The sequence below is a fragment of the Triturus cristatus genome, chromosome 5_1 (assembly GCF_964204655.1).
Source record: "Triturus cristatus chromosome 5_1, aTriCri1.1, whole genome shotgun sequence".
NCBI classification, from domain to species: domain Eukaryota; kingdom Metazoa; phylum Chordata; class Amphibia; order Caudata; family Salamandridae; genus Triturus; species Triturus cristatus.
In genome coordinates this window covers 685792144-685864232 of record NC_140587.1, presented here as the reverse complement: position 1 = coordinate 685864232, position 72089 = coordinate 685792144, and positions in this window count along the sequence as shown.

Here is a 72089-nt window from a genome sequence, read left to right as displayed (position 1 = left end):
CTGCATACCTTGTTTATTCCATAGTACTTCTAATGTGATATGTTTCAAAGAAATGTTCTAAATGAAATCCAGGATCGAAGGGGTGTAATCTGTGTACAAAGATAAAGTCACATTTAAGTTACCTGTGGCTATCAGGAGAATTGCATTACAATGGGCTATTGTGAAGTTATGTGGGTGAAGGCAGCACAGCATATCAACTTGTATGTGGGGCTATGCTGAGCTTCACCCCCATCCTGCCATTGATGGCTCATCCAGGCATACCTAATCCCTATATTGTGTGGCTGTCTGGGAGGAGGAATAAACAAAGTGCCAATTACAACCAAGCATGTGACTCAGGGACAGTCAGCAACATCAAATATTTTGGGCAATAAAATGCCAACTTTCTAAAAGTGTATACACACTTTTTATCTAGTTGCATTGCTAAACCAATAATATTTAGAATAAACGGGCCGATGTTGGTAATTTAAAAGCTCGTGTGATTTATTTCACTGTTATTTCATCTTATTCAAAGAAAGTTTCGATGCATTTAAATCCTGTCATCATAAAAGGGCAACAGATTCAACTTAATTACAGACAGTGGACATGTACACAATTATAACACATACAAAAAATGACAAATATCAACAAGAAACAAAGAATGATGCACAGTTTTCACAAACTAAATAACATTGTGCTTGTGTGACAAATAAGACCAGTCCCTAACTAAAAATGGAAAACACTGGGCGGAGAGGATTAATTTTTGCAGATTAATGTCTCTTGTCCCTTGCCAGTGTGTAAGGTTCTGGGCATTTGATGATATAGTGTTGTCAAATGTAGAGTGTATTTACTGAATGATCTCCCCTAGAACACACTGCCAATGTTTTGTCCCAGAAGCTAGGGTCAACACGTTTCCAACCCTGAAATAATTTGGGGGTTTTCATCAGGACCTGGACGTGTCTGTGTGAAAAAACCAAACACATGTATTTATTATTATTATTATAGGTTATTGTGATCCTAGTCCACTGGTAGGTCCCCATTAATTTCACACTGTACCTTCAAATGGTTAAAGTCGTCCTTAATGGAAGTTTCTACAGATGTGAGTACCGGGCTGTTGTGTCCTGTCAAAAAGGAAATGCATTTAGAATAATTGTGTATGAACCATACTACATTGAAGCACTAATCGATAAAAAATGGCAGAGACACTTGCCTGAGTTGTAAAGGGAGCTATGTACTCCGGGTTTTCAAATAATTGGAAGCCTTGTATTAGTTGGTAGACCTGTTAGGTAAATGAAAATGTGTTGTTTAATAACTTGCTTCTTTTTACGAGAGATTGGCCAGTAATCATATGGTCCAAGGATGCAAACCTGAAAGAAGGCAGAAGTCATGTACACAACACCCTGTGGTACCGCCGCATTTTGCAACACCCCACTAAAGAAATCCAAAATGACATAGCGATTATTGTCAACGAGGGGGTAGAAATTGGGCTTTGGGCCCCAAGGAAGCTGAGTTCTTGATAAACAGACATCCGCGTACCCCAGTTATATACTTTTTGCCTAAAGTCTATAAAGATGCCACACACCCCCCCGGGACGGCAATCGCCACCATTGAAATTTGTTGACATCTTTTTGAAACCTTTTCAGACAGAAGTGCCTTCATACTTAAGGGACATTATCATCAATAAATTTGAAGGTTTCAACTTTGACCCATCACATCATGGCAACACTGGACGTAACGTCCTTATATACACAAATTCCCCAAGATGATGCTTTGGAATCAATGGAATTCTACCTAGAACAAAGACCTAGACCCCATCAAGTACCAACTGACTTTATCCTCGGCCCCATTATCTTTACGGAAAAACATCTTCAAATTTGAGGACATATTTTTCATACAAGTCAAAAGAACAGCCATGGGTTGTCCCTTCGCTCCAGAAATGGCAGTATTGTTCATGGCCAGATACGAACATTGATACATTTACAACAACAATCATTCTATTGAATGCATCTTGCAATAGTATCGATACATTGATGACGTTTGGTGCATCTGGGAAGGCAATGAGTCATTTTTAACCTAACTCCACTTGTGGCTCAATAACAGACATCCTGAAATAAAATTCAGTCTAACACAAAGCCGTAAAAGTCTTGAATTTTTGGATGTAGAAGTTAAAACATCTCCAGCAGGTTTAATCACCACTTTGCACACCAAACCAACAGACAAAAACAATGCTTTACAATGCAACAGCTATCACCCCAAAAATCTCAAAGACGATTTGCCATACGGGCAATATTTATGAATTAGACAATATTGTACCAGAAGAGAAGAATATAAATTATACGCGGCCACATTGGTTGAGAAATTGAGAGAAAGAGGCTATCCAAAGAATCTACTGAAGCACTCTATGAAGAGAGCATGGTGCACTCCAAGGGAACACCTACTAATCAAAAAATAAAAACCAACAACTGAACGTTTAGTTTGTGTCACAACATTCAGGCCAAATACCCATTCATTCAAGAAGATTGTAAAGAACAATTGGTATTTGATTGAGGGTTCTATACAGAACATAGGGCCACTGCTTTTTGCCCTCAAAAAGAACCCACAGTATTGGACAACAAATAGTTCGGGCCTTAGAAAGCAACATCAAAAGAGCAGACACCGTCCGCAGCATGCTCAACCTCAAACCAGTACTAGGACACCACAAGTGCGGGACTTGCACTGTTTGCAGCTCTACTATTGAAGAGACCATCTTCACGGCTGGCCATACACGCTGGCAACACAATGAATTTACTAACTGCAAAACCAGGAATGTGGTCTACGCAATAGTGTGCCCATGGCAGAAAGTCTATCTTGGCAAGGCAAATCAAAAGGTTAAATAAAAGATCGTGCAACATCGCTCTAGGCTCAAGAACAAAATATTCACAGCACCCATGGTCAACCACTTGGTAGAACAAAATCATTTTGAAAAGGACTTCAAGTGGATGGTCCTCTGTATCATTACACCGAACCCCAGAGGGAGTGATTCAGACATCCTGCTGACAAGAAAGGAAGCCTATCTTACAATGAAATTTGACACTGTTATAAATGGGTTAAGTGAATTGACTGAGATAGCAAAACTATAAGTTAAGGAATATGCATCCATCATTATAAAAGAGTCAGATTGCATGAGACTCAAATTCCCACAATGCACCTTAGCCGCCCAGTGCGTTTCAACAATCTAAGTACTTCAGTACGGAAATTGATTACAACCGTCCGAGTTGCACTATCAACTATGTGTTTGGATACAAATGGGCAAAAGAACTGATTGAGATAGCAAAAACCATAATCCAAGAAATGTGCCTCCAGCATCACAAAAGAGATCAGTTTGTACTTTACTCAAACTCCCACAATGCATAAGACACCTAGTGGGTTTCAACAACTGGAGCACTCCAGTACAGAATTTGACGACAAACGTCAGAGGCGCACTCTTAACAAGGCGTTTGAAACGCGACCCGCGAGAAAGCAAGCTATGAGAGTGGGAACGGTCATCGGATAGAGCTGCAGGCAATTGACTTTGACCTTTGCAATAAATCTACACAACCGAGGGGCTACGCGCCTTCACCCGGTATCTTGCAGCGCGCTCATGAAGCCATTTACAAACTGTAAACATGCAAAAAGCTCTCCAAATGCCTCCAAATATGCTGCTGCTTACACAGGCGGCTACGCGTTTTGAACAGTTTCCAACTGGCCAATCTCTCATACCAAGAGGCGAGTTATTAAACAACACATTTTCATTTGCCTAACATGGCTACCAAAAAATACGAGACTTCCAATTCCATAGCTCCCTTTAAAACTAATTATGTAAATACAATGGTTCTGTCGGGAATTTCTAATTTCTTTTAGAAAGTTCAAAAAATATTCATTAATGTAACAGATAGCAGATAAATGAGGAAAAAAGCACACACCAATAAAAAGTTTGCAATTTGGTACTTTAAGGGAATAAAGTATTATGGGCTGTCGTAATACATAAGTTCAAAAGAGCAAAATATTGGTGACTTGTGGTGATAAAGTGACATGTGATGATAAATAGTATATACAATATATTTCAAATGCGGTAAAAGTGAATAAGTAGAATAGAAAGGTACATTATTTCTTGATATGTCTTTATGGTTTCTCACATATGCTACAAGATCCTTTGTGAATTAATCTGTGATCAGAAGCATTGTGTAGACATATAAGGGTGCGGCGACGTTTCAACCCCGTGTACTGCGCAAAATATAATAAGCGTCACGGCGGGTCTTCGTCAGGACAGTGCAGATGGGTATACAGCCCAAGTGCAGATTTTGGTTAATATCTGCGGGCGAACAGGTTTTCTCAGTCAAAGTTGTAGTACTGGTGAATCAGGAAGAGGCCTTGAAGATTTTTGAGGTAAAAGGATGATGTCTTCAATAAATTTGGGGTTTTAAGCCAGTCGCATCATTTACGCGATCTGTAGTTCAGCACGAAAATGTCTACCAGGTAAGAATGGATTATGTTACTTGCCAGGGCCCTGTATTCTCCTCTGGGAGAGTTGGCGTCCTATGTCAGGCCGCTGCACTGTTAAAAACATCAATTGGTGTCATTCTGTTGTCTGAATCCAATTGCCTGATTACCTTTGTTGGCTTAAAGGTATCTGAGCTGCTAAGTTTTATCGTATGACTAGTTTGCTGCTTGGAAGACGCTTGGGAACTTTTTGCTGCCCTCCTGCTTCATTTATTACATTAGCAAAGGTGCATAAGTACAAGCTCAGGGCACATGAGGTTTTGTTTTCACTGAGCAACATACAGGGCACTTCTGATGAACAGGGAGTATGTCGGAGTCTATTGGAATCCCCAACATAAACTTCTTGCGCTACTGAACACAGACGAGTGCTGACAGAATGTGCAATACCTGCAGAAGAAGTGATGAAGTCATTCCACAGGGAAAGGATTAAATAACGCCACCACAGAACAACAACCAAACTGGGAGCCTGGATGGTTACAGCCCAGTCTGCATCCCAACCAAACATTGAGCAGGGAAATCTACCGGGATCAATCAGCTCCACCATGGTGGCGACAATAGATGCCTTGCCCTGATTGTCAGCTAAAATAGAACTACAACGGGAATTGATTGACGCCTTAGCTATGTCAATCACCAAGATGGAGAACAAATTTGATGCTCTGGAACAAAGAGTAGTATGTCCCTGTACAACTGAAAAGGGAAAATCAACTTGTGCATGCTGCCCAACAGTTAAAAGGCTAGCACTTTACTGGAGGTCCTAAGCTCAATGGTCGTGGATTGAAAGCTCACCCTTGATTGCCCAGTAAAAGTAAGCACTCAATTGTCATATCCAAAATTGCCTTTTCCTGCAAACATGCCACAGGACATGGCACGTGATTTATCAATAGCACAGGGAGAACCCGTGAATGGAGTTGCCTTCAACTGGCTTGGCCTTGAGGAGCTGCCTATGGAATCATCTGACAACACCCCTACAGGGCAGACCAAAAAGCCCAAGAACCAGCAATAAATGAAAATATTACATTATGTTGTATAACATCTGATAAGATAAATCAAGGTGAAGCAAAATGCAAGAACAGTCAATAGAGTACTGCATACTCTAAAAGATAAAAAAGACGCTAAAAACAAAGCTGCAAAACAACTGTTGCAAACCTCATTCAATAGTGAATAACAGGTTAAAGAGAGAGTGCATGCGTGTGCCCTTACTATTCAATCTTTACATTGCTGACAAAGGGCGGCTCAGCACAGGCCAACTTAATTCCGCCAAAAATTGGTGCTAACAAAGTCAAAATACCACAATAGGCAGATGACTGTGTTCTCCTGGACCACTCCAGAATAGGGATTCAGAGAGCGCTTAACGTCCTTTAAAAATACAACTTTGCCATTAGCTCGGTGGCAAACAGCACAAAGACTAAAGTAGTCACCATCAGCAGGCAGGCCACATGATTCTTGCTTGGAGTCTGGGTCCACTAAAGATGGTTGTATACCATTGTAATGCATTTGTCTATTCGTGATCAAACACCTTTGTTTTCTCGTTATCAGAATATTGTAAAGATTTTAATTACTCATACAATAAACTTTACCAATACATACAAATACATTGTATACCAAAGCAAACAATGTTTAGACTTTAGGAACATTGTGCCTTTTTACCTTTAATAATAATTAACGTTATTCTGTAAATGTTATCATGATGAGTGGAATGCTCGGCTATGTAAGCCAGAGCACATTAAACCATGTGTGCGAGTTGTACCAGCTAGGGATTGAAAACACTTGTATTTGCCTCTGAACTGATAGGAAAACCTTCTTAGGTAGACTTTAACAGTACATTACCGAATGACATTAAAAGACTATTTTCGTTTTGCAGCCACATTGACATATTCTGCTGTATGCTTACTTGATAGCGTGACTTTCGTTTTCTGAGTGTGCCCTGGGACCTACAACTCCAGACAATGTTGCCCTTACTCCTGCCCTACACAGCCTTAAACAGAATGGCATATGTTTTACAAAATGCCACACAAGCAGATGTTTTTCTCCTATGGAGTAGCTCTCGCGAAAAGGTCAACTTTCGAAACGTTCTTAATCAGCACAAATCATTCAATGAAGAGCTTTCAAAAATAGCGCATGATATATTCACAACAATATTAATTATACCAATTAGGAAGGATAACATTTGAGTACTATAGCTAATCAGACATGGACATCTCTTATTAAAAGGGCATTCCGAAAATGTTCGCATCTCTATCAAGAACAATTACCATTTTTCTAATTACTTTCTAAACCTACAGTAAATGCTTGAGACCACAAAATAACACACAAAAACGCGTAGCAAGTTCTATATTTAATTAGTATTTCTGTACATTGTGTGAGTACAGCTGTGGGCCTGATTTACTTCGCTGCAATTGTGTCTACGTTTTGGGTATTTCTTATGCAAGATGTAAAGCAATGGCATGCTTTTACGAAGATTAAATAAAGCCAGTACACAAGGGCCGATAAAGAACAACATTTATGAGTACAGGAAGTAGCACTACAGGGGTGCTCTTTTACCAAGGGCCAGATGTACGACCATGTTTGCATGCGTAAACGGGTTTGCAAACCCGTTTGCACATGCACAACCAGCATGGGGAATGTACAAACCCTTTTTTGTAAGTCTCAGGGACCACTGCCTGCCCTTAAAAAATGAAACAAAAACGTTTCAATTTTTTTTTTTTTTTTATGCATCCTGTTTTCCTTTTAACGAAAACGGGCTGCATTTAAAAAAAGAACTGCTTTATTTAAAGAAAGTACCAGACATGGTGGTCTGCCATACCTGGGAGGGCCTGCCATTCCCAATGGGGTCTCAAATTGCGAGAAGCTCATTAATATTCCCCATTGGGAATCGCTAACAGTGTGAAATACACTGTTGTACATTGGAAATAGCACCTCACAAATTGCGAGTCGCAAAAAACTTGCAATTTGCGAGGCGCTATTTCCATGGTCGTAGATCTGGCCCCAAGTCTTACTTGCCTTTGGCAATTGACTCCTAAATGTGTAAAGAGATCCTTTTTCTAGTAATATTATGTGTATGCCTTGATTATTCTCCTTTTCTTAAAATTCTAGAAATTTTGTGGCAAATTCACAAAGACATGTAAGAGAACACAAAGAGCACTTCAGGAGCACCAATTTACATATTCTTATTTTTTATGCATAGGTCCCAACTTTTCTAAGATATTCAAGTGCCAGTAGAACTGAAAAACTCACAAAACTGTTGTCGGACATACTATTACAAACAGTGGCGGCTCACACAAGTAACGCTATGGGATAGTGAGGCAGAACTGGGTGGGGGGTAGAGGAGTTCGACATATGACGAGAAAGGGGAAAATAAATAAATAAAACCACTTACCTTGCGCTCGCCACATCGCCGACTCGCCGATGCGGTGAGTGCAAGGTAAGTGGTTTTATTTCTTTCTTTCTTTACTTTAATCTTTCCCATTGTATGTCGAACTCCACTACCCTCCCTCTCCGCCCAGCCCTCGCCCCGCCTCACTGCACTGGGTCTTGTGGGAATTTGTTGGCATTGCAAAAAGGTCCCACAGTGAGCAGAATCAGCACCTGTCTGCTTAATAATTTACAGAGAATTTCTGCTGCTTTGCATTCTTGCGATCAGTTGACACCCACCAGATATAAGATAGGTGTGCTTTTAGGTGGCACCAGTTCCATGAGGCTCCAGAAAAGCAAGCCTGGCAAGTGCAAGGGAGATTTGGACCAATTTGCAAGAGATAAACATATGATTAATTGATCCGGTAGCTTCCTCCCAGCACCAGCATTTGTCAGTTTAACCATATACTCCACTACCAAACTCACCAGTGAAAACCAAAGGGGGTATGACTACCAGTACAGAAGTTATCTGTCATCCAACATATGGGAGCTCTTCATGATCTAACTCAAGCGATTAAATCTAGCACTGACACCATGTGGCAAGACATCCAAGCTTTACGCAGACTCACTGAGACCAAAACCAGAATTAGGATCCTGGAAGACTCCGACAATCCATCCATAAAGGGCTTAGACCACTCATATTGCTCGATAAAAATGATGGCAAGAGAAATTGCTGAGCTCAAAGAACCTTTACATCTTTGGCTTAGCTGAGAATGCTGAAAAATACATCAAATCCTGTGTGAAGTTTCTGGAAGCCTGGATCCCTCTCACATTGGGCATCAAATTTGAAAAAGACTTTGAAATCGAATGGGCACGCAGGATACCCTCAGGCATACCACCCAACTGGACACATGGTCACATCTCTTCAAACCATTGCGATACCGCCACACCAAAATAATTATTAAAAATAAAATATATCTTTTTATTAACAAACTTGGCGATACATTTAGATATCATATGACAGATTACAGTCTTCATCCAGATATAGGGATAGCATTCACTCTTGTTACATTTATAATACGGTATTGCATTAATGAGTTCAATGTCATCCACAGCACTCCTCCGTTCCTTGACTTTAGTAAGGAACACTTAGTGCATTATAACTAATGATTCATGCAGGCTTCAATGTCCTCTATACTTCGTCTAACAACCCCAATTTTTATCCCATTTCTTAGGACAACCTCTGCTCTGAAACACCACTTTTTCTGCTACACAGCACCAGTCCAGGCCTTCGCACCGCTAACTCACAATTGGTGGTTGGTTCCTTCCCCATGGCCTTGCTATATTTCTTTTGGCTACAACGTATGCTGTCTTAAGCCAAAGTGTTACATATTTAGGCCATCTATCTTCTCCTGTCACACATAGTGTATGCCATATGGCATCTGTTAGAACTGGGGTCTTTAGTTGGCAATGGTATACACCTTTGTCCAAATAGGGACCCTTGCGTCTAAGTCAGGGAAAGGGGATTTCACTACTGGATAACCTCTGCTCACCCCCTTGGTAGCTTGGCACGAGCAGGCAGGCTTATCTCAGAGGCAGTGTGTTAAGCATTTGTGAACACATACAGTAATACAGTTAAAACACTACAGACGGACACCACACCGGGTTATATAAAAATAAGTATTGTTTATATAGACTTATCACAAGACCACAAATGACAAAAATCCACAATACTATAATCACAATTAGTACTTCACGATGGTAGAAGTAATTAAAAAATAGGTTCTTCACTTAAAGCAGTCTTTAGCAACAGATAACCCCAACGGGAGTTATCACAACATCAAGGTCAAAGGGTTCCCAAAGTATGGTGCTGACCGCGTGGTGCGCCGCATCGGGCCCGGAGTCAAAACAGACCCCCACAGAACAGTACTTTGGAAAGCGAAACAAAGACAGCTCACGGCGTCTCGGAGATGCGGTGCCGTTGGCGGGTTGCACCGTCGGTTCCTTGCTTCAGGGGAGATGATGCGTCGGAACCTGGATGCTTGCACAGGCTGGAGAGGTGTCAGTTCCTGACCGGAGAGGAGGTGACGTTACGATGGCGCCAAAACCATGGTTCCTTATGATGTCACGGTGTCGATGAGTTCTTGGCCACTTTCGCCGAGGATCGGCTCCACGATGATGTCGATCTCAGAGTCGATGCGGCACAGCAGCAGGCGTCGATCTACGTGTAAAAGTCCGAGCAGCGCTCACGACTTCGATGCAGATTGCAGCGACGTTCGCTGGCGTTGGTGTTGCAGATTCCTTCTGTAGAGACTGAAACAGCAAGTTCCAGAAGCAAGCAAACAGAAGGGGTGAAGTCTTTTGTATCCCTGAGACTTCAGTCAGGAGGCAAGCTCAGTTCAAGCCCTTGGAGAAATATTCTGCAAGATTATGAAAGTTCTGTAAAAGTTCCTTCTCCTTTCCTCGGCAATGAAGACACCACTGCAGGCCATCCCAACAACAGCACCCTGGCAGAGGGGCAGGCCAACTGCTGCAGCTTCCTTCGGTTCTTCTCTTCGGCAAAGGTTTGTCTTGTGTTCCCAGAAGTGATCTAACTTCTTGGGGTATGGGTCCCCATATTTATACTCAGAAATCCTTTGTCCTCTGAAGGCAGAGGGTCCGGTACCTAGACCAAACCAGTTCTGGGTGCATTCTGCCAGTGCACAACTTCTTTCTTTGTCAGAGATGGCCAGGGTCATCAGATGCACCACAGGAGGTGGAGCCAGCATTGTGGAAGGCAGGCACAGCTCTATTCAGGCCCAGGTGCTACTCCTCCCACCACTCCTCTGGTAGATCAGCCTATTCAGCCTAGTGCTGACTCACCCTGCCTCCTGGAGCCCCCCAGACCCTGTCACTCACAAAACCAGACATACAATACACATGCTAGCAGAGGCAGCCTGGATGGTTAGGCAAGAAAATACCTACTATCTAAAAGTGGTATTTTCAAACACAGAATGTTGAAACCAACTTCACTAAAAGATGCATTTTATCATTCTGAGTTCAGGCATACTAAACTCGAATCTCTAGCTCATCCCCTGAGAAAGTTACGATTATAAGATGTTATAATCAAACCGCCCGTTCTGGCCTATGGGACTGGTAGCCTTGCAATAGTGAAAAATAAAATAGGTTTTAATTCACTATCAGGTCATGCCACACACTCAATGGCATGTCCTAGCTTTTACATACAACGCACCCTGCCCGTAGGCCTACCGTAGGGGTGACTGATATGCAGAAAAGGGAAGGTTTCAAGACTGGTGAGTGGGTGCACTCGCCGAGTCGACACAGCAGTCCCAGACTGCGTACAGTCTCTGCAATGGCAGGCCCGAGTTACACTTTATGGGCTGCTACAGAGGGTGGCACAATCGGTGCTGCAAGTCCACCAACAGTATTTGGTTCACAAGCCCCGGGCACACGTGGTGCACGATACTAGGGTCTGACAGTGAATCAAATAAGTCAATCAGTGAGTCAATAATCAAAACATCAATTTTTTTTAAAACACTTTATTTTCCAAATAAAGGAGACAGTTCACATTGCATTGCATATGGTTTTTGCACAACCAAAAAAAACGATTCTTACCTGACAGTTTATGATACCATAATGGAAAGAATATTGACCCATACATTGGCAACACCCAATGAACACCGGATCCTGACCCCCCCACACACCCACCCACCTCCCCATTCCATCCTATAAAGCTTTAACCTCTTCAGCGCTGCGCGGATTCCCGCGCAGTGCTGAAAGATCTGAGCGCGGGCGGGGCCATGACGGAACGGTTCCGTCATAAGCACAGCCCAACCGGCGTGCATGACGGAACCGTTCCGTCATCGGCATCGAAGAGGTTAAGCAGTCACTTTCCTATGGATACTCTGAGCCGCAGCCTCACCACGAGTTTCCGCCACGCCGTGCCGTGCGACAGTGTGTGGCACCCATCTCTCAGCCCACTCCCTCTGACTCTATGCCATTGTTTGTTTGTGAGGCGGAAGCTTGCCTGGCCATGTCCAAGTGTGCTCGCAGCGGTCCCCATATGTCTTTAGGATGGGATGTCGGCGGCATTAAACTGGCGCATAACTCTGCATTAGTGTTGCAGTACACTAGGCTACACACTCAGTCTTGTAGCTTGGGGGCCATTTTCCTGCCCCAGTGGATGGCCACCTCCCTCTTCGCCAGCAACAGCCCCAGGGACGCCAACCTCCTAGCTTTCTTGGGAATCTGAACTTATAACCCAGGAGGGCAATTTCAGGAAGGGGGAAAAGTGGAAACCCAATGATTTTCCCCAGTGTCTCATGTACCTCCGCTTAGTAGGTCTGTAAACGAGGGCAGGACCAGGCCAAATGAAGAAAGCCAGCATGTGGCGAGGTGCATTTCAAGCAATTGTGAGGTTTTGTAGCATCAATCTTGTGTGAAATAAGCACGGCGGAGGAATTTAAAATGTAATAACTTATGGCGGCTGTTAAGCGAGGTGTCCCTGGTGACCTCACAACACTTCTTCCATTGGTCGTCTGTGATTTCCCCGCCCACATCCACCTCCCATTCCTGTCTGATCTTGGAGTCTTCTACAGGAAGGAGCTGAGCGCAAGCCTTGTACATTTTAGAAACCAGGCGAGTGCTACTTGTGTTCTCCAGGACCAAGCTAAGCGGGGGGAATGCATCCGGCTCGACCGGAAATGAGGGAAACTCCGCACGCAAGGCGGCTTTCATTCTGCACATTAGGAAGCGGGTCATAAAACGGAAATCCAGGATTCTGTCATCTTCTTCTATTGTGAAAGCATGCCCTCCGGGAAACAGATCGCCTATCTTAGCTATGTCTGCTGTTGCTAATGTGTGCTGTACTATTCGCACACTCCAGTAAGTGGGAACCATCTGGTTTTGGGCAAAGGTAAGCAGAGGAGTATAAAGATGTGGCCCCCGCACGCCTTTGCAGCTTATCCCAGGCCCAGGCAGTCGTTGACACTGTCTGAATATCCCACTTGTCCCGTGGGAAACCACCCGGCAGGATCTTTCTCAGTTTGTCCGTAAGAACTAGGTCCGCCTCTGGTCTCAGATACGGGATACGTGCGTCAGGGTGAAACCAGGCATGCACGTAGCGGCACTGCGCCACCAGGTAGTACAGTTGGAAGTCTGGGACATTAAAACCTCCTCTATCATAAGGCAGGGTCAGTATGGACCAGCGAACTCGAGGACGCTTGCCACCCCATACCAGCCGGATCATAAGCGACCTTAGAGTGCGAAAGAAACCGTCTGACAGGGGCACAGGGATATTATTAAATAAATATAGCAATTTGGGGAGAACCACCATTCTCCAGTATTGGGGTGTCTTTCATAGATTCACATGCTTGAATATTCCCTGTCGTCGGAGTGGGAGTGCCACGGTAAATAATATAGAAATATATACAGTCATAATATATATATATATATAAGTAATCATATAAAACAGAGATATAAGTAGGTAATAAGCATCAAGAATGTCCCTATATGAAATCTCCATAGAGATACAAGAAGAGAGAAAAAAGACATTCACAGTCTATCTCTGTCATTATGTTGGTCCAAACTACAGCCAATCAGGCGCCAGCTCCTCTCTATGAACCTTCTCCTCAGAGCTCCTCACCTCAGATTTTCTACCGCACGTCGTGTGAAAGGGAGTCTCCCTGAGCTCTGCTCAGTTTTTTTCTCTTCAGCATGTCTTCAAGTTAGAAGTTCTGTTTAGACCTTGTTCCTCTTGTGGAAAGCTACGCTTATATTCTGAAGATCCACACAGTAAGTGTATTTACTGTCTTTACCATGACCACGAAGTGGGTAAATGTAAATTCTGTAGAACTTTTTCTACAAAAACTCTTAAAGACAGGGAAGGCCGTCTCTTGTTGTGGCTCCAGAGACTGAAAGACAAGGATGAAGTGGTTTCTGAAGTAGAAAGCTTTACTTCTGGCCGTTCCCACACAGCCTCAAAACGCAGTAGTGTACAAGATCTACCTTCTCCTTTCCTTAAGAAGAAGAAAATGTCTCTCTCTATGACATCTGCCATGTCTTCTTCCATGGCTACTGCGATATCGCCCACGAGACATAGTTCTCAGGCTGCTGAGGCATCGACTTCTCTGATTTCTGGCAAAAAATTGACTTCATCGTCGACGACACTTCCGACGACGAAATCCGCCGTTTCCTGCTCGTCGACGGTGACTCTGACGACGACGGCGTCAGCATCAAAGTCGTCGACGGCGGTCCCGTCGACGTTATCGTCGTCGACGATGATTATCAGTACTATAAAGACTGTGTCATCAGTGTTGCCTATTGCATCGTCGTCGACGAAGAAGGAAAAGATCTCGTCGACGCTAACATCGTCGTCGTCGAAGACTGCAAAATCTGCCTCGTCGACGCTTCCGTCGTAGATTGATTCGTCGACGGAACCAACGTCGACGGAACCAACGTCGACGGAACCAGCGTCGACGGAACTATCGTCGAGGGGATCGTCGTCGACGGGATCGTCGTCGACGGGGACGACGGCGAGGTCTTCTTTTTCTTCGTCGACGACGATCCCGTCGACGACGATCCCCTCGACGATAGTTCCGTCGACGCTGGTTCCGTCGACGTTGGTTCCGTCGACGTTGGTTCCGTCGACGGTTCCGGCTACGAAGATGTCGACAGTGGCCTCTGTACTTCCGACCCCGTCGACGGCGATTTCGTCAATGAAGATAAAGATTAAGAGGATTTCAAAATCGTCTTTGACACCAGCGACGACAACTTCTGCGCAGAGGTCAATGAATATACAAATTTCTTCCGCGTCTTCAGCGACTACTTCGTCCTTTGCCGCTGTACCTTTGTTGCCATTGCCACCAAGTAGTCAACAGGATATGTTAGGTGAGGTCATACCGTTGGATGATTCTCAACTTCCTTCACCTTTGTTCGCAACTGATTCAGATCAAGATTCAGGAGAAGGTTTGCCTGAATCGTTTGGTACAGCACACAGTCCATCGGATTTGATAATAAAATGCCAGGATGAAAGTGATGAGGATGGGGATGAACGGTTTTATCAGGAAGAAATTCCTATGGAAGGACAGACTGCGACTTTACCATTGTCGCTTATTACAAATCTTCAGCTCATGTTGGATGATTATAATCGGCGTTTCCCTTTATCACCACAAGAGTCTGTAGTTCCTGCTGTTCCTGTGGTGCCAACACCTGTGTCGGAGCCAGTGCCAGTTATAACGCCTTCAGTTCCACTGAGACAATCATCAGCTTGGACATTGACTCATCATGACAGTGAAGAGGAAGTTCCTCAAGACAAGGAAGATGGTGAGATCCTGGATGATGGTGGCGATGGTGATGATGATGATGATGATATGGCGGAGTGTGATGACTACAATGCCCAAAAACCATCTCCCTCTCCGGTAGTACCTGGAGACTCACCACCTGTTGACATTGCAAGTTTTCACCAGTTGATGGATAGAGCGGCCCAACGGTTCAAATTAACTACGGAACATAAAGTAGAGGATTGTTTTTTGTATGATTTTAAAAATCAACCTTTCAAGCAGACCCATCAATCCCTATTATCGAGTTCATTTGGGATGAAGGTAAAAAGATAATGAAGACACCAAATAGCCTTCCGGCACAGGTACCTAGGTTGGAGAAAAAGTATAAGTCGCCAGTAGGAGCTCCAGCGTGCCTCACTGGTCAGTCAAAACCAGATTCTGTAATCACACAGGCAGCGCAACGTTGGGCTAGAAACCCTGTGGCTACAATCACTGCACCACCTGATCGTGATGGACGTCGCTTGGATGCTGTAGGGCAAAAATTTTCATCGATGGCTTCCACTACTGTAAGAGCGGCTAATGCCTTAGCAATTTTAGGTCGTTACGACCGTCAAATATGGGCGGATATATCGGCTTTAGTGGAAATGCTACCTGAGGCATCTAAGACTGAAGCTGTGAAGCTTCTTCAAGAGGGAGAGAGTACATCTGCAGAAATAATTGACTGTCCAGTGGACATCGCTTGTACAGGTTTCCGTCAACTCGCTGGAGCGGCGGTATTGCGCAGGCAAGGTTGGTTGCGTTCGACATCTTTTCGCCAGGAGGTGCAGGCAAAAATTTTGGATATGGCATACGACGGAGAATCTTTATTCGGAGACCATGTGGATGAAGCTCTTCAGTCGATCAAAAAAGATACAGAGACGGCTCGCTCTCTAGGTACGTTGCAATTTAGAAAACAGCCATTTCGGGGTGCACGCAGACGCGGCACCTCCTCTAATTTTCGGAGAGGAAGCAATCAATATCGACCATACAACCAGGGTTCCAATCGTTATACCTACAATCAACAGCAATCCTCTCGGCAGCAGTCTTCCAAGACTTACAGAGGAAAATCCTCGTACAGAGGTTCCACTCCTAAAAGACAATGACTTGTGTCAGTCCCAGAAAATTGGAGGTCGAATCTCACTGTGCTGTTCTCAATGGTCCTCCATAACAAAGGACCGTTGGGTTCTGGACATTGTAGAAAAAGGTCACACGTTAGAGTTCATCGAATTTCCCCCACCCACGCCACCTACCGGACCACCGCCGGCTCATATCAAAGAACTTTTTCATCAAGTTCAACTTTTAATCCGCAAGGGAGCCATAGAGGTGGTACCAAGATCTCAAAGAGGGAAAGGATTTTATTCCCGATTCTTCCTTATCACCAAGAAGAACGGGGAATGGAGGCCAATACTAGATCTGAGGGCTCTCAACAAGTATTTAAAGAAGCAATCCTTTCGTATGTTAACGCTTGTCGAGATCTTGTGATTACTCTCACAGGGAGATTTCATGGCGACAATCGATCTCCAAGACGCATATTTTCATATCCCCATACTACATCGACATCGGAAATTTCTACGCTTTCGAGTAGGTCGAAAGGATTTCCAGTTCAAGGTGTTACCATTCGGTCTACGATCTGCCCTCGAGTGTTTACAAAAGTGCTCGCTCCTGTGGTAGCTTTCCTACGTCTCCAGGGTGTTCAAATCTTCCCATATCTGGACGACTGTCTCCTGAAATCACAATCGGAAATTCAACTTCTACGGGACACAAGTCTTTGTCAAGAGGTGTTTCGCTCCTTAGGACTATCCATAAATTCCATAAAGTCCCATCTACAACCTTCTCATTGCAAAGAATTTCTAGGAGCAACATTGGATACAGTGTCAACAAAGGCGTTTCTCTCCCAAGACCGTCTACAAAGGATTCTTCGAGTGGTGTCCCTTATACGATCAAAAAGGTCCGTTTCTGTAAGACTATTAAAGTCATTTATAGGGATGGCATCATCGTGCATTGCCTTGATCCCTCATTTCAGATTAAAGACACGCCCCATCCAGGAGGAACTAGACATCCAATGGCGTCAAGTTACTGGTTCGTTCGACGACGTTGTAAACGTCACAGACCGTATGAATTCGGCACTCAAATGGAGGACACAGCCATTAAATCTAACAAAAGGAATTTCATTTCTGTCGGTAGTGCCAGACATGACAACGGACGCCTCTCTAGAAGGATGGGGTGCTCATCTGGAGGATTTATCAATAAAGGGGAAGTGGACGATGTGTCAAAAAACCTGGCATATCAACAGGTTGGAGCTCATGGCTATATTTCTAGCTCTCAAGTCGTTCCTTCCTTTAATCCAAGGAGAAACAGTCCTAATACAGACGGACAACACAACCTGCATGCACTATATAAACAAGCAGGGCAGAACAAAATCTCCGAAACTGTCTCGTCTAGCTCAGTCGATCTGGGATTGGTCTCTCGACCATCGCATCACGATTGCAGCAATTCATCTACCGGGGGTATCCAATATCCTGGCGGATTCCCTGAGCAGGTCCTCTTCGTCGACCCACGAATGGGAGTTACATCAACCAACTCTAGAGATGATATTTTGACGATGGGGTCGTCCACAGCTGGATCTCTTTGCCACACCTGAGAACCGGAAATGCCGAGATTATGCAAGCTGGCACCCCCATCAAGGGTCACGGGGCAATGCCCTTTTGATGAACTGGTACAATCTGTTTGCCAACGCTTTTCCCCCAATCCCTCTCGTACCTCGTGTCCTGTGGAAGATGCGGAGGCAGCCCTGCCATCTACTTCTCATAGCCCCACGATGGCCTCGACAGGCATGGTTCTCGGAATTACTCCTACTTTCCCAATGCAAACCCATCCTTCTACATCCTCGTGCAGATCTACTTACAATGAGCAAGGGGAAAATTTGTCACCCGAATCCCTCATCACTGAGCTTATCAGCTTGGAACCCGAGCACTGTGAATTTGCCCATCTAGACATTCCACAGGACTGTAGAGACATCTTGGCTCAGGCGAGGGCTCCTTCTACGGTGAAGACGTACAAGTTAAAGTGGAGGAGATTCTGCCATTGGTGTGCATCTACTGGGGTTCATCCAATTCACTCTACACCAGAACAATTGCTACCGTTCTTCTTACAATTGGCTAAGTCCGGACTTTCTCATGCAACCTTGAGAGTTTTTCTGGTGGCAATTTCTCGTTTCCGTCAAGATGGTTCAACTTCCCTTTGTTCTTCAAGGATAATGCATCAATTCTTCAAAGGATTGTTTTGTAAATTTCCACCTGTTAGACGCCCTCCTCCATTGTGGCACCTTAACATCGTGTTGGCACAATTAATGAGTCCACCGTTCGAACCAATACACAAAGTCGATTTGAAGTATCTGACATGGAAGGTGGCTCTTCTCCTAGCATTAACGTCTTCACGTCGCGTCAGTGTTATTCACGCTTTTACAATAAATCCTCCTTTCCTACAGTTCAAACCAGAGTCTGTAGTATTGCGCACTAATCCAACATTCTTGCCGAAGGTGCCTTCAGACTTTCATATTAACGAACCAGTCATCTTAAAGACTTTCTTTGCTAATCCTCAAACTCCTGCGGAGCAAAGATTACATTCCCTGGATGTGAAACGATGTTTAAAGTTCTACATCAGCAGAACAGCTTCTTTTCAAAGATCTGATCAACTCTTCATAGCTTATGGGCGGTTTCACAAGGGGCGTCCAGTTACAAAACCAACTATTGCACGTTGGGTTTCAGCAGCCATCGTCTTCTGCCATCAAAAGGCGAACAAACCTTTGCAGTCACCAGTGAGGGCTAACTCCACTAGAGCAATGTCATCCTCAACCACCTTATTTGCTGGAGTGCCTTTACATCAAATCTGCAGAGCAGCTACATGGTCGAGCAGACATACTTTTACAAGACACTACTGCTTGGCGACTTTAAACGAGGAGGATGCTGCAGTTGGGCAGGCAGTGCTCCACAATCTTTTTAAATAAGGTGAGCCTCTTCCTTCCCTCCTCCATATTGTTTCCATTTACCGTTGAATAATGGTTTCATTTGCACTTATATAGATATTGAATAATATCATATATATAAGGATGTTGATTGTCATTACGATTTCAGTTTTCTTATGATTATGGAAACAATGATAATTGTTACTGCTAGCTATTCTATATTCAAGCATGTGAATCTATGAAAGACACCCCAATACTGGAGAAGAACAATTGTTACTTACCTGTAAACAGGTGGTTCTCCAGTATTGGTGTCTTTCATAGATTCACATGCGACCCTCCCTCCTCCCTTCAGAGGCTCCCTTCTCCTCATACACGCTAAAGTCACTCTGGTGCTACGAAAATCTGAGGTGAGGAGCTCTGAGGAGAAGGTTCATAGAGAGGAGCTGGCGCCTGATTGACTGTAGTTTGGACCAACATAATGACAGAGATAGACTGCGAATGTCTTTTTTCTCTCTTCTTGTATCTCTATGGAGATTTCATATAGGGACATTCTTGATGCTTATTACCTACTTATATCTCTGTTTTATATGATTACTTATATATATATATATATATATTATGACTGTATATATTGCTATATTATTTACCGTGGGACTCCCACTCCGACGACGGGGAATATTCAAGCATGTGAATCTATGAAAGACACCAATACTGGAGAACCACCTGTTTACAGGTAAGTAACAATTGTTCTTTTTAAGATAGCCACCCTACCAGCTAGGGACAAGGGTAGTCTTAGCCATCTGTCCACCTGCTCTTCCATTTTTTGAAATGTCTGCCCATAGTTAAGCGTATGACCTGAGTGGTGTCCAGGTGGATGTGGATGCCGAGATATTTCACAGAGTCTTGGCACCATTCCAGAGGGAATTTGCAATCCCATCGGACCGTGGACTCCGTTAGCGGGAATATAATAGACTTGTGCCAATTGATGCCCAACCCAAAGAATCTGCCAAATCGGATAATTTCCTGAATTAGAGGAGCCAGGTTTAGATGAGGCTCCCGGACATATAGGATGGTATCATCCGCGTATAGGGAAGCCAAAAGCGGGCCCGTTTTGAATTGTATTCCTCTATGCAGATGGCGCTCTTGGAAGTGCCGGACTAGTGGGTCCATCGCTAAAATGAATAATAGAGGGGATAGGGGGCAACCCTGTCTAGTCCCGCGGTATAAACAAAACGGCTTGGACAGAGTACCATTCAGGCGAAGTCAGGCCGAAGGGCCGCTGTATAGTAAGGAGACAATTGCGATGAAACCATAAGGTAGGCCCATGCGCTGCATTACTTCCACTAGGAATGGCCATTCCAAAGAGTCAAACGCTTTCTCAGCGTCAAGTAACACCGCTGCTGCAGGAACCTCCGGTTGGATTCTGTGCAGCACAGCGAACAGTGTTCGGAGGTTCAAGGATGTAGAGCGTTTGGGTACGAAACCAGACTGCATTCGGGAGATGATGTACTCCATCAGCTGTGAAAGCTTGTTGGTGAGCACTTTCACCAGTATTTTGTAGTCCCAGTTCAGTAGGGACAGCGGTCGGTAAGAACCGCACTGTTTAGGGTCTTTACCCGGCTTCGAAAGCAGAATAATCACAGCTTCACGCATCGTGGGGGGAAGGCTTTGTTTTTCCAAGGCCTCTGCATACACCTCGATAATCAAAACATCAATTTAACACAGGGAGCACTTACACTTTGGCACTGAATAGCAGTGGCACAGTGCCCAAAGCATCTAATCCAGCAAAACATATCAAAAACAGAGTAGGCAATCAGTAAAAAATGGAAGGGAGACTAACGCCAATGGTACCAGGTCTAACATCATCCATATGGACTTCTTGTCCAACTACCTCAACCATTATTCGAGTTATTTATTTCCAGAACTTTTGTATATGGGGCAGTCCCATAGCGTATGATAGAAGGTGCCCCTTGCCCCACAACCCTGTGTACATACGCCAGTGTCACAGTGGTTCATTCGGTATAAGAGTGCTCTAGGTGTATAGATTCTATGTAATATGCATAGTTGTATGAGATGGAATCCCCCCCTTATTGCCACCTCCCTGGGGCTCTGTATCGCCTCTGCCCAGTCCTCTTCCTCCAGAAAACCTATGTCAGTCTACCCTGCTTGAAGACACACTAACGGGTCTGGAGTATTGTTCATTATTTTTTTGTATATTAGGTAGGTTGCTTTGGACGTCATAGGCTCTAATAATACCAAACAAATTCTTGCTCACATGATGTAAAACCAACAAGTTGTCTGGAATGGACATTCCCTTTTCTTTCACTTGACCTGCAAGATTCAGCATATTCTATAAAGCCAAACCTCTGGCCTTCTGCACCCATGCACCCCAGTAAACCTTTAATCCTTTTTAGACACTGCCACCCAAACTGACATGTCCACTTGACCAGGCATCGACTCTGTCCACTTAAGTCTGTCTCCATGCCCCTTCCCCTGAGTTCTAACTCAATTAAATACACCTAACCACAAATGTCCTCTGTTCCAATATTAACATTGCTTAGTCTGTCTGTGTCTCGCCTGCCAAGGTACCTGATGGGTTCCTGTTCAATCAGTTAATCTTCAGATAACAAAACACCTTTTATCAGCACTTATAGAGAAACTAATAAACTTAGGTTTGCATTCTCAACCCTTTATAAGAGTGAACACAGCCCTAGTTGGAGACAAACAACTTGTAGATCCACACTAGATGGTAACCCTAGTGTTTGACGACAAGTCTAAGCCTCGAATTTCTTAAAATCAAAGGTGTCCTCTTTAATCAATCCCCTCAGACCATGAAAAGAAGTTGGAAAAAAACTAGCAACACAAACTTTAAACAACGAGTTCTTGTTAGACCACAACATTGATGGGCAAACTATAATAAATTCATCATGGCTCCTGTAGCTCTAGATAACATCTGTTCCTAATGTTCACCAAAAGTTAGGGCAAAGATACCCCCATCGACAAATGTTGTTATCTGATGCTAAATGGAGCCTTCAAACTCATTAGGCCTGATTCTCAAAGGTAAACCTACACTTTCATGAAAGTTTGTTGTTTTGCTATTTACGAACACATTTTAATAGTAATATCTGGTTGACTGTGGAGTTTCCACACTCGTGGTGGAGTCTCTACACATAAAAAGATAGGCCTGTCCTATATATTAATGTGTGTAGTCTCTCCCACGAGTGCGAACACATCACAACCATGGAGATACTATTCATAAACTTCATTTGTGAATAGCAAAAACATTGTAAATGTAATTTTAATTTTGTGAATCAGGCCCAAATTAATTTTTCCTAATACTAAGTTTGCAAGATCCAAGGCAAATTGGGCAGGGGTTATGCAATCCCACTCTCAAATCTAAAGCAATAGTTCGAAATAAGAGCTTTTTACGGAAACATTTTTGATGGGTTCACCTGGGTTCAAAGCCTGTAGGGCACAGGCACTCACAAATATTTTTACAGGGACCAATACGTTTGGTCTGTGAGAGCACTGAGGGCTGCACTGATGCTGAACAAAGCAAACATAAGGAGATGATGGACAGAGCGCTGAAACTTTTCAGACACTCACCTCAGTCACAGATCTGGGTTGAATCCATCATGGTTCTTTAGCTCACTTCACCATTCCAGTTCAGACTCAGACCCATGCAAATGACTCTTCACTCTCTTCCTCATGGGAGCAGTCCAGCCCTAACTGCCAAGCCAGGTCATTCTGGGACCAATTTGGGGTATCACCCCTCATCAGCCGGGCTAGCTTGAATCCGTTGGCAAAGTGAACAAGAGACCCACATCTGGGCATACCCTGCCAACTTAGGGCGAACAAAGCAAACACAAGGAGATATTGGACGGAGCACTGAAACTTTTCAGACACACACTTCCAGTCCATCATGGTTCTTTAGCTCACTTCACCACCCCAGTTCAGACCCAGCCATATGCAAATCAGTCTTGACCCTGTTCCTCATGGGAACAGTCCAGTCCAAACTGCTAAGCTCGGTATTCCCTGGACTGGAAACAAGCATCCTGGGAATGGTTTGGGGGAAATACCCCTCATCAGCCAGGCTAGCTTGGGTCCAGTGGCAAATTGAGCAAGGGACCCACATCTGGGCATATCCTGCCAACTTAGGGTGAACAAAGCAAACACAAAACACAAAAACTGATGCCAGTAGGTTGGCGGGGTGTGGGGGGGATTGGGGGTTTGGCAGAAAAATGGGTGTAGGGAAGTGAAGCATATACATCTATTGTCTGAATTGCACAATGTGAAACTAGAAAATCTGGGATGAATTCTGGTTTTCTCACTTAAACCACATTGTGTGACCCTAGGCACTTTTTTATGTCGCTTTCCCTCATGTTTCTTCAATGTCACATATAGGAGGACCTCAAAAAACATAAATTCAGGATTTGCGCAGCACAAAACCTTTTCCTTTGTTTGATTTAATAAACTATAATGTTGTCCATGTATAATAGGAGCCCAGGCCCCCAAACAGTGCACATGACAACCGACATCTTAGTTCTGTATTGGCACTGTTGTCAGGGTGGGGGCAAAAATGAATGTTTCTAAATTAATGTTTGAAAATTATCAATTTTAAAAAAAGCTTCTCAATGCACTGATAATCTGATGTACTGAGGAGAAACAGTTCTGCATGTTAATGAAATACACCTGTTAAATTCTGAAGAGACTTTATCATATTTTCAGTGGCGGATAGAATGTCAGCCGATTATAGGGGCGGAGAAAAGACTTAATAAATGAAAAAAAAGTACACAAATAAAAAGGTACTTACCATTTTCTAGACATGCGTCAACCTCACTCCGGTCGTTGTCTTCTGCTGACGTCACTAATGTCAAGTCACATCCAGCTGGGCTTAACCAATCCTGCTGCTGCATGAGAGCAGTGCCAGGATTGAGGACAGTAGAGGCCTGTGTAGGCCCTCAACCCAGCTGTCTTAGATAGCCAGGTGTGAGATGTGTATAGTGCACATGTAAGGGACATGCGCACTGTAAACTAGTGCACAACCAGGCAGTCCACCACTGCTGCCGCTCAACAGCCCCTGCCCTGTCCTTACACTCTGTTCAGGACAGGTTGACAGAAAATAAAATGGTAATGAATCTACTTCATTATCATTTAATTTTTCGTCTCTGGGGCAATCAAGTGGGGCAACGCTCCTCCACTCAAATGGATCAGCTGCCCCTGCATATTTTTACAGTTTTGCTGCAAAATGTCTTTATAAATTAATCCTAAAGTTAATGGGTGCAGGAAACCCTAGTTACTTCCTTTCTTTAACTTTAATTAACCGCAAACGCTTGCCTGTTAATTTAAAACATTTTAACAATAGTGCTGAGTTAAGTAAACAGCAGCCCAGTGCTGCTGTTGACAAGTGGGCCCATGTGAAGTTCAGGAGTGCCGCATGCGGCCCCCAGCCCTACTTTGAGTTTCACTGCTGTAGAGCAAACTTCATATAAAATGGCCCAACATCTCACTCCTTCTACAAAATCTGTCATAAATCAAACACCTTAACAGAAAGCCTTATGTGTGGCTTACGCAAGGACATCACATCCAGCGTGATGCATGCAGACACAGGTTGTCCGGCTCATTATCCAGTGCCTAATAGCAGTCCCCCTTTATATCCAGGAGCAGAGCAACCAACACCATGGTAAAAATCAGGGTAACCGCTCATAAAGTAGCAAGTCCATATTTATTCTTATTTTATGACTAAAATGTATTTCATTAAAAAAAAAACAGCATGTGAAAATATGTGTAAAAATCTATTATCGATTACCCAGTGCAACGAAGAGGGTTATTTATGCTCCCTCTTCCATGGAGTCTTACTGAAGGACAGAGTAACTTAAGCCACATCTATGCATCACTTCATCACACAAGAGTGGCACTTGTGTGGATTTTCTTTGCATGTCTTTGCTTTGTACATTTGCACAATAGTTTGGGTTTGGCAGTTTGATTTGGTATTTATCATTATGTTCTGCATACAATATGGCAATATGGGGCTACACCAATATGGACCTGCATGCATTTCCGCTTTCGGTTACATGTTATTAAGAGATATTTGGCTTAGTATAACTTACTAGCTTGTGCTAGTATTCCAAGGGCACAAATTTCCTGGAAAATCTGGCTCTCTAATATGCGCAAACTTAAGAATGTGCTGTTGCCAAGCCTTTGGAATGCATTACATCCCAGTAAGGGAGCAGTACCAAACCCTCACCAGCCCAGAAAACTCTTGGAGACTTACACTTGACAACTGGTTACTTCAATTTCAAATAGCAACTAATGAATACTTGGAGTCCATTAATGTAGTAGCTAGGTACAACTTTCTCATAACCCATGATGATGTCCTGTTTACTGTTGAAAAGTTAATTGGCATCCCATTATCTCATCTTCTCCACCATGAAAAGGAACATAAATCATAACTGATAATAGCCTGTATTGAAATTAACATCATCTCAGAAACAAGGCAAATGGATTACACACAAAATAATCACAAGTAGGCTGGGTTTCAGAGACCTGACTGAGGCAGTACTATGGGTTTTTATCTTTGTATCTTTATTGGATTCCCACTGAAAACTGAGAAAATCCTTGTAATTGCAGTGAAACCAGAAATGATCCACATTTCATCTATTAATAATCTCTAAACACAGTCATGGGAGAGATGACAGAGCAGACGAGACATGGTGTCATGAGAGAATGCTATGGTACAACAGGGGTTAATAAGTGATAATGGAAGAGAGGTCTCTGCTCTACCTGCTTCTGTCCAAATCTCACATGAAGACATCATATGTTTTTTTGTGTTCAGGTAGCAGCTGTGAAAAAGTTATAGGGTGTTATTGTGTGTAGGGGTTTGGGAGGTTAGAGGTTGATAAAGTGTTAAGACTTGGGGTTTGGTTTGGTGGACAGTAGAGGACGTTCAACCACATTAGAAGAGCTTGTCAGTGGCGGTGAGGCGTGGGAGTAAGGTGGCCTTAATACGATGGAGATATTTTTCACTGTCTCCCTACTTTTCCATCCCGCTGCAGAAAGTAAAACCTGGCAAAGTCCTAGCAGACGTCTATGTGTTGCAATTATTAAAGAACAGTTGTGAACACACCATACTCTCATATTGTATTATCTGCAGAGATTTCTACTTGTTTTAGGAGCCATTTGGTTCTGTCACTTAGGGTCTGATCTTAGTTCAATGTTAACAAATAGACTGAATTCAATCTGGATGATGCAGTTGGCAGGCAAGGGAGACCCTGACAACTAGTTCATAAATGATATGCAATATGTCCCAATGGGCTTTTCACTTGTGAATATTTTTGAATGACAGCTAGATTATTAAATTATATTTTCTTGAAATTATATTGCATTGAGCACAATTAACAATTGGAATTGTGAGAATTTTTATGAATATTTCACTGTAAGAAATTAAACTATTAGTTTAGGGTGGGAGTAAGAACCCACTTCAAACAATATTCAAAATCCCTTTAAGGGAAGCTATTGAAGTCACCTGTGCTTAGCTTTTTAGTAGCTTGGCACAAAGCGCTCAAGCTCAACATAGAGACAATGTGTAATTTATTTATGCAGGACCACGGTGACGGTGAGACGCTTTGTGTGGTCGATCAGTGGCTACTTAGTGTCAGGCCTAGTGAAACTGTCAGCAAAGATTGCCGGCATCAATCGGGTGCTGACTGGAGTCGAATTTGATGAAGCCATGGATGAAGGTTGTTGGTGCAGAAGCTCACCATCACATCTGTTGAAGCTTGCAGTTAAGCAAGGAGGAGTGCACATCGGAAAACAACCAAGGGTCCAGGACCTTGGAAGCAGTACTTAAGGGGCAGGACCCACTCCCAGAGATGCCAGCCGAGGGGACCAGGTCAAAACAGGCTTTCAATGAGGGGCTGGGCACAGGTCTGAGGGAGGGGCGTAACACAGGCCCCCACAGCCCCCGCGATGCGGCGGGGCCCCGAGCTGCAGGGGGCCCCTTTTAGCACAGTACTCAGGCCCAATAGCTCCGGAAAAAATTCAGAGTGGGGGCCCCTCGGTGTACGTGTCAGAGGGTCCCCCACAACTTTCGTTACGCCACTGCTCTGAGGGGCTGGGCAAAGCTCTCCAGGCCATTCAGTCAAAAAGGAAATCTCTTTACCCTCACCTTGGGTCTTTTGTCCACTGTCTTGGAGCAGTACACATTTCACCACAGGAGAGCGATCAGTAGTCAGGTGACAGTGGGACACTGGCAGAAAGACCTATTGGTTTTAGGCAGAAAGGACACTACTTTCTAAAAGTGTAAATTCCTAAAAATCCGACTTTACCAATATGTTGGTTTTATATTACCACCAAAATGAGTCCTTGAATCATTATTCTAGCTGTGGTGCTCCCAAACTGAAAGTAAGCATCATACTTTTTTTGCAATGTAAACCAGAGTTTTCCTATCAGAGAGCCAGTCTTGTCACCGTGAAAAACGACTAGGGGCGTTTACTGGCAGGACATGTAAAACATTAATCTCTACGTCTCCTAATTTCAAATACCATGTACCCTGTCTTACAGGGCAAAAAGGCCTACTTTAGAGGTGATTTATAGATATTAAAATGAAGGGTAAGGCCTGTCAGAAGAGTGATCTTGACAGGTCTAAATGGCAGTTTAAAACTGCACACCCAGGCCGCAGTGGCGTGTCTGGAGACAGGTTTTACGGGGCTACTGCAGAGGGTTTCACAATGAATGCTGCAGCCCACTAGTGGCATTTAAGTTTCCAGCCCCGGATACAGGTAGTATCATATACTAGGGACTTTGAAGTAAATTAAATGTGCGTATTAGGTGTGTGCAAATTCTACCCTGCGGGGGTCAAGTGTGCGGAGTCCTATGGCCAATGAAAGCGTGTTCAGTAAAAGAAGGCACAACTCTGGGAGAATTCCATGCAAAATGTACCAATTTCAACATTCACATATGCATGCAATTGTATTTCTTAAACAATCACAATGTAATATGAACTCTGCTCTTGAAATTAAATGATCATTTAATCAAATTGCTTGAAAAATAGAGAGAGGTTGATTTAAATAAATCAGCTTGTCATTTACCCTGGGCTTTATAAGTTTTTTTTAATTTAACTCCTGAAAACATCTCTTCATTTTTCCTTTTCTAATTAAATGTATGTGACACTTCACTTTCGTAGGATTAAAATTCCTTGATAGAATTTCTTTCATCACCATTGATTATATGCTTGTCATTTGTTTTCATTTTCGACATTGTGCATGGCTTTCTTTCCAATAAAAAGCTCTATTATAAGTTACACCTAAAAGAAAAATATATAGCAAGTAAGTGTATTCTGAATAATGATAGAACATGACCTAAACGTAATTAACTGGAAATTGATTTAACACAATAATATTCAGTTTGCTCTAAAGGTATGCGAATATAAAATAATGCTTACAAATAACAAATGAACTGCCATTTACTAGCCATTATCAAATCATTTGCTTGCTCATGATTCTTATGTTGCATTTGCCGCATTATTCATGAATGCTGCAATGGATGATTTTGCGAGCAGTCATACTTTTGTGTGAAGGGGCTTCGGTATTTAAAATAGCTGTACGGTGAATATCACCTCTACAAATCTTACCCAATGAATCCCCAGCTCTCAAGAGGAATCAATCAGCCTCAAAGACAATGTAATATGCAGCAGACATAACAGGCATAGAGTGCACATGCGCTGGAGCGAGGAGGCGGGGCGTGGGGGGAGGGGACTGTTAGTGCTGTCAACAGACGTTTGATATGTAGTACAATCTACAGAATGACAAAAGGCTGAGTTGGCTCGATGCAATTCGAATGTGGGACCCTGAAGTCATATATAGATTTCTACAGTGAATGCATTTACTCACGTGGCACCAAACTCTGTTTATTTAATTTAAATAGGCCGTCCTGTGAATTATGTTACAATAGGCCTCAACACCTAAGCATACATTATCAAACAAAGCAACGTTCTGGATTGGCTGTTGTTGATAATTATTAGAAATGAACCCGGGGAAAAGAGAGCTGTTTTTTGCCAGGATGGCTGCTCCCATTAACTCTTGAGTTGAGATATGTTATGGTAGAAATTTAGGTAGACACTGCAGTACAGGAATGCTCATTGATGCGCCCAGGGTGCAGGATTTAATTTCTGAGAAAGTTGGTATGGTCCCAAGAAGGTTCCATCAACAAGTGTGGTAGACAACTTTCCAGTTCAAGAGTATAATCGTTTTCTAAACTTGAAAAATGTGAAATATGTATTTTACTATAAAAGAATTTTGCAATACTTTAACACATTAAATTCAAAGCAGTAAAAAATTCCAGCCCCATTCATAAAAAAAGTTGGAATAGTATTGGTGGAGAACTCCCAAGTCTTCCTGAACATACTTTTCTGACATTTCGCTATTTACAGACATACCCTGGTGTACACCTGGAAAGCTGTGTCAGGCACAGGTTTAAGGTTGCACTTCTTTGCAGGTCAGGTGACATTTTGAGCATGTTTCTATTCCTGCTGTAAGTTCTCTCTAGCCGAGGGGGTAAAGGGATCCCTGTGCATATTCACATTCCTTTTTTCATATTTTACATTTGCTGTGGAAAATATTTTTTTCGTACTCCTACAAGTGTGGCAATTCAGCCTATTTCAAGCCACACAAAGCTATAATAATGGCACGAGAGGCTGGTATTATTCATTGTCATTGTATATTGCCTTAATAAACATGTGTCTTGTGGTCGTCTCAAAATTTAAAAGACAGCACCACCATGTGGTGGACTATTACTAGAGCTGATGCTGACAATTAAGTGCCGGTGCAGAGCACCAGAAACTATCGGCATACATTAAGCACAGATTTTGTGACATTTGTCTATTCACAAAATTTCAGAGGAATATGCCTGGATAGCAGCACTAAGTGTAGGTTTTCAACAAAACTTCTGGGAAGGTCACATACATTTGGAGAGGGGCTCATATTCCAGCTGTGCGGAGTTCTCTACAGCAGAGAATGCTGAATAGGAGGAACAGACTGGCCCTTGCAAATGCATATTTTATTAAAAAAACTTTGTCCTCCTGAAGCAAGCCCTTCCCCTGTATCCCCAACAAATATAGCATTAGTTCATCCCCCTTCCTACTTTGGGAGGTCAGTGCACGGCCCTGTGCAGGAGTAAATGTATGAGCCTTTCCAGGGTGGAAAGGGGAGGGAAAGGAGTTTGGGTATGCCACAAACATACATGTTTTTATCATTTCCAAGCTTTAAGGGCAAATCACATCTAGGAACGCTAACTTCCCACCCTTTGAGTGGGATTTATGACTGAGGAAATCTCTGCAGACACGTAATGTATACATTGGAGGACCAGGCAATGTACATAAGCACCATCTCTCTCTCTCAGGCTCCCCACTGTGTCATGCCCGCATAGCAGAAGCAACCTCACTGACAAAAAATCTGTGAGGGCAGGTCAACGTATCTTTTACAGGATGTTGGACATGCCTGCACTTTAGTGCTCTTTAGGCAGACTACCAGAACATTGGGCGTTGTGTTTAAAAAAATTCTAATGTCTCTGACCCACTGGGTATAGTATCTCAGAATACTGAGAGACTGCCATTATACACGTCACTGATCCAGACAGGAAAAAAACTTATGGGAACTAGTCAGAGAGACTGCCTTGTGCCATTGTGCCATCATCGGGACTTCAAACGGTGTTCAATATAGAAGAGCTGCATGTGTTCCAATGCCTGAACAAATACCACCCACTGCACACTAAACTAGCTGGATAATGCAGGAGGCTAAGGAAAAGGGCAGTGTTTGATGTCTATTTCATTTACTGCCCATCTTTAAATGAGGCCATTTGCTATTAATCACTTCGAAGCTAACTAATTGGCATATTTCTACCGGGAAACAGCCTTTACCACGAAGCATTTTCTACGCGTTACGTTTACAACGGTAAACTTACCTCGTAAACGTCTTCACAACGCGTATTGCATCAACGACGTCTTTAGCACACAAGCAACGTCATCACGGAAAAACGTCTTCCTGGACGGAAAAAAAAGCGTCAGTCCTTCGTTAGTGTCGCGAAGACCTAAGAAAAAGGAAAAAAAAAAGAAGAAAGGGGGCTTGGGGGGGTCTCCCCCCCAAAAAAGAAAAAGCGGGGCAAAGGAAAAAACGAGGTAAGGGCAATGCGAAGAAAAAACATTCCGTTGTAACGCATGCGTGGTAAAGGAATGCTTTGCAACGGAATGCGTAGTAACGACATATATTCATTTCTACCCATCTGTGTGGCTGGTACTCAAATAGTCATGCAGATCTGCAGCTTCAGAGTTATCAGTGCATTTGACCTTTCCCTGCAACCACAAATCAGATGTATTACCAACAGCAACTTTTTTACATATGCAGAAGGTCATAGATAGGCACAAGTACTTATACTTGCAAAACTATGCACACTCTGACTCTGTGCAATTCATATAGGAATATGTACTTTCACATTCTGTAGTTTTATCTTGTTTTTCTTCATAGGGAAATACTCCACTTCTGGTAAAACCTAGCTATCTCATCCCCTTTAAAAGGGACTTTTCTTTCCCTTTCCCACCAAGGAATGGCACTTACTTCTGATTTTGCCACGAGTAGTTAATGCCTGGTTATGCCGCATTTCACACCCCAACCCTAAATTTATAATTATGGGTATAGCATTAAGCTATATCATTTTTTGATCAATGTGAGTTCACTAGAAAACTTAAAAATCTAGATTTTGTAAATCAGTGTATGAACGTTTGAAATATATATGACTTTTCGTACACACCTAGGTGTAGCTCAAGCCAATATATACCTGTGACTCACACTTCTGCAGTTATGGTTAAATCAATTTGTGTATAGACAAAATATTATTAATTATTACTCACTTTCTATGCAGTTTATGAATTTGCACAAACAAGGTAAGTGCGATCCTGTAAATTCTATTTTTGATTGGTCAAGGGAGAGAATATTTGTATGTATGTATTCATGCAGTATTTGTATAGCTCAAGCCTAGATAAAAAAGCAGTGAAGTGTTGTACATGGTCAAAGGCAAGCATACAACCAATGAGCAATAGGAGAGGCAGCTGGGTTCTGGGAACATAGGTGTATGGTTACTGGTTTGTAATTTGTTCATTTAAGAGGTGTTTCTCCAACCTTTTCCAAACTTGGACAGTGTATTGGGGATGTTGTTCCTGTGCCTGGGTGCGTAGAAAAAAGGCCTGTTTCCTTGTTTTTTTCTTTTTCTACACTTCAGCCTCTAGTCTTATTGTGTCCTAGCTGTGGGTGTGTCGAGAGCCACCAGAAATGGTGATTTTGTCAGCATGATAAGAGAGTTTGCAGTTTGGGATGGCTTTGTAAAGGATGCAGCTGGTTTTAAATATTGCACAAGCTAGCAAGGGGAGCTAATGGGGCTCTAAATCTGAGTTGGAATATGGTAAGATGATTTTAGGTCTGACAGCCATTCGTACTTGAAGTTTTGTGTTGCAGAAATTCTGTTTTTTCAGAAAAATGGCTACATTCGACCATGTTGTATGTTTGCCAACTTTAGGTTAATGAAAAGTGCTTCATTCTGTTCACGTATTTACTGTTTATCTCTTTGTCTCTGTACCTGTTGGGAGTGGTACATACTACTACTATCTGAATCCATGGAAAACGTATTTCTGACCCTTCAAAAAAAAGCTGAACAAAACTTTCTAAGTCATCATATATACATCTATGGTTGATCTTAAAATGTTGACTACAACTTGTTTGAAGGGTCGGGTTAGAGCATCATCAGTCATTAAAGTTTCCATACATAAAGTTGATACATTGGTTTAGGGCCTTTGTGCGGATCATGGATAAATACCATGTCAGTGCATTCACCCAGCCAGCTGTTTTTCTTTATTTGAACGGTGTTTACTGTACATCGTTTTTGTTATAATGATAACATATTTCTGTCCAGAAAAATGACGAGCGAGTCAGATTTTTACTTCATAAAGGAAACGTAATTGTAATTCACCACTGAAATAATGTCTTGTAAAAATAGAGCACAGACACCACCTGTAAGCATCTTTAAGTTATGACCTAAAAAGATAATGTCATAGTCGCCAGCTTTACGTATCTCTAGGATCTCTTAAGTGGTCCCAAATCACTGATATATCGAGTTTGACTTCAATTCTTTTGCCTGTGCGTTTTTTAAGAGTGTTTTATTAGTGTCTTTGGTGAAAAATATATTCCTAAAATGAATGTATTTGTGGATTGGATGTTTTAAATTCATAAAGGAAATGCGTTATGCCAATAATCACAGAAATAATAGACAGCATTATCTCTCAAATCCTTTTAGAATCATGAACCTAGAAATGTTCCTAAAACTATGAAAAGACTTCTATATGTTTAAACTACCTTTTGGCATGTAACTCAACATGTTACAATATGCAGTGTGTACGAGTGGATGCGGGGTTAAAAAATAAATATATTTACAATGTAAATATGCTTCAGTTACCATATCCAAAGATGAATGAGGGCGTTACTTTGCAGTTTAGCACACGAGCATACCAATAACCATCAGATTTTTACTTATTGTCTTCAATGAACCTTTTACCATTTAAAAAAATCTTCTTTTTCAAGTTATCTGCCCCTAAATGAGAATATAATATAAAAATACTCATAATGTGTGTGATATGGTGCTACATCATTGATCAGGGTTCTTGTGACATTTACGAGCCATTTAACTATGATATGGATTTTGTTGTGTTTTATTTTGTTTGTAAATTGGTGAATTTACAAATATGGAATTTATAAATATACACCTCAGATTCTTCTTGCCCAGCATTACTAATCTGTGTTCTTTTTCACCCTGCTATGAATACAAGTTAAATGCATCTTTTTTGTTACTTGTCAGAATGATCAGATTCTTTTAGTAGCATAATATATTATTGTATTGCAATAATAATTAGTTTCACAAAGTCAGTCAGTAAAATGCAAACATTCCCCCCCAGTCACAAAGACCACCCACCCCAATTTGGACCCATTCATATTCAAATCAGTCGTTGCTCTGTTTCTCATGGGAATAGTCCAGCCTGAAATGCCAAGTCAGGTCCTGCCTGGACCGGAAACAAGCATCCTGGGACCAGTTTTGGGGCATGACCTCTCATCAGCCAGGCTAGCTTGAATCTAGTGGCGCAGTGAGCATGGAACTCACGTCTGGGCATACCCTTCCCACTTAGGACAACAAATGCAAAAGGAAGAAATGATGGACGGAATGCTGAACAATGCAAACATTCACCACAAGTCACAAAGATCAGGGTTTATTCCATAGTTGTTTTGCTCACCATGCCACCCCAGTTTGGACCCACCACATTCAAATCAGTCTTGACCCTGTTCCACATGGGAACTGTCCAGCCTCAACTGCCAAGCCAGGTCCTCCCTGGGCCGGAAACAAGCATCCTGGCCTGGTAGTGCAGGCTGGACTGTTCCCATAGGGAGCAGAGTCAAGAATGATTGGCACATGGATGGGTTTAAACTGGAATGCCACAGGGAGAAACAAACTATGGATTTAGGCCCATATCTCTGTACTGGGGTGAATGCTTGACATTGTTCAACATTCTGTCCATCCATTGTTCTTTTTGTACACAGGAAGGCACACTATGTGCCCTCCTGCATGTAACCCAGGGTACAGGGGCAACAGTGTGCCCTGTGGGGCCCCCTTTGTTTCCCCACCGCCAGCCTTCCATGAACAAAAAGGCTGGCGATGGGGAAACTCAGAATATGCTTAGTGCTACCCCAAACTGCCACACCACCACCAGGAAACACGGTTCCCTGGATAGTGCGACAGTCCCAAAATGCTCAGACTGCTGTACTTTTAATACAGCAGTCAGACCACTAGTCTGGTGGTTTTCCGACTGCCAGGGCACCTCCACCTTGGGTTCGACAGTCCAACATCTGGTTCAACACATTTAGAGGAAGAGATCTCCATATGGTAGCGCATGGTGTTTATCACATGAGACTTATTAGACATTTTTTAATTGCTAATGATTTGGAAAAGAAAGCAAATGAAGGTCTTTATTTTGCTAGTTGAATAAAATAATGTGGGGCACCTAGGTCAGAGAAGGATTTTCTGATGTGCGCTAGCCAAGCAATGTTATTTCCATAATCTGAATTAATACAATCAGCTAAAACATGGCTGGAAAAATGAGTAAGTGGCCAGTTTGATGGTGTCCTCAATGTATGAAGGACCAACTCTCAGAATGGGTGATGATGTTGGTTTTCAGCTGTTTGTAAACGGCCACAATTTGAGTGCCCCAAGCCCCAAGACTCCCCCCCCCCCCCCCTTAAGTGCCCACGAAATACATGTTGCTTTCTAGAGGGAGATAAGGTCTTTGGTTGTTGTTGGAGTTTTCTGGCAAATGTGAAAATCACGTCAGCTGCATTGTCAATTTAAGCCCTCTCTGAGCCAGGGGCTTATCCCAGTTAAAATTAGTATCCAGCAAAATCCCTAAATAATTCAAATGTAAAACTTTCGTGGTAGGGGTTTAATCAATAGTGAACATGCATGAACGGGTATTTCTAGGGCCATAGGTTATAATAAATGAATTTTTATGATTGGCCCTTAGCTTCAGGTCCACCATAAAATCATTAAAGGAGTCCAGCAGAAGCTGCAACTTGTTAGTAGTAAGCAACAGTAGCTCAGTGTCGTCGGTGTACAAGAGTACGAGAACTGGCCAATCTACCTCTCCCTTGTACCATAAGGTTAAGTTTAATATAAAAGAGGAATAGAAAGGGAGCTAGAATGTACCTCTGTTTTAACCCTCTTATCAACCTTCAAAGTAGGCGTACACTTACCATCAGGGACAAATCATACCTGAGCTAAAGCATCCCAGTGTAAATGCTTGAGGAGTTTAATCAAGCAGATGTCTATTTTAGCTTTGCTCATTAGGTCCAACAGCCTTCCCCAGTCCACAAGGTCAAACACAGTGGAAAGGTCCATGAAAGCGAGGTATACTGAACCTCCCTTGACCTTGACATACTTCCCTGTGATCAGGAGCAGGTTGAGGCACTGTTCCACTGTGCCTATGCCTGTTCGAAAGCCAAACTGCACTTCAGAAAAGAAGCCCCTGTCTTCCGCCCATTACTCAAGCCTCAGAATCACCCTGCCAAGGATTTTGACAGAAGAATCCAAGAGCGAGATTGGACGGTAACTTGTTGGATTTCCTCTGTTACCCTTCTTGAAGATTGGGCACAATGGTGAATTTCTTTCAAGAACGTGACATTTCTGCTTGGAATATGGCACAAATAACATTTGTGCACGGGGGGCCCTGAAGGATGTATTATGTCTAAATACATTAATCGGAGCCCCACCTGGTCCAGGGGCCTTACCAGGAAGACTCTTTAAAATGCAGAAGTTACCTCACTCACATCAGTGGTAAAGGGAAGAGAATTACTACCAGGCTTAGAAGGGGCAGGAGGGTTTGTACTAGTTAAAAGGGTGTTAGAAAAACCTGGTTCAGAGGGGTTAGGGGACTTATCTTCGAAAATGCATGAGAAATGGGACAATCAATCTTCTGATGAGACATGACAAGTGATTTTTGAGTTATCATTATCTATATGGTAAATCTAAAGGGCAGACAGGGAAAAGCTGGTCAGTGTCTGGGCAGGAGAGACAGATGGGGACCAGGTTGTGATAATTTATGTTAGAAAACAAAATTGATGAATTCAACACTTCAAAGAGTAAATAAATGACTGGGCGTTTTCAGGAGAAAGAATGATAAATATTTATTGAATGAATGAATGCCAGTATGTGTATAGTGCAAACAGCTGCTCAAAATTGAGTGTCCCGACGCTCCTACAAGAAGTAACAGGGAAGCGGAAAAGAAAAGGAGAGAGGGTATTATTGGCTAAACAAATAGGTTTTTATGGATTTGCGGAAGGCAGATTCCGTTTTTAAGCTTCTGAGCTGAAGAGGGAGGAGGTTCCAGATTTTGGCAGAACATACTAGGAAGGAGATCCTGAAACATCTAGTTTTTTTTAAGCGGGGAATTGCTATGAGGTGACCCTTACTGGAATGCAGATTTCTGCTGGGCTGCTGGTTGTTGATTTGCATGTTCAGATAGCTGGAGCCAGAGTTGTGCAGGGCCAGTGTGCTAAAGTGAGTGCTTTAAAGGGGATCCTTTTGCTGACTGGGAGCCGGTGCAGTTTGGCGAGGAAGCGAAAAGTGCAGGTGCCTTTTCACAAATTGAAGAGAAGGCACACTGCTGTGTTTTGGACCAGCTGCAGTCATTGGATTAGGTGTGCGGGTTGACCCAGGTACAAGGTGTTCACATAGTCCAGCCTGGAGAGAATTGTGTCTCAAACTACAGTTTTGTGGGCCTCCCAAGGGAAAAGGAAAAGGAATTTCTGGAGAGCCTTGTGTAGCCATATACAATCAATCAATCAAAGGCATTTATAACGCGCACTACTCACCCGGAGGGTCTCAAGGCGCTTGGGGGGGGGGGAGGGTCCGCTACTGCTCGAACAGCCAGGTCTTGAGCTTCTTCCTGAAGGAGAGGTGGTCTTGGGTCAGGCGTAGGGAGGGAGGGAGGGAGTTCCAGGTCTTGGCGGCCAGGTGGGAGAAGGACCTTCCTCCTCTTGTCGCTCTTCGGATGCGGGGACGGAGGCGAGGGCGTGACTGGTCGATCGGAGATGGCGTTTGGGAGCGTAGAAGTTGAGGCGGCTGTTGAGGTAACTCGGGCCTTGGTTGTGTAGGGCTTTATGTGCGTGGGTGAGGAGCCGGAAGGTAATTCTCTTGTTGACCGGGAGCCAGTGCAGGTCTCTCAGGTGTCTGGAGATGTGGCTGTGTCTGGGGATGTCGAGGATGAGTCTCGCTGAGGCGTTCTGGATCCGCTGGAGTCTCTTCTGGAGCTTGGCGGTGGTTCCGGCGTAGAGGGCGTTGCCGTAGTCCAGACGGCTGGTGACGAGGGCCTGGGTGACCGTCTTCCTAATCTCGGTGGGGATCCACCGGAAGATCTTACGTAGCATGCGCAGGATGTTGAAACAAGACGAGGAGACGGCGTTGACTTGTCTGGTCATGGAGAGGGAGGAGTCCAGGATGAAGCCCAGGTTGCGTGCGTGGTCTGTCGGTTTGGGTGCGGTGCCCAGGGCGGGGGGCCACCAGGAGTCGTCCCAGGCGGAGGGCGAGGAGCCCAGGATGAGGACTTCCGTCTTGTCTGAGTTCAGTTTCAAGCGGCTGGTCATCATCCATTCGGCTACGTCTTTCATCCCTTGGTGTAGGTTGGCCCTGGCGGTGGCGGGGTCGATGGTGAGGGAGAGGATCAGCTGTGTGTCGTCTGCGTAGGAGATGATGTTGAGGTTGTGTTGGCGTGCGATGGCCGCAAGGGGGCTCATGTAGACATTGAAGAGGGTGGGGCTGAGCAAGGAGCCTTGGGGAACGCCGCAGATGACTTCTGTTGCTGCAGATCTGAACGGGGTAGGCAAACTCTCTGTGTCCTTCCAACGAGGAAGGAGATGATCCAATCCAGTGCCTTCTCCTGGATTCCGACGTTGTTGAGGCGCTGCACTAGGGTGCGGTGGCAGACAGTGTCGAATGCCGCGGAGAGGTCTAGAAGGATGAGGGACGCTGTTTCTCCGTTGTCCAGCAGGGCTCGGATGTCATCGGTGGCAGCGATGAGGGCGGTTTCGGTGCTGTGGTTGGCCCGGAAGCCAGACTGTGAGGGGTCGAGGGATCCGTTCATCTCGAGGAAGGCGGCCAGCTGCTTGTTGACTGTCTTCTCGATGACTTTGGCTGGAAACGGGAGGAGCGAGATGGGGCGGTAGTTCTTGAGTTCGGTGGGGTCCGCCGTTGGTTTCTTTAGTAGAGCGCTGAGATCGGCGTGCTTCCAGCTCTCCGTGAAGGTGGCGGTGTCGAAGGAGGTGTTGATGATGTCCCGCAGGTGGGGTGCGATGACAGCGTCGGCCTTGTTGAAGACGTGGTGAGGGCAGGGGTCGGTTGGGGATCCGGAGTGGATGGAGTTCATCGTGCGGATGGTGTCTTCGGTGTTGATCGGTGTCCAGGCGCTGAGGGTGGTGGTGGGGGGCGTTAGTGCGGTCGTGGGGGGCGTTGTTTGTGTGCTGAAGCTGTTGTGTATGTCAGCGATCTTGTTGTGGAAGTACGAGGCGAGGGAGTTGCAGAGGTCTTGCGATGGGGTGATGTCGTTGTTTCCGGCGTCGGGGTTGGAGAGCTCTTTCACGATGTTGAAGAGTTCCTTGCTGTTGTGTGCGTTGTTGTCCAGGCGGTTCTTGAATGCTGTTTTCTTGGTGGCGTGGATCAGTTGATGGTGCTTTCGGGTGGCGAGCTTGAGGGTAGTCATGTTGTCCGGTGTTGGGTCTCTTCTCCAGGCTTTCTCGAGGGCTCGGCAGTTCTTCTTGGAGCATTTGAGTTCGTCGGTGAACCAAGGGGCCTTCTTGCTGCTGGGTCTGCTGGGCGGGGTCCTCAGAGGGGCGAGTTTGTCCGCGCAGTTGCTGATCCACTTCGTGAGGTTGTCGGCGGCCTGGCTGGGGTTCGCTGAGCTGGCGGGAGGGTGCTGGCTCAGGGATGCGGCGAGTTGGTCGGCTGTGATCTTGTTCCAGCTTCTTCGTGCAACCTGTGGCTGGTGGTGGTGGATCGTGGTCCTTCTGAAGCTAAAGTGGATGCAGCTGTGGTCCGTCCAGTGGAGTCCGGTGGCGTGGCTGAAGACGATGTCCTTGCTGGATGAGAAGACGGCGTCGAGTGTGTGTCCGGCGAGGTGGGTGGGGGTGGTCACCAGCTGCTTGAGTCCGAGGTTGGCGAGGTTGTCAAGCAGGGTGGTGGTGTTGCGGTCGTTGTCGTTCTCCAGGTGGAAGTTGAGGTCCCCGAGGAGGATGTAGTCAGCGGAGGGGAGGGCGTGCGGGCTGATGAAGTCGGCGATGTCTTCGCTGAATGGTGTGCGGGGTCCCGGGGGTCGGTAGATCAGGGTGCCTCTGAGGGTGGTCTTGGGGTCGGTGTGGATCTGGAAGTGCAGGTTTTCGGCGGTTGTCAGGGTGTCGTCGGTGTTGGTCGTGATGCGGATGGTGTTCCTGTGGATGATGGCAATGCCTCCTCCGGTCTGGTTGCCGCGGTCCCTCCGGGTGATCTTGTAGCCCTCTGGGATGGCGATGGCGATGTCGGGCGCTGAGGAGGCGTTCATCCATGTTTCCGAGAGGAAGGCGACGTCAGGAGCTGTGGTGTCGAGGAGGTTCCAGAGTTGGACGGCGTGTCTGTCGACGGAGCGGGTGTTGAGCAGGATGCACTTCAGGTGGTTGCTGCTGGTGTTCGGCTTGGTGAGTGTTGGTGCAATGCAGGTCCGGATGCAGGTGAACTTGCAGGAGTGGCAGCTGAAGGGTCCGTGGGTGCGTCTCGGGGTGGCTCGGTAGCATCCTGGGATTCGGCCGGTGTTGAGTGCGTTGAGGGTGGCGGCATCGTAAGTCCGGCGGGTGGGCTGGGGTCTGCGGGGGCCAGGGGTCCTGGCGCGGGGCGCGGTCCAGGCGCGGATGGGCGTAGACGGGCTTACCTTTGGCGCACCTTCGGCGCTCAATCGGTGCTCCGGCTGCGCGCGTCCGCTGCGCGGTCGCTCAGGGGTCGTCATAAGAAGGGAGCCGGGAGGGAGGGTCCGCTGGGAGGCGGGGAGCGCGGGGGCCAATCGGCAGGCTGGGGGGCGGGGTCGCGGCAGGGAACGGCGGGAAAACCTATGCAGGCTTGGTGGGCGGCCCTGCGGCGGCTGGGGCGCCGGGGATCCGAGGTCGGGCAGGCAGCAGGTAAGGAGGCAGGCAGAGCAGGCGGGCAGCGTGGGGGCGACCAGGCCGTGGAGGGCGCAGTTTCTGGCAACTGAGTGCATCTGTGTCTTGAAAGATAGGTCATTGTTAAAGGTGATTCCCAGGTTCCTGGCTGCCAAAGTGAGCGGAGGAGGTATAAGTCCGTCCTTGGGCCAGGTGTCGGTCCAACCCAGGTTAGGGTTGGACCCTAACAGTATGATTTCTTTTTATCCGGGTTGCATTGTAGTTGGCTTTCTTTGAGGCAACCTAAGATTGCTCTCATGCACTTGGAGAAGGATTCCTTGCAGGTGTCTGAGTTGCCTTCATAGGAGAAAACAGCTGTGTGTCTTCGGCAAAAGAGACTATTGTGATACCAAGTGACTCTGCCAGGTTGGCCAATGGGAACATGTAAACAGTAAATAATGTTGTGCTGCGAGAGGAGCCCTGAGGTACCCCTCATTTTACAGGTTTGGCCTTGGACAAGTGAGGATTTATCCAGACTGATTGTTGTCACTCATAGAGGAATGAGGTCAGCCATTTTAACACCACTCCCCTGACACCACACTTTGATAGACTATGTAGAAGTATGGCATGGGGGACAGCATCGAAAGTCACCAACAGGTCTAACAAGATGAGTGTGGCATTGTGTCTAAGATCCAGGTACTATTTTACTGGTTCAGAAAGTTCCAGCAAAAATGTTTTGATTGTTGTGTCATGATCAACAACATGATTGGGAGGGGTGCGGAAGGTGACTGAACCCTAGGAGATCTTAGAGTTGGTTGTTTACTATGGACTTTAGAATTTTGTGGCTGCTGGGAGAAGGGATATGGGCCTGAAGTTAGATAGTTTTTTTTAGATTTGGGGGTCTCTAGTTGGCATAGGTAGGTACCTGTGACAAATAGGGACCCTTGCGTCTAGTCAGGGCAAGGGGGTACACTCCTAAAATAACCCCTGCTCACCCCCTTGGTAGCTTGGCACGAGCAGACAGGCTTATCTCAGAGGCAGTGTGTAAAGCATTTGTGAACACATACAGTAATCCAGTGACAACACTACAGATGGACACCCCACAAGTTTTATATAAAAAATAAGTATTCTTTGTATAGATCTAACACAAGACCATAAACGACAAAAATCCACAATAGTGTTACTTTAAAATGGTAGAATTTAGCTTACTTCTCTTAAGATGGTAAATGCGACACTCAAAGTTCAATGTACCTTAAGATGTGACACGCAGGGCAATGAAAGTGTTGCAAGGACGGTGATGCGTTGAAGATCCGGTGCAAAGAAACAAAGATGGTGCTTTCTTCTTGATGCGACACGCTTCCCGGTGATGCGACATCGATCCTCTTCTCCGGTGATGCAAGATGTTTCCTCATGATGCGAGCCGCAACAGGCCCTGCAACATGCTTCCCAGTGATGCGGCGGCGTCTGATGCTCCTTGCGACACACAAGTCCTCAAAAAGTCCAGCACAACTGCAGGCACTTCAAAATATCTCTTGGGGAGCTTGTGGGTGAAGTCTGTTGGCCCTGAGACTTCAGCAGGAGGCAAGCTCTTTTCCAAGCCCTTGGAGATCCTTCACAAGTTGAATAAAAGTGCACACAAAGTCCTTTCTCCTTTCTTTGGCAGTCAGGCAACCACTGCAGGCCAATCCCCCAAGCAGAACTTCAGCTTAGGGATAGTCTCTCCTCAGTTTCTTTTGGTTCCACTCCTCAGCAAAGGTTTCTTCTTGTTTCCCAAAGTGATCTAAAGTTCTTGGGTCCCAATATTTGTACCCAGTTTCTCTTTGTTCTCTGAAGGCAGAGAGGCCTTTGCCTAGTCCAAACCAGTTCTGGTCAGTCCTGGAGCACTTTGTTGACAAGACTCCTTCTTTCCTTTCAGAGTGCAGGGCAGAGACATCAGACGCACTACAGGAGGTGGAGCCAGCATTGTGGAGGGAAAGCACAGCCCTATTCAGGTCCCAGGTGCAACTCCTCCCACCCATCTACATGGAGATCTCTCTATTCAGCCCTGTGCTGACTCACCCTGTTTCCGGTAATTCCCCAGCTCCCTGGAATTCCCCAGCCCCTGTCACTCAAACTCCAGACAAGGAATACACAAGCTAGCAGAGGCAGGTTTGGATGGTTAGACAAGAAAATATCTACTTTCTAAAAGTGGTATTTTCAAACACAAAATGTTAAAACCAACTTCACTAAAAGATGTATTTTATCATTCTGAGTTCAGGCATATTAAACTCGAATTTCTACCATGTTCCCTGAGTCAGTTAGGATTATAAGATGTAATAATCAAACTGCTGATTCTGGCCTATGGGAAACAGATAGCCTTGCAATAGTGAAAAACGAAAATGGCTGTAATTCACTATTAGGACATGTCACATACACCAGGGCATGTCCTGCCTTCTACTTACAATGCACCCTGCCCTTGGGCCTACCATAGGGGTGTCTGATATGAAGAAAAGGGAAGGTTTGGGGACTGGAAAGTGGGTGCACTTGCCCAGTCAGCATGGCAGTACCAGACTGCACGCAGGCTCTGCAATGGTAAGCCTTTAGACAAAATTTTACAGGCTGCTTCTGTGGGTGGCACAACCAGTGCTGCAAGCCCACCAGCAGCATTTGGATTACCAGCCCTGGACACTCCTAGTGCACTGTACTAGGGTCTGACAGGTAAACCAAACCAGCCAATCATGGAGTCACTAATCCATACATCAATTTACCATAGGGAGAACATATGCACTTTAGCACTGATCAGCAGTGGTAAAGTGCCCAGAGTCATAAAACAGCCAACAACAGGTCAGACAAAATACAGGACGAAGGCAAAAAGTTAAGGGATGACCCTGCGAAAAGGGCCAAGTCCAACAGTCTTACAGTCTGCTGAGGGTAGCGGAACAACACTGGCTTGTTTCCAAATCAGCGGAACTGAGCCAGTTTGAAAGGAGGCATTAAATACCTTTGTGTAGACAGGGCTGATAACCTCTATTATGTGTATCGTTATATGTGGGGGATATGGGTCTAATGGGGAGCCAGATTTGCACAATAGAAGGACGATTTGTAGTTCTTCATTGGGAGGTGTGAAAGACTCAGCTTCTTGGGAGTGGAGAATTGTATGGAGGCAATACAGTCTGCGGCGTCTGAGAGAAATTGATTGACTAAGGGTACATCCCCAATGACATCACCCAATAGGGGGTATATAGAAAGGAAGGGTTCTCTTTAGCTCAGATATGTTGGCTTTATTCCTTGGCCTGAGGAATTAGGATGTGTGGCAACCTTTGTTCTGCTAGAAACACAGGAAAACTTCAGTAAGAGATGATCGGACCAGGTGACTTCTGCCGGTGTCTCTAGGGCAAAAGGTAAATTTGACAGTCTTAGATCAATGGTATGCCCTGTCCTCTGTATGAGGCCTGAGGGAATCGGTGTTAGGTTGAGGGCTGAGGTGACATCTAGAAATGCTCTGATCATTTTGTCTTCTGAATTATCAATGTGAAGATTGAGGTCACCAAGGATGGTAAAGTTAGATTAGCTTATGGCAAGGACCGAGTCCAGTGAATCGATAAATTCCCCAGCTTAGCCCTGGGGGCGATAGAGAAGAACACCCAATAAAGAAGACTGTGTGGCAATGGACAGGCAGAAGCCTAGCGCTTCATCACCCATTATGTCTTCTATAGGGAAAGTGGAGCAGTGTATGTGGTTTTTAAATGCAATAGCTACCCCAACTTCTGCTTTCCCTATCCTGTTTTTTGTGAATACAGGCAACATTTTCTGGGACAGCTAGTTCTGTATCTGGGGGGAGTCTTCTTTCATCCTAATCTCAGACATGAAAAATACATCATATTTAGAGTCTAAAAGTAGATTGTAAAGGTCGGCGGAGTGTTTGTATAAGGAGCAGACGTTGAGAAGGGCGGCTCTCAAGAAAGTCTGTGCACCTGTAATGGCTTTAAACATTTAGGCAGGTTTTGCAATGGATGCATGAGGTTGGGCCTATGCTCGAGAATAGGTTAGACTTACAGGAGACAGGGTGTTAAGCTTCTTCACTGCCACTGATGTGTAGTAGAGGTGCTGGTTGGTATCTGGAGTAAAACCTTCATAGTGGCTGGTACTGTCTGTGGATGGGTAGCGGACGAGCTTACCTTTGGCGTGCCCGCTGCGGGCGTCCGCTGTGCGCTCTGCAGCCGTGATTTTATGTGCGGAGCTCATTGAGTTGAGTTCCTGCACCTGTTGGTAGGTTTCATCCACTGGAACGCCCCTCGCCCCCGCCAAGATGGCATCTCTTAGTGGCAGCCATGAAGTGTATGAGCAGCCATAGATCAATGCTTTGCAGTACAAATAGTAAAGGTTAAAACTCAATTTAAAGCACTTGAAAGCAAGTCTACAAAGTATTCTCTTTTGCTCCTGGGTCAATCCAGAACCCTTAAAAGCAAGTTTTAAAGATATTCGTTTTTCTCCAAGCTCAGTGATAACACATTTAAACTGTAAATCAGTATAATAGAGGAATAAAGTATTACAGTTCAAAGAGTATACAAGTACAGTATTGGGATTTTCCCTGAAATGTAAAGTGCTCCAGTGCTTTTTAAGTTATCACGGTCTGTCCTCCAAGCAGCGACGGCCCGTTTAGGACATGTTACCGGGGCGGTGACGTGGGGCAGAGGAGGGCAGGGTGGGGGGGGGTTGCAAAATGCGGCATACGGCCGATTGCAGGTAAGTTATGAAAAAAAAAAAAAAACGAATTTCGTTGCGCGCGCATCGCCAAATGCGATGCAGCGCGCGCAACAAAATTTGTTTTCTTTATTTTTTTCGTAACTTACCTGCAATCGGCCGTATGCCGCATTTTGCAACTCCACACCCTGCCCCTCCTCTGCCCCACGTCACCGCCCCGGTAACACGCCCTATACGGGCCATCGCTGCCTCCAAGTTACCTTGAGGGGCTGCGCGTCGGCACTGTGGTCGTGATTTTATGTGCAGCGCTCCTTGAGCTGAGCTTCTGCACCTGCTGCCTGGTAATTAGAGTATAATATAGCCAACAGGCTACAAAATACACTATAACACAATAGTGTGGTTGATGTCAAGCATAATACACTTGTTTTGCATAGCAACAGGGCAGGAGAAACATGGTATTTAACTCCTAGCTAGATAAGGCTAATTCCTTTAAGCACATATCCAAAGTCATGTTTAATAAACTCAATCATGTTGGAGATTTGTTTTTGGTGGATGAAGATAAAACCTCAAATTATATTCTTAATGCTATTTATTTATTGTATAGTTTGTTACATAAGAATTAATGCATGGAATACTATTTAATATGAGTATGAAAACAAAAAATAAGCATACAAAGGGAATCATGTTGAGGGCAGTGTCACTAGAATCCTAAACCGAAAAAAAATTCTCTCCACCATCTTCATTATTTGCACGTCTCTCAAATGAGATATGACCCTGGGCATTTTATCTTCTTTACAATATTGCTGCAAAAATATTCAGCCAGTGCAGCTGCTATGGGTTCATATAATCAAATTCAGCCATGGCTCAATTCCCATAAAACATGTCACCTGTAGATCTTTCTCTCACAACTGATTCTGAGAATACTACATGCCTGTATTTGTAAGTATATATGTCATACTTTTCCTGACCGATATACAAAAAAGGTTATCATACAAATGCAGCTATAAAACCACTTTCCGTTTTTAAATCTGTATTTTATACTTGAGTTATGACCTATATAAGATCCGTTTAGTTCATTTTGATGTCTACTGGGTTGTTGTGGAGACCAAAAGAATATTGTGCACGTACCATGTTTAATAAACGTGATGCGAAAATACCTTTGCCTCTGTATGATCATAATTGTCACAGTGAAACCATTTGCAACTAAAAAACAACTAGAGAGCGTTATTGACTGTTCAAATAATACATCTGTTAAATGTCGATGGAGTTCGGTATTTACTAGGTGGCCTATTTGCCATCTGTTTGAATTAACTTTCCTCACAATGGTTAAGAGTGTGTCATAATCACCGTGTGAGATGCTCTTTTATTCTGCATAAATTGAACAATGTTTTGTAAGGCGAACTCGCCCAGGCAAAAAAATGCCAGAGTGAATAACTTGTGCCGGTGCAAATTAAAGTTTGCTCTCAAACCAGTACTAGTGTTTGCATTAGAATGACGGAACCCACTACTACTTTACGTAATTTGGGGGGGGGGGTTGGATGGAGGAGTAACTGACATAGTTTAGTAAAGATAGAAGATAATGTTGATAACCTGATTAAATTGTTAAGGAGACAATGCATTTATGGGTGCCAATGGGCAATGGCTGAAGGGAATGCAAGGGGCTGGAATGGCCCATCTCCACTGTTGAGAAAATTGTTAAAAGCTTATTTTTGAATCTTAGTTTATGTTTTGCGAGAAATTATGCTGTTGGTTGAGGGGGGTGTTAAACTTTCCCAAGCAATAGTCACAATCCCCATCAGAGAGAACCACAAAAGTCACTAAATGAACTCCTGCTCAACCCTTTGGTAGCTTGGTACAAAAGCATTAACTAAAAGGCAATGTCTGATTATGCAGCACACCATCAGCAATAAAATGAAAACCCAACAGGAGAAATTCCACAAAAATGTAGAAAAATTTAGTAAATTTGATAAATTATCAGCATCGAGTTACGTGCGCTGTGTCAGTTTTGATGAGGAACTGCAAAGGCTGCAATGTAAGGTCTTGCTTCGAGTTGCATCGTACTGCTTTGGTTCTGATGACGACTACAGCTGAGGTGATAGAGCACCTTTAGTCACACTCCCAAGGGTCCAGGAAAGGGTTGGCACCAGGTGCCGGGTCAGACCCACAGCAGGAAGAGTTCAGGTGCAGGGTTCAAGATTGTTGGAGCCTTTTCTGTCCCTTACGATCTGATCAGGAGGCCAGAAAAATAGCTCTTGGATTCACTCTGGTGGTCTTGAGTTCAAGGTGCAGGTTCAGTCCTTCTTCCTCAGGTAGCATGGCAGTAGAGTAGCAGGGCTGAAGGGTAGTCCTTCTTGCAGCAAAGTGAAGACTTGAACCAGAAGTGATCTGGAGAGTGGGTTTGAGAGTCCCCTTTTTATCGCTGATGCCTTCTTTGAATTGGTAAAAGTTACTAGAGGCTCTCCTTTCAGGATGCTTGGAATTTCCTGCCACCCTTCCCATTCTCTAACCTGGCTACAGGCACAATGGACTAGTGTGAGGTTCTTTGTGTGAGGGCCTATTGATGTATAAATGGGAATGTGCCCATCTCCACTCCCTCACCCTGCCTGTGATGACCCATCCAGGCACACCTAATTCTGTAGTTGTCTGTGAGAAATATACTAAGGACTACTGTCACTCACATCTTATTGTGTGACCTAGGAACAGGCTGCAGGCACCAAATGGTTGAGACAAATGGATGGAACAAGAAAATGCCAACTTTCGAAAAGTGACATTTCCTGAATTGTGACTTAAACTCCGAGTTTATCATTAAAGAGGATTCTAAATAATTTCTGAGACACCAAATATGACTATCTTACCTGCTCCCAATCAAAGGTTAGCACATATTAAATGTAATAAGGTAGCCCTATGTCATCCATTGAGAGAAATAGTCCTCATATTAGTGAAAAACTTTTTATCTTCTCCTAGGACATGTAAAACTTAAAAGTACATGTCCAACTGTTAAATTACTATGCAGCCTGCCCTATGGGCTGTCTAGGGCCTACATTAGGGGGTGATGTTTATATAATAAACAGGGAGTTTAGGGTTTGGCAATGGGGTTATAATGCCAAGTCGAATTGGCGGTTTAAAACTGCAACAGGCTGCAATGGAAGACCTGGGATATGTTCTAAGGGGCTACTTAAGTTGGGTGGCACAATAGGTGCTGCAGGCACACTATTACCATTTAATTTACTGGCCATGGGTATATGGTATACTATTTTACTAGGGATTTATGAGTAAATTAAATATGTTAATTAGGTGTAATTCAATTTTACCATGTTTCAGGAAGTGAGCACAAGCACATTAGGATTGATTAGAAGTGGTAAAATACACAGAGTCCTAAAAATGAATTCAGAAAAATAGGAGGGTGAAGTCAAAATGTTTGGGGGAAGACAACTCTAATACTGACAAGTCTAACATGTTTTATATGCGATTTCTGCTTAGGCATATTATATTACTGCAGGAAATGCTTTCATATGATTTTCAGTTTCCAGAGCAAAAAGTACAGCCTAAGCCTAAAAGTGTCCAGAACGATGGCAGAGTAGGGAAAAGGGAGTTAATCAAATGTGGAAGTCTACCGTCAAACCATCAGTTGCTTTGTGCATGGGAGCAGGTTTGTCATGTCTTGGCATTCAGAAGTGCAATATTTGAAGTAGAGATTTGATCAGATTCATTATTAATGACAGACTGAACTTTAAGTTTTGTGCGGATATATAAATTCTAATTGGTATTTAGGAATTTTGTTGTGCAGATATTTAATGGCACTATGGATCTGGAGAGTTGTTGCACTGGGAGTCAGGACAGCTCTTTCAGTGCCTGTTTGATGTGGCCAGAGAAGTTTGCCTTCGAGATTAGTCTAAGAGTAGTTCTGGAGAAGAATTAGGATTACGTTTTTTACTTAAAAGGGTGAATTTCAGTAATCAAATTCAGATGCAGTTAGTGCTTACATTTAATCCTGACTTTGGTCTTTGGAAAAGGGTATGTAGAGGTCCATTTTCCGAGTTCACAAAAAAAAAGTAAAACTGGAGATCTATGTCTCTGCTTGAGAAGGAAAAAAATAGCCATCACAAAAAAGCAGCACATACACATTAGGGGTAATATTAATCCCCAAAAATGTAAGATGTTAGCATAGTGCTGTGCCCACCATATCAGATGGTACTCCGTGCATTCAACAAAGTTGCACTCACCCTGTCTTCTCATAGTACCCGCAACATGGATCACTGCAGACACCCTATCACTGGGCTGTCTATGCTCACCGTACTCTAGACTCACCCCATCAAAGGGTACTTCATGCAAATACATCCTTTATTCTCATTCCTCTCTCAGGAATTTCTGCATATGCAGTATGCTTTGACAACCAACATATCATACTCTTTGGTGTCCAGCCTGACACCCCACATCCCCAAATCCTCCGAACAGATGTGCAGAAATTCTTATGTTAACACCACAGTGTGTGAAACTGGTAGTTCCAATATCCATAGGTACACACCTCTCCAAAAGTTCACCAACACTCACAAAGCCCTCACCAAGTATGCATAAGTAACTCTTCTGTGCTTGCTTTTTTACAACATCAGCTTTTGCCCATATATAGCACTGCTCAACTTTTTCAGACAAGAATTACCTCCTAAAATGCACTCCACCAGGTTGTTAAAAAGATTGGGAAACATCACTCTGCCATAACAGGAACTTAGAATAATTGTGAAACTTTGCCTAGAGTGGCTGGACACACAGTTCTGCAACAGTCATGGAGACCTACTTCAGAAACTGAAACCCAAGATGTCCAGTGCTATTACAGTTCCAAACATCTTAAGAATATTGCAGAGGTAGCAGACATAATAATGAACAAAGGGTGTTGGAACTACCGCCAGTAACAAGGCAACTGGCACTGTACTGGATACTGAAAAGGATCTCTATAAATGAGTCTCTTGCTCACCCCTTTGTAGCTGACACTGAGCAATAAGGCTTAACTTAGGAGACAGGCATGTAAAGCATTTAAAAACACAAATACAGTAAATAAGTAAGACACAACACACAAACGAATCCCACACCAATTTATAAAAAGTAGGAAATATTGTTATCTTTAAAATGACACCAAAGCAGCAAAATCCGATGTAGGGAACCGGAGATATGAATTTTTAAAGAATAAACACTTTCTAGTGCTTAGAAACCAATAGCGCCCAATTGGGACATCTGGTCGTGCTTGACCGGAACAAAGTCAAAGTTTCAGACCAATCGTGATGGATCCCTGGTAGAATACAATAAGTGTCAGGTCCTGGTCAAAAATATACCTTTACACTGAATCTTTTCTGAAGCTTCTTCTTCTGATGGCCCTCGACCCTCCACATCAGGCTGGATTTGAAGCGGGTGTGCCAGCTTGACTTTCCTCGAGACCCGGTCAAATCTGGGAAGTCCGGAGCCTTGAAGCCTTCAGCGGGATGAAGCTGAAATCCTGGCTGGCTTGATTCCTGCAGTCGGGACAGTCACCTTATTGACTTCAATTCCCACAATGCACCCTGCCATATCCTTAAAAATACCACTGGATGCACTCCACATTTGTAAAAGTGCAAACAATCACCTGTAAGTGTCTCTAGGTGCTGGGGGCCGTTGGGAAGATTAAGCAAGCTATTGCCCAGAGTCACATGGTGCTGGACTAATCTGCCACCGGCGCCGGGGATCGAACCGTGATCCCCAGATACCGTAGTCAGTCGCCCTGGCCGCTGCGCCACACCTCTTCCCTCCAGTAAGGGTGCTGTTGTAGGAGATGATGCAGGTGAGCTTGCAGGGAGTCTACGCTTTACTCCTTCTTGAAGCAAGGGTAAGTCCCCAGTTCTGTAGTACAGCAGGAGCAGTCATTCAGAATGCAGGCCCTTGGGCGCAGATCCAGATTCCAGCAGGACAGTCCTCCTCCTTCTCGTAGTTTCAAGCAGCAGAACTGAGAGGCTATACAGCTCTCACAAATGTATTCTCAGCTTCTGGGCATCAAACAGGGGACACCCCTGACCAATGGGAGGTAGGGGGCCTGCATAACCACTTCTTCAAAAATGTGCCATAATCTTGTCCCAGAAAGCACTTTTCTGTACCGGTTTTGATCAATTTAACCAGGGCAATCTGTTGGATTTATCCATACAATTAGAGACTCCATGGTACCCACTTATCATAGTTGCCCAATTAAACAACTATTTTCACTCACAGGTCCTGAAGAAAGCCCCCGACCCAGCTGGGCACAAAATGGGGTCGAAACATGTCGACCGCTTACATGGACTAACCAGTTCGTAAGATCAGTAACTTTGTCTACACACGCACCACTTTGTTTTTACCTTCCCACATCCCATAAAATTAAAGACTGTGCACAAATGGCGATGTAGGGAATTTTAACACACCTCACATTAGCACTCACACCTTTTTTCCTTTTTATCTCTGGTCGCTACTGAACTACCAGATGGCCAATCTCCTGGTGGAGGTCAGCATACCTAAACAAAAACCCAATGATGATGCTGTCATGTTACAAATAGGTGGAGAACCAAGATATACTACCCAACCACCTATGTACGTGAATGAGTTTTTTTTTTATAGAAGGAACCAATAACTCTTGACCCTGTTTACACAGGTACAAGTGATCCATTCTCTTGTGATTATTGCTTATCTAAATCTGGCCATGCCAAATGATATAGGGAATATTGTAGGTTGGGCCAAAAGAATACAAAAATACATACAAACAAATGTATACGCACCGTCACACTGAACATTGTACCATGGAGTCTCTTCATACCGATATAAAAGAATAGGAAAGGGAAACCTTTTAAGGAATCCCTTATAAAACTGCATTGTTAAAACACATATTTATCACCACATGTCAGAATTTCAAACACATGCATCATCACACTTGTGAATTTCCATTAGGGACGTATTAGACACATGTAGACAAACGTATTTGTTATTAAGACTGGGAAGGAAGTGTAGTAGCATAGAGGGCTGGCTTACCTTAACCCTGGAACCTTTAAGGCCCCATGGGCTGCTAGGCCATGATGTCCTTATATCAACACTCTGTAAAATGAATAGTCACAGTCTGAAGTCCTGTCATTACACTCAAAGGTTTTGCACATGCATTAAAAAAAAACCTTGACAGTATCAACTTACTGCATCAGAAGGAAGCACTGGTGGTTCACCCACTGTTTTAGATCATGTCCTCACATGCACCTGAGTAGACACTGTGCACTCCATAAAAGAGAACCACATAGCTCTTGGGGCTATGCGCATACCTACATGTGTGAATGTAGCATCATGATATCACAAGTATTGTGGTTGCTACTTGAGCAGGGTTTCACTCCCTTCAACTAGTAGTCCTATTTTGCACAGGAGGGAAAAACATTAGTATGCCCCCTCTCAGAGTGCAACTCATAGCACAGCACAGCATTAGAGGCACAGCACAGCCTGCAAGGAATAGTGCACTATATCTTCCATTATTCTAATACATGTATCCTAGTTTTCCAAGTATGGATCAAATATTACGTTATCTTACTGAGTTTGTTTTTGTTGTCCTTTGGACTCTGTGCAATTTACCACTGCTATCCAGGGCTGTAGTTCTTGTGTTCACTCCCTAAAACATGGCAAAAGTGGCTTACACCTTATTAGCACATTTGATTTACTCATATGCCCCTAGTAAAGTGGTATACCAGGCATCCTGGACTGGTAAATTAAAATACTACTAGTGGGTCCGTGGCACTTATTGCGCCACCCACATAAGTAGCTCCATAAAACATTTCCATAAATCATTTCCTAAATGTGTCATTGCAGTTTGTGTGCAGTTTTAGTCTTACTAGGCCTAAAACTCCATTTTCATTACATATAAGGCATCCCTAAGGTAGGCCCTAAAATGCTCACAGGGCAGGGTGTATTGTATTTAAAACATTGACCATGTATTTTTAAGTTCTACATGTCTTGGTAGGGAAAAATCCACAAATTCATTTTTCACTACTACTGTGGAGCCTACCACTCCTATAGGATAACATTGGGTTACCCTATTACATTTCACAAGTGACACCCTTTGTTTGGGAGCAGATGGAATTCTCATGTTTGGTGTCTAATGAATTGTAATTTAAAATCCTCTGTAATGGTAAAGTCAGATTTTACATCACATTTCTGGAAATGGCACTTTTAGAAAGTTGGCATTTTCTTGTTCTAACAATTTAGTGCCCTCGGTCTGTTCCTGGGTCAACTACTTGGTGTAGTGAATAGTTGGTCTTTGTTAGAAATGGGCTCTCTAGTTGGCAAAGGTTTGCACCCTCTGCAAGTAGGGACAACCACCCTAGTCAGTGTAAGTCAGATGCACACCCTAATTTAACCTGTGCTAACCCTCTGGTAGCTTGGCACAGAGCAGTCAGGCATAACTTAAGCGGAAATGTATGAAGCAGTTGTGTAACTGTTAAATTACAGTAACTCAATGAAAACACCGCAAAAAGCCTCCACACAGGTTTGGACAAATAGAGAATATTTATCTGATAAAAAAAGACCAAAATGACAAAAATCCAATCAGTAGTTCATGAGATATGAAGTTTTGGAATATCTAAATATATATGCCACCACAGTGCTTTAAAAGTCACTAATGATCAGATTATTGTTGCTGCCACGGTTACCACAAAGTCACTAAGCTTGAACTGCACACACAGGCGACAGGCCTGAGACAGGGTTGGAAGGCTACTTGTGTGGCAATGCAGTGTGCTACCCTTGAGTAGCTCAATTTGAAACCTGTGAGAATTCTAACTTGAGATCTTATCGTTCAGCACCCCACTCGACCACAGGTGAAAGTCATGCAACATTGATGTTCGGGAGAGCAATGAACACCAAATTACATCAATGGACCAATCTGAGAAAGAAAGATAATGAAAGCAACTCATGAGAAGGTCTTGATGAGCAACAAAAGATGAAAACATATGCTGACCAAATACGACGCGCGAAGAACATTGTCTTTAAGAAAGGTGATCGAGTGCTTGGATGACAGATGCGGAGAAGAAATCTGATGGGGAGATTGGGTCTGAAAAATCACTGACATCATTGACTGTTTTTGCTTTTACACTGCTGTGCTGACTCAGATCCTAGACATTGGTGATGATAGTTCCCAGTTACAAGAACAAGATCAGGTTGAACACCTAAAAAAGTGATTGAAGAGATTTAGCTCTATACGTCTTTCTAGATGTATTTTGTAAAAAAATGTAATTCCTTTTTAACAGAAGGGGAGATGTAGTGTCTTGTGAGTTAGAAACAATAGAGCCCTTTTGGCTCCTGATTAAATCCATAGAACTGTGACGTAAGTGTTAGAAGAGAATGCATTGAAGAATGGTTCAGAATGTGGAGTTCTCAGTTTCACGCAGACGAATAAAAATATATAATGTTAAGTTATTAACTTAGGTTATATGAGGTACCATTAATTATAATTAATTTGCTTTTACATTTGATGCAGTGTGCTGATGAGATGATTTCAGCTTGGATTGTAAGTGCTGGCCCTCTATCTTCCATGTAGAAGTGGGTTGCTGCAGCAATTTAAATTGCATGGGTACTAGAGCAGGGGCTATTGAGATGTTCCGGACTTAAGCTAACAGTAGATGTCACTTCGATAATATGTCTGAATTTCACTGCCTTACTTTTGTTCTTGATTATTTCCCAATTACCTTGTGTGTTCATGAAGATGGGAAAGAGCTCCATATGACTAGCTTTGCATAAACTTGATTATTCTGGTTGTTTGATTTGTTCGCTTGAATTTTGACATGATGCTCCCTTAGGAAGTGTCGGCCATCCATGTGTCTGGGGTGCATGGTTGAGCAAAATGTTTACTGTTGAATTGATATTTTTATTCCTAGTCCTCTTTTTTCTTTTCCCCTGTCATTTTGTTGATAGTGTGACAGAATCTTAATTCTGTATTAAGCCGTCCAAAGTAGGATCTTTTGAAGAGGTATCTGTATTCTTTGGTATAGGCAGTGGCATGGGTACTTCTAATTTGGGTTTCGTTTGTGAAGATTGAATATTAGTATGTGCCGGCTTTCTGTTGATCCTTGTGGGAAGTTTAAATGGTGAATTCCTTGGTTGTTATGCAGGGAGAACTTTTCCCTTGCTGTATAGGATCAGAACTGTCAAGGGTTGCAGTGGGATATGAGTTGTCATTACTGATTCTGAGATTAGGAGCATGTGGATGCTGGTTGAGAAGATTTGATTGCAAGACTGACATGGGATGCTCAGGTTTATTTTGATCTCCTTGGTTAGGGATTCTGAAGCAAAAGGTAATGTGCTTATCTTGTCAAAAAGTGGCGAGCACAACCATGCTACCTGATATATGGCCATCTCTTGTTGCTTCTCTGATTTCATCCACCACCAGTTTCTCACAATCATCGATTAAATTACATTATGCAGCTTTTTCTGCATTTTCCAAGTGACAGCTATTCAGTGATAGAAGGAAAATTGCACTGATGTTTCCTTGTCAGGCAGCATAATATAACACACAGCGTCTTCAAAATATATTATACTCACGTTTTTTAAACAGGGGTACCAGCCACCCAGTACTCACAGCTTTGTATGTGAAACAAAATAATTGGGAAGTGTAAAGTATCTTCTTTCGGGGCATTATTACAAATGTAGTTATGTTATTTCTCCGAAACTCATTTTTTTATATTTTTCAACATTGACACATGCCCACAGTTCACTATCATATGCGGCTGTTGCTATGTACTATGCATTACATATACTTTTATCTTTATAACCAATGTTGAGTTAAAACAATTTTGATGATTGAATTGTTTTCAAAGACGTTGGACCTTTCTGAATGCTACTAATGTTTACTTTATTTAGTGTCACTGTGGTAAAAGGGCTTATTACTATGTTGGTTGGAAAGTCTCCGACTAACGGTCAGAGGTTTTCCTACCATCATTGTAGTGAGCCCCAAAGTGTATGTAAAGCCATTGACCTTTCATTTCTTGGGGGCTTGAATTATTGTTTTACTTTCAGATTAGTTTATTTTGAAGCCCTTTTTAGCAGAGGCATTGGTAAATCCAACAAGGATTCTTTCCACAAACATCAAAATTGATATGGAACGCATATCCATTATTGGGTAGCTCAAATTAAAATCCATCAAGAAAGATTCAATATCATTCATGAAGAGGCTCAAAAGTGTGGGGGCTAGCACACAGCCTTGCATACTCCCTGTTGTCACAGGTAATGATTCAGTCAGACTTGCTTTCTGATTGTAACATTGTGCTATTATTATCATGCATCTTTTGCAGAAAGTGCATGGTATGTTAAATGGATTTGTATAGCGCAACTTACAACCTGAATGGTATCCAGGCGCTGGAGCAGGTTTGACAGTCATGTGCTGGAGGTAGTTGGGTTAGTTAAAGAGTTAGGTCTTCAACCTCTTGTGGAATTCAAGAAGCAAGGAGCAGACCCTGATGTGTGGAAGCAGGCCTTTGGCCATAATGTGGGAGAAGGCTAGACCATGGTTGTGCTTTTGTGGATACAAGGGTGTTTTATGCAAGGGAGAGTGAGGCTAAGTGTAGAAGTCTGGTGGAATGGTGGAAGTGAAGAGACAGTTAAGGTACGCTAGTCCTATGTGGTGCATGCGTGAGAAATTTGAATTGGTAGCTTTTGTGTATTGGCAGGCAGGGGGTTTCTATGAGGTGTGGCATGATGTGTGTGCAACGTGGGAGACCCAGGACGAGTCTAGCTGCGGCGTTCTGGATGATCTGAAGTCGGTGGAGGAGATGGCTGGAGATTCTGGCTTAGAGAGCTTTGCTGAAGTCTTGCCTGCTAATGACTAGAGCTTGCATGGGGATCCATTTGAAGATTATCCTGAGGATACGTAATGTGGGAAAAAAGGAGGAGCTGACGGCGTTCACCTGTGAGGCCATGTTGAGGTTGTTGTCCAGGATGATTCCCAGGTTTCTTGGGTGGTTAGAGGGTATAGGTGTTGGACCAAGCTGTTATACCAGATGTCATGCCTATGTGTTCCAGTGCTGTCGAGAGTTTATGATGGTCTACTGATCGAATGCGATTTTGAGGTTGCTCAAATTTAATAATAGTGTTTTTTCAAGTATCAAATTTTGTGCAGATGGTAAACAGTCTGACCAGTTTATCTACAATCCCAATACCATAGTGTAATCCAGCTTGTTCTTCAACAGAAATATGGCTGTTATGCAACCATGCCTGTATTCTCTTCAGCATGAAACTGTCTAATGCAAATTTCTTACTGGCAGAATTCTGTAACGATAGAGGAGAGTAGTTGGCAGGACCATCTCTAACGCCCTTTTTGTATAAAGCTGAATAATCACACTATGTCACAACTCAGGAACATGGCCAGGTCTAATGAAAGCATTCATTATCTTCTGTAGCATCGGGACCCAAAATCATTGGTTCCTGCACAAAGAAATCAACAGGTATAAATCAGGTTTGATGCCGTTCAGTGTTTCTTCCACATTAATGCATTACACATTTTTCAAAGCTGAACTCATTCTTTTAGAGAGCTACCTCTCTTGCTAGTTATGAATATGTCACAGCTAGGTTTCTAAACCTGTAATTTTAAATTGTAGAGTTACTAAACTCCACATTGTTAGTACTACATGGATCATCATTATTTACACCACTATTTGTTATTCCTCTACAGCAAAACCTTGGTATCTTTCCCTTTTGATGTATATATAAACGTGTCCCTCATTTGCTCCTGATATGACTGTTTATTTTTTAAAGAATGGCTTTAAATTATCTTGTAGCTGCCCTAAACCCTGCATGCAACTTGCTTCCATTTCTGTTATTGTGCACCAGAACTATGCGATATTTCATTTTAGCCTCACAATCTTTACCAAATAAGGGTTTCCTCCCCTTTTAGTCTCTGGTCTGCTTTGTGGTTGCTACAAAATCCTGCATTTTAAGATTTAAGGAGTAATAAAGTCTGCAGATTTCTACATAATTTACCAGAATATTTACACTCAATTATCAATGACGTTATAACATTGGTCATGAAGATTTTCTAATCAAGTTTAGACCTTTTAATTCCCTTTTTGTTATTAGAAGAAGTATGTTTACTATTGGGTACCCACTTCTTTCTTCGGTATACCTCCAATATTACTGTCAACTTTAGGGTGACTATCTGTGCTCCATGGTCGCTCTCTTGCCTCTTTTGAATTATTTGATCATTTATTATGTATCATTCCTCTATATTTACTATAGAAATTCAATCAATTTACTCCTACTATTGGTATCATAGGTTGTCTAAGCTAGAATTTTAGAATCTGTTCTTCCACTAATTTGGGAGCCCATATCAAACAATTCCATTAGCTTCTCTTCTGCTTTAATACCCTTCTTGCCTATCCAGCTACATCCTGGTAGTCTCCATATTGTCTCGTGTCCATATCTAAATGTGATATAAGAGAATTAAAGTCCCACAGATTATTAGACATTTATTCTCCTGGGTATGCTAGCTCTGCTTGTAAGGTATCTCAGTTATTGGCAAACCCACATAGGGTTTCAGAGCTGCCATCCTTACCAATATGTATAATACACATTTAAAAGCGAACATTTTTTCTGTCCTTCCATGGAAGTGGATGCATAGAATTGTGTTCATATTGAGTATATACACTAGGCTCCCATTAAATCTAGTAGTTTCCTATATAACAAGGATCTTCCCTTTTTGTCTCTATCAGCCATGAAATGAAATGAAATAAAGATTTGTTGAGCACTCTACTATCAGAGGGTGTCTAGGTGCTGAAGATACAGAAGGAGTGGAGAAAGAAACGTAGCAGATGCCCTAAAAAAAGGGGAAAGAACGCTATAGAGGAAACATGTGGAAGGACATAGAACCAAACGAAGATACACCTATTTGTTAAAAAGCCATGTTTTTAAAGCTATGCGTAAAGCCAATAGGTAGGGTTTTTTTTTCTCAACTCCTCTGGCATGGAGTACCATAGTTTTTCCATTCCCACTACGAAACTTCTACCACCCCAGGTGACTTTTTTAACCTTGGGAATAACAAGTTTGGCAGAGGATGCATACCTTAAAGATCTTGTCGACACATACCAATGAAAGTATTGCCTCAGAGATTCAGGGCTGTCATGGTGCAGTGCTTTTATGGCAATACATAAAGATTTGATCTCCACCCATTTTTTGACCGGTACCCAGTGGAGGGCTGGGAGGATATGAGAGACCGATTGGTACTTGGGAATCTCTAGAAGTAGCCTTGCCACCGCATTTTGAACAATGTGCAGTTTGTGTGGAGATTTTCATTTACAGATTGACCAGTAGTACACTACAATAGTCAATTTTCGAGAAGACAAGTTCAGTCATCACAGATTTACGCAGGTCTAAAGGGATCACAGGAAAGATTTTTCTGTGAGTTTTAAACATCAGGAAACAGGTAGAAGTAATGGAATGTAAATGCCATTTGAAGGAAAGCTCGTTGTCATATTGGATTCCCAGATTTTTGACTTTGGTCACAGGGGTCGGAAGTGTCCCAAGTTCCTGAGGTCACCATTTGGGTGACCAGAAAGATGTTTGTCTACCAAGAAGCAAGACCCTGGTTTGTCCGATTTCAGGTTCAAACAAGTATTCGTCATCCACCTGCCTATCTATTGCATACAGCCAAGAATGCAAGAGGCAGTCCTGCTCGGGATTCTCTGTCACTACACCACAATTTGGGTGTTGTCAGCATATGAAGCTACTGTAAAACCGCAGGTTTTATTCCGATTGGCCAAGAGGGTGAGAAACAGATTAAAAAGTGTAGGACTCAGGACTGCCCCCTTGGGGCTTCCACTTGGCAATGAGAAAGAGGAAGATCTATGTACATTTAGTTCCAAAAATTGTTCTCTATTAGAGAGAAAAGACTGAAGGAGCTTGAGAGCCTTAACCTAATGCCTACTGCAAAGAGGTGATTGATAAGGAGACTATGATTTACCATGTCAAACACTGCAGCGAGATCTAATAAAATCATGGCAGCGCTTCCTCTAACATCTATACTTTTTCTAATTTCTTCTGTAGCAGTTATAAACGCTAACTCTGTGCTATGTTGACTTCTAAAGTCAAATTGGGAGGGATCCAGCAACTCGTGCTTCTGAATAAAGTGTGAGAACTCCACTTTCATGTCTTTCTCAATCATTTATATGGGAATAATAAGGTGAGCTATGGATCTATAATTGTTAGGATTACTGCCATCTAAATTGGGCTTTTTTAAGAGAGGAAGAATTAAGGCTATCTTCCAGTTTTGGGGGAAATAGCCCATGATGAACATTCTGTTGTGTTGGCTGTATGATGTTCAGGAGCAACGTCAGGAGCCAGGTGGAGAACTTTAGGAGGACAGGGGTCAAGCGGAGACCCAGATTTGATTTGACTGAACAATGTAAGGGCCAACTCCACTGAGAGGGGGTAAAGTATAGAAATAGACCAGCCCTTGTTGACGAGAACTCCTGGGCTGTGCTTACTGAATTAGATGCAGGCCTGATGTCTGTAATCGTCCTGGTGTTTCCAGCCACATTCCCTACAGGGGCTATAAGCTTGGATTTAGCACCGGACACCTGATTTCTCACAAATGTATTCAATATGTCTTCTACTTTATTTTGAAAAAAAGTTGCTAGCCTGTCGCAGAAAGGTTGATCGACCATAACGTTTTGAAGCTTGCTGAGTTTTACCAATGTGGCAAAAAGCGCTTTGGGAATATTTCGGGAGGATTTTATTTTATTGATAAAATAGCTAGATGTGGCTTCATGCAGCATGTCTGAATGGCCATCTTGTAGGACATTTTATCTTCCCTACTGTAATTAGAGTGCCATTTTCTTTCACGTTTTCTGCAGAATTGGTTGAAAGTTCTCAGTCTCTCATCAAACCATGGTTCAGATAGAGATAGTCTGTTATTATTGTGATATTTTTGAAGTGTGAGTACCTTAACACTAGAGTCAGTCCATTGGTGGTATGCTTCTGTTTCAGCATCTAAGACCGTTACAAACTTGGGGGTAGACCTGGCGAGGTGTGCAGAAAGATGGTCTGAGGTTCTGTGCCAGGGACGGTGCTTAGAAGTGAGCATCACCGGCGTCTCTTTAAGGGAGTCACTTGCCATGTTTAGTTGGAACATCATTGCCCCTTGGTCAGACCAAGTGAGTGGAAGAGCTGGGGTGTTCTGAGAAGACCCCATCAAGTGTATGACCCTCCCAAATGCATGGGATCCTTCACTAGCTGGGTAAGTCCCAAGAGAGATAGGGAATTCAAAAGATTGTTCGTATTTTTATCAGATAGGTTCTCCAGATGGAAATTAGAATCTCCTAGGATAGTAAAATCGGGGATGGTGGCTTTGATGTGTTTTTTTTAAAGAATTTCTGGGGCCTGGCGGTATGTAGATAAGTGCCCCGTTAAAAGAGTAGTGATTAGAAAGGGCTATTTTATAATTTTATAAGCAAGTGCTTCATATTCTGTCGTAAGCGGTAGAGGAGCACATGAGACTTTGAGCTGGTCTTTAAATGTGATGGCTAGCCCTCCAACCCTTTTACCTGTCGAACTAATCTAAATAAAGAAAATCCAGGGGGGGTCTCTGTGGTGAGGTCTGGGCCTGATGAGGTATCCGCCCAGGTCTCCGTGATGAAGGCGAGATCTAGTGCTTATGCATCAAGAAAGTCCGCCATGTTTACCGTGCTCTTAACGTAGGAGCAAGTGTTGATAAGTGTACAATTAAATATTCTTTTTGGGGTCAGTCTTGTACTTTTATTTTTTACTGCACCAAGTGAGACCATCATAAAGCTGGTCAATAAACGCTGAGCAGACATTCTCAGATATTGTATCTGATGGCAACAGCATGCGGCCTGAGCAGATCTTACCTGAAGGTGTCAAATCGAATAATTCCTCCATAGAGTAGCTCCCATGGACTGACTGATGGGGGTCAAAACCGGCAGTGGGGCTGGTGCTGAGCGCGGTCCGAGCACAGACAGGTAAAGGCGGGCTTCCCTTTGGTGCACCAGCACGGACGCACTGTAGATCCTGTTTTGTACCCCAGCATCCACGGGCATTATGGGGATGTGCCAGGAGCGCTTCTCAGCACGTTTCAGATGCTTGTAGTCATTTAAAATGCAGGCAAAGTTCAATTTCAAATAATCTTTATTCGGATTTTAAAAAATAGCCATAAAAGATACATATTATACAATCGGGCCTTCAACTAATACAAGGTATTTCATACATTAATAAATAATTCATGATAAAACAAGCATATTAAAAACTAACCATCGATGTCATCATTAAACGGAAAACCTAGACAGTGGTACTCTATTCATTTCTGGATTTTGGTTCATACAACAGGCAAAGTTAAAAGTTAAGCAGGATCCAGCAATCCCTGCTGACCTGCACCAGCTCCCTTGTGCTGAGTCAGCTTCTGGTAACACCAATTAATCCAAACTCAAATGTGTGAAATAAAAAGCATAACATAAATTTGAAACAGGAGTAGCCACCATTTCAAAATGGCGCCACAGGAGCCAGGCATCTCCCAAAACCGTACGCTATTGGAATAGAAGGAAAGGAAGCCAAGTCGTTTGAAGGTAGTGGAGGAGAAGACTCCTACTGGGTTCTGCGCATATGCACTGTAGTTCCTGTTTTATACAACGGTATCCAGGGGAATGATGGGGCATGTCGGAAGCGCTGCTCAGTGCGTTTTGAAGGTAGTGGAGGAGAAGACTCCTACTGGGTTCTGTGAATATGCGCTGTAGTTCCTGTTTTGTACACCGGTATCCAGGGGAATGATGGGGCGTTTCGGAAGCGCTGCTCCGTGTGTTTCGGATGTATATAGTAATTTAAAGTGTGGGCAAAGTTAAAATTTAAATAGGGTCCCGCAACTCCTGCTGACTTGCACAAGCTCCCTTGTGCAAAGTCAGCTACTGCCATGAATTAAACCGCACTAAACTTGTTGTAAAATAATTCTTCCATAGCCCAGTTTTATTGGCCACACAAAATGTTGAATTATTTCACATAGTTTAGCTAATCATTGTCATCCAATTTTGTCCACAGCCCAGCTATTTTCCATTTGAGTAATGATAAGAGTCAACTGTTTTTCTCTAATTTCATTACCACTTTAATTTTTTCCCACTCAGCTTGTGATCTATTTCTTAAGGAGTGGTCAGTCTTTCCATGTCAGAGACTTAGGTTCTTTATCATCTTCACTGTCCTCAATTCTTTGCATATCGACAACACTCTAACTTTGACATTAATTCCTTGTTTCAGACATGAAGAACACTTTCTTTCTTGTACCAATTGGCCTACTCTTGTCAGATCCCTCAAGTTCTCACTCCTACATATGACTAGTGCATTGGAGGCACTTTTCACCTTTAATTTGTTTTTTACCCTGAACTCTTTTCTTGCCAACTCGTTTTATAGACTTCAGGTTTGAGATGGCATTTACGGCCACTTGAGGGGAACACTTTGTGCCCTGATGTTTACTAAGCCCCTTACCAGTGAATTATCATGCAGGCAAGCTACTGTAGTATCCCTGATATCCTATTTTCAATAATTAGCCATTAGAAATCTGTGATTTACATCCTCTTACCTCTTTAAACCATTGTTTAGTTGTAATCACCTACTCTTGTCCTTCATAGCTCTTGTTAGTTTAGGGACTCCTACCAGGAACAAACTGCTCATATAATTACAATTATAATAAGGGTTTCTTTAATTGCAATTAACTTTTTGATAGAATTCGAAACATTTAGTGCGACCCTCTTGCCCTCTTTGTTTTCCCCAGTGGGTATAATTTACTTAAAATTCTTTGGCTCCCTTAAAATCCAAATCATTTTATCATCTTTGGTTCTTGCTACATACTTGACTATACTGTTTAGGGTGCCATTTCGGTTTTTTGTGATATTCTTAGTTGTGTTATTTGAGGTCTAAATACCTTAAATTAGATAAGACAAGAGGCATTTGGCAAAACAGAAGAAATTTGTTTAAATAAACATTGCGGCTGGGAGAACAGTTACAGACAGGGTCTGAGGACTTCCAGCATACCATATATGGTGAGGAATGTTGGTTGCTGCCTTTGGAGTCCTAAATTAATTGTCTATTTCTCTTTTTCTTATAGTTTTTTAAGCCAAGACGTTATCTCTATACATATCAATTCAAAGCAAACCAATTCATAACAAACCTTAATGGTAGAAAGAGTACAAAAAGGGCAGAAAAATGATCAACATTTTTACTTTTCATTTGATAGAAAAAAAAAGACAAAAATATCACATCATACCAAACTTATACATTATTACTCTACTATCCCCTAAAAAATTACCAGAAAGTAAGCCAGGTATAAGAAAAGATAAGCAATATATCAGACCCGTAATGCAGAACTATTTAAAACCTAGTACTCTTAAAGTGCAATGTGCCATTTTTCAACAATTACAAAATCCATTGCACCCAGATGGATCTTACCCGTCTAAACATTGCACTCTTATCTTTATTGGAATAGTTAATATTTCAGGTAATATTTTCAACCATTGATCCAATTGATCAATTTACCCCAGATTGTATCCCCTAATCTTCGTTTCCTATAGCTCTTCAAACTGTATGAACCTTATCATGTAGCACCAGAAATCTAGCTCTCCACATTTAATATGTCAGCAGATCTGGTTTCAACCACTCTGAAGGAATACATAATCAAGCTACTGCTGTTGCCATAAAAATCAAGTATCCTTCTTTCCTTAAAATTCTTGTGTATTGTCAATCAAACCTAGCAGCATCATTTGGGGTGTTAAAGTAACCAGTGTTTTAATAATACTAATCACAAATTCCCCCACCCCATGCAATAGAAGTTGTAATTTAGGATATGCGAAGAACTTGTGAAGTATTTCTGCCTGATCCGCCCCACATCATCTGCATTACCCATGTGACTTACCTCCCGATTTATATATCTTTGCTGGTGAGTAGAAAAGATTAAAAATCGTTTTAAAATATTGTGCCTTCAAATTTGATGATAATAAAACCTTTTCAATAATTTCAATTGATTCCTTTAATACTACACCCTCCTTCTCAAGATCTAAGCACCACTTATGGTTGTGAACCTCAACATCATCTGGTTGAGTCTGTATCAACAAATCATATAATATACCAATTCTGTGTCTCTGCCTCAATTAAGGGGAGTCATAACACGAGGGTCCTTTTTTCTTCTAGTCAGGAAATCCTGAATCTGTAGAAACCTAAAGAATTCTCTCTTTGGCAACCCAAAAGATTTCTGTAATTCTAAAAAGGAGCATATCTGGGATTCAGTTTTGAGGTCTCAAAGTGTTCCAATGCTTTTTGTCTCCATCGTTCCATAACTCTAGCTTGAAAAATAAATGGTAGTATACATGATGCAAATGTAGGTGTAAAGAAGTGAATCCTGCCCAGCTGAAGTGTCATCTAACCTCATTCCATACCTTGTATGTCGCTATTAACAGCATGAACCTGTTTTCTTTGTAATAGCTTTGTTCTGGATTCTACAATAAGCAGCTTGTGGCTTCCACTACCAGCACCATTTGATAAATAGACGGGCCTTTGCAATTTCTTTGATATCCTCTCCTGTGATCAGGGTTCCCATATGTTGTAAAAGACATGACCAATGATAGAATGTACAATTTCGTATTGACCATCCTCCCCGTATTCTAGGGAGTGTCATACATTTCATTGCTCTTCTTGGTTTTTTTATGGCTCCACAAGAAGCTTGTACACAGTAACTCTAATTTTTGCCTCTGTGTCTTAGTAAATATTAAAGGGACCGTCCGGAAGATATATAAAACTTCACACCTTTCAAGGAGTGAGAGATGCAAACCTTCAATTCTATCGAATAAACATTTGACCTTATCCAATAGAGGGCCCCATTTGACCTCAACCAATTGATCTAAACAGGTTTTCATTTTGACCCCAAAATATACTGCCTCTTCAACAACCCTTGGATCTGTTAACACCATCAGTTTAGTACACAAAATCTGGGTCTTAGCTTCATTTAATTTGTACCCTGAATATGTCACAAACTGTTTTGCCACATTTTCAATTTTAAGTACTGCAGTTTCTGGATCTACAGTAACCACAGCAACATCGTCCACATAAGCAAACACCTTAAATTCCACCTGATTCTTATACACAGATTTAATATTACTATTACGTTCCAGCGTACATAAAAACAGATCTATGTATAAAGCAAATACTAAAGGGAAACAGGGACACCCCTGTCTAGGTCATCTAACAATAGATAGCTATTCCAATTCCAATCCCATAGCATAAATTCTTGCAGTGGCGGTCCTATATAGAGAACTTATTGCCATTATAAAACCTTTCCCAATTCCCTTCCATCTCAACACTGCCCATAAAATATCACTTGGTAGAACGCCTCTTCGGTATCTAATAAGTTCAGACCAAGAGGCGCTTGTTGTACCTCTACAAGGTCAAATATCGTGATAACTCTCCTAATGTGGTCAACCGTGCTTCTTCTGGGAATTAAGCCATGTTGTCTATGCAAGACTTAAGAAACAATTACCCTGGCAAGTCTATGCGCTAAGAAAGTAGCATAGACTTTTCTATCACACTTGAATAGCGAATAGGGCTGAGCCTGTTGATATGCTAGCAGCATATCCTGTCGTAACTCTGGAAGAAATGTTTTAACCAATTCCAACGGGAGCATATCTGGACCAGCAGCTTTCCCTGTTGACAGTAAACTTTTTTATTTTTATTTTACAGAGTTTTATATAGCGCGAACTTCACCCGAGGATATCGGGTATCAGAGCGCTTTACATGAGCACCAGTTGCATGAAGACACATTAATTTTTCTTAGGCACAGAGAGATTAAGTGATTTCTTCTTTCTGTCCAAATCCTGCAATAACTCATCGTAACCACCAATCGGAGGTACTAAATCCTCCAGATACAGAGCCTCATAAAAGTTTTAAAATCCTTTAAGACCTCAGCTGGGGTCTCAACTACTCTCCCCGTTGGGTATTCAACAGAGTTTATCCCATTCCCAATCTCTTTTTGCCTGATTTGTTTCGCTAAAAATTTACTACCGGCCTCTCCATACTCATAGCTCTCCCTCTTATACATATGATATTTTATTACAACCTCCTTAGTAAAATATTAATTAATTTTGGCTTACCAGGCAGCTATCTCTTTCAGTGCTTCGTCTATTTCCTGGCTACTTTTCAGTCTCTGAACTAATTTTCCCTCCACCTTTCTAAGCTCTTTGTACAACACACAAAGCTTCTTTTTTCTCTGAATCTGCAAATGTAAACCAAAGCCAAGAGCCTCCCCTCTAATGTCCGCCTATAAGGTATTCCATACCACTCCAATAGTTGCAGTACTCCTATTAATATGTAGAAACTGTTCTAACTAGCATCTCATATGATTAACGAATAGCGGTTCTAGTAGTAGCTTTGTGGCGAACCTAAAAGTCTAATGGGTCCTAATGAAGCCCAAAACTGGAATCTGAAGTATCAGTGGGTTATGATCTGAACATATTCTGGGGAACATCTCTATTTTGGTCTCAGGAGCACAGTTCGAAAAGATAAAAATATAATCTATTCTGACCAACTTATTGCGTGGGAAAGAATAAAATGTAAACCCTTAATTTGGATACTTACATTTATCCCAGACTTCTATAAGACCATGATAAAGTGAAAACGTCTCAGTGCTATAAAATCTCTAGGCATCCTCCCTGAGTATTTACGCCCCCCCATTTGTTTATTGCACACATCCAAATGAATATTAAAATCACCACAGAGTACCAAAGATACCGACCATGAAGACAGTTCTACATTAAGTAGGTCCAAAAAATCAGCTTCATCGATATTTGAACCATAAATGTAACATAGTGTAAGCCTACTGGGACTGATGCAACATTCCACAACCACCCACCTTCCATGTTTATCTACCAGAGTACGTCACAAAGTACATATAGCATGCTTTGTTAGAGTAGCCATCCCATGGTTCCTTGTACTTTGTTGTGTACAAGCTAAGAGATTGATGCTTAGTTCCCTCAGTAGCCCGCGCTTCCCCCATGGAATATGCATATCCTGTATACAGACTAAATCAGGTTCCGATGACCATAACCCAAAAGACACTCTATTACATTTATTTCTATTGTTGAACCACCGGATAATTATGGAACATATACGTAACCTTCGTAAAGTCATTGCATATCATTCCAAATATTTCCTTGAGCGTTCTCTTTGGACTTCACAGGGTGACCAGCATGACATTTTAAGCTTTCTATCACAAAACCTTTTTCTTTAACTCCTTACTCCATTGCTGGGTAGCAAGGAGGTCTCTCTTTCTCTCTTTGGTGTGGAAATAAAAACTCACATGCCTCTTATACTTTATTCACGGGATTCTTTTAGATTTGGTAATGATCTTTGCATATTCACTTTCTGCAGGGAGCTGTCATCTGTTGAGACATGCAGGACTTAGCCATTATAAATAAAAAAGAAATTAAAGCAAAGAAACATTTTTGCAAAGTGACTCTTATGTATATCAATTCCCCATATCTCATATGAATTACACTTGTATTTACAGAGAACCCCCTATATACAGAATCAAATAATTGTTCCTTTATTGGTCCTGAAGAAGGTGATACTAAATTGTATTTCACCGAAACGTACGTAGACCAGCTACTACACATCTGGGAACTGCTTTCGAGGATCAATTGAAAAAACCAAGGAGGATATACAAATAGATGATGCAAATGTTATAGTCGACTTTGAGAAGTCACCAAATATCTGTACCCTATATGATCTTTCCAGATGTGTATTTTTATTGTTCATTTTTTGTGTGGTATGTTTGTTAGTATGTATGAATAGTATGCGAGGTGAGAATGCAGAACTAATGGTGTTGTATGGGGGTCTCTCATTTATCAAACAATTGTGATTTGACTATATTATTTACATTGTTCACACTAATAGTTGTATTATATAAATGTTTTAGAATTATTTGAGCACAAAAAGAGAAAATATAGAAAAGACAAATATGACATGAATACATTAATAAGTTCTAATTTTGATAAATAAAAAAAACAAAAAATGAATCATTTAATGGACGATGAGTTGTTTTATGCTTATGGGGAATTGTTAATGTACATATAAAAAAAAGGATTGTTTGTGAGTACTTACCGGTGAGAAAAAAGTGATTGGTCAGATAAGAGGCTACAATCTTTTGTAATTGCTCCTTTTTCCCCCCTCTTGGACCTAAAAGTAACTGGGGAAACCCTTCTTTCGTATATCCTATCCTTTTTGGCAATACAGTGGGTAACCCTATCCTTTAACATTTTTAAAGTTAACATATGACCTTCAGACCCATTGGACTTACATGAGAATATTAACCATATCTTACTTTCAGTTCTCAATTCCTATGTCTTACAAAGCAAAATACTACTGTATTGCGTTTTCCTTCCAAAACAATGGCTGTGTTTTCCTCCCCTAAATTCCTTCCCTTGTGCCCCCCCAGCCTCACGCAACCACCATCTCCCTTCACACCCTCACAATCCTTGCCCCAAACCCCCTGCCTCTTCAAGGTAATAGGACCGACTGGGCCCATTGTGATGGAATGCGATCCTCCAACCCCATAGACCCAAATCTTAGGTTCAGAAATGCTTAAGTGATAGAACTTTCCGATAACCAGTAATTCCATCCTCTCCCTGTACAAACATGACTATACTAGCTAACCCAAGGTCGTCAGAGTTGCCAAAATTTCTTTTGCCTATATTTCAGAAGCAACAAAGTGGGGTTATCTTAAACCATCACTTTGAGCTTTGCCTGATTTAACAAGAAAAACCTGAGCCCCTGTGCTCTGAAACAGTGGAATGAGCTGGCTAAGTTGCCACCTCCTCTCAACCGCAATCTGACAGTAATCTGGCCTTACAAAGAACTCATAACCATTTCTCTGCCTTTTCCTATTTGGAGATGCCAGATCTTACAAGGCTTGGCGTAATAAGACATTATTCAGACATATTAACACTGCCCTAGGTTTAACACCCACTGGGCCGGCCGGGAAATTCATTTTAAATGGGAACAGATGAGATCTCTGTATTTCATTATCCCAGCACCAATGTGATAGTTCGGGGAAAGCCTCCTTAAAAAGTTCGACAATAAGCTTTTGAGCATCTGTCCCTTCGACCTCTTCCAGAAACACCCAGAACTCTGACATTATTTATCAACGCCTGTTTTCCAAATCGGCCAATTTCACTGGGTATCGCCCCTATGGGCTTTCAGTTTATCATTTACTTCTTTCTGTGATACTAATTCATCTTCCAATGTGTTCTTTGGCTCTCTGTTCTTATCTCCTCATGGTGCTCCATAATACTTTGATAAATGGTCCTCAGTAATACCTCATCCGACATCTAATGAACCGCCAGATCTGTAGGCACCATATCAGACCCCTACAGGGACATCTCTTCGGGCTTTCCAAGTGTTGGAATATGGGAGTAGTCACACAGTAGCAAACACAAGGAGATGATGGATGGAGCTCTGAAACTTTTCAGACACTCACCCCTAGTCACAGATCTAGATTGAATCCATCATCGTTCTTTAGCTCTCTTTGCCACCCCAGTTCAGACACAGCCATATGCAAATCACTCTTGACCTGCTCCTCATGGGAACAGTCCAGCCCGATCTACCAAGCCAGGTCTTCCCTGGACAGGAACAAAGCATTTTGGATTAGTTTTGGGGTAACACACCCTTCATCAGCCAGGCCAGCTTGAATCCAGTGGCAAAGTGAGCGATGAGCCCAAGTCTGGGCATAACCCACCAACTTAGGGCAAACAAAGCAAACAAGGAGATGATGGACAGAGGGCTGAAACCTTTCAGATACTCACCCCCAGGCACAGACCTGCATTGAATCCATCATCGTTCTTTAGCTCACTTCACCACCTAGTTCAGACACAGCCATATGCAAACCAGTCGACCCTGCTCCTCTTGGGAACAGCCCAGCCCGAATTGCCAGCAAGGTCTTCCCTAGACCAGAAAAAAGCAGCTTGGGACCGGTTTCGGACTAACACCCCTCATCAGCCACTGTAGCTTGAACCCAGTGGCAAAGTGAGTGAGGGACCCACGTCTGGGCAACCCTGCCAACTTAGGGCAAACAAGGCAAACACAAGAAGATGAAGGACGGGGCGCTGAAACTTTTAAGACACTCACCCTCAGTTACAGATCTTGGTTAAATCCATCATTGTTCTTTAGCTCACTTTGCCAACACAGTCCAAACCCAGCCATATGCAAATCAGTCTTGACCCGAAACAAGCATCCTGGACCAGTTTCGGGATAACACCCCTCATCAGCCAGGCTAGTATGAATCCAGTGTCAAAGTGACCAGGGGTGTTTGTGTAGTCACATAATAGCCAATCTGTACCTGTGCTTGTGTAATCTTGTTTTTCGGAGCCTTCCTTCCTCCTTACAGTACCCCACGTCATTGCACAAGCTGCTCCACCTATAGGGTTTTCCCCCATATGTACACTGCTTGAATCACTTCATCCACTAAAAATTGACTCCTTTCTAGATTCTTGCCCAACTAGG